Genomic DNA, 70,931 nt, shown 5'->3' with positions numbered 1-70,931 from the left:
CACATGACATGTTCCCATCATTCTTATGGTGCAGGAGGAAAACATAAGGTAACCAGCATCCTTTAATGTAATTCCTTCAGACCATTCTTATGTTTCCAATTTGGAAGTTTTTGTGATTTTGAACCAAGAACTTTGGTGGCAAGAATATTATTTTCGGGGTATTTCATAAATTCAGTGTCTTAGGAGGTTGGAGCACTAGCAGGAGTAGTTACCCTTTCCCTTTGTTTTACAGATGAGAAAACTGAGGTACAGGGATGGGGACACGATTTGCCTGAGCCACATTTGTAGTAAAGTGGCCAAAGCATCTGGATTCAGCCCCTCAGGTTTCTAGCTCCAAAGACATCCCTCTAGCCAGACCTTTGTGCCCCACCCCGTCCCTCCCCCACTGGTCCTTCTGTCCCTAACTGCCATGGAATTCTGTAACCCCAACAGTCTGCATAACTGCAAAAGGGACAGTTGGTTTGGAGGGTTGCTTGTTGACTCTGGAGATCAAGAAATGGCCCCAAACTGGGGAGTAGGAGACCAAGGTGTGACCAGGTCTCGCTGGTGTGGCTGCAGACCCCTAGGTAAGCAGGAGTGGGGGAGAGGGGGAGCATCAGTCTGGCTTGAGGTTCATTTCGTGGGGGGAGGCAAGGCTGGGGCTGTGGATTCTTGGCTCCATTTTTCTTCTTCTGTTCAAAAGCTTCCCATAGAAGGCACTTGGACAACCTCTTTGTCCCAGGGGCCTCTCAGTTTGATAAGAGATCCCAAAGTCTGAGACGACTCTCTGTCCCCCACATCTTCCTGACTGGCCCGGCTCCATGCACTGTCATGTGGGTTACACTGCTGTGTGTGTCTGTCTCAGAGTTCCCCTGGTGGACCATAAGCTAAGGTCTAGTCAAGACAATGGTTAGGTTGTCTCTTTCATCTTTGTGCCTTGAGGGCCTTGAACACCTGACATTGGCTCAGCTTCAGATACACTGGGGCAGCCAGCACTGCAAAGGCCTGACCTCTTTCCTCGTCACCTGTCACAGTGTTTGTGGCCCTCCATAGGGGGAGACTGCGGGTCCAATATTGGTGCTTCTCCTCTGGGGAGCCTGGTACCATAGTCCCTCAGCTGGTGGCTCAATGGCTGGAACTCTGGACCTGGTCACTTACTGGCTGTGTCACCTTGGGCTAGTCACTGAACTTCTGTCCACCTCAGTTTCCGCTACTGTCAAATGGGAAGAGTCATAGCACCTGTTTCCCAGGGTGGTGAGGATCAAGGGAGATAGTATAGGTAAGGCACTTGGCAGAATTGAAAGCACTTTTAAAAAACGATTATTCCCATCAATTATAATGGACTTAAGATCTCAAAACTCCTTTCCCAGCCAGGGATTTTGTTCCCAGTGGAGCTTGGAGTGGGTGTACGGGCCTGGCTCTCCCTGTCTGTACTTCCCAATTTCTACCTGGCTGCCCTGTTCCCTTCTGGAATTCAGGGCTCACTTAGCTGAGGAGACCTGAAGACCTGCAGTTGGGGCTTGGATTGATATGAGTCATCAGGGACAGGTCTTGGTTGCCTTTTCTGCCTTCATCCTACTTTGGCCCTTTTTTCTGGATTCATCCTTGGGCTATAGGTTCTTCCTGTGGGGAATGGATCTGCTGGGGATTTGCATCCCCTCTAGTTCCCAGGGTGTTGAATTGAAGGGAACTAATCAACGTGAAGAGGGGTCATGTTGACACTGGTGAGCAGTGGGGTGCTGGGCCCTAGGTTGCTTTGCAGAATAGTAAGCCATCAGAGGGAGGATTTTGGGTTCCTGGGGATTCTCTTTCCTCAGGGCAGCAGTATGAAATGAGCATGTGAGCTCCTTCTGATGCCCCATGGCCTCCGTGGGCAGGGTTGCCTGAGTCCCCAACCAACTGCTTACTGCATTTGGGGTGTAAAGCATCTGAGAGAGAAGAATGCCAGCTTGTTGCTGGGCCGGCACTCCACCTTAATTACAGGGTTGCCCCTGCCTCTGGGTCCTGGCTTATTTTAAGGGGCAGCAGCCAGTGATGTCTGACCCATGTCACTTCTCTCGAAGGGAGAGGAATGCTTCCTTTGTGCCTGGCCCTGGGCTTAGCATGGCAGATACAAGTAATCCAAGCTGGTGTCAGCCTTCATGAGTCACTAATGTTCTTATGTGGTAGATAACACAGGGAAGTGGTAACCAGTCTGGGGCACTGATTGAAACATACCACCCAGAACGAGTACACTTGACTTTTAACTGTTCATTTGATTCCTTGGAACCATTTAGCCGTTCTGAGATCTCTGGTCTGTTGGAAGAGTTGAAGGAAACCATATGACCTAGGCCAACGTGCAGAATTGTGACTTGAAATGGAAAAAGTGAAATGCATCCACATGCGCAGATATGAAGGTAACCAGAGTGCTGCTGTAGTGAAGACATTCTTCGCATCTGAGGACGCTACTACTGGGTAGTGGGCTCAGGGTGGAGGGATGGGACTGACCTTAAAGACTGGGCCTGGTCCCTTTCACCTGAGCAACGCTGGAGCCTGCTTCAGATGGTTTTCCTCAGCAGGTGACCTGGGAATTCTCATTTCGACCTTCCCTTCTGCTCTGAAATTGCAGATGGCACCATGGGGACCAGCAAAGGCTCTGTGAGCATCGGGGAGGCAGACAACACCACAGTGAGGGAGTTCAGGCAAAATGTGGAGAAGGAGGACATGGTGTGGCTGCAGAAGATTAAGAAGGAGGCTGTGACAACGTTTTCCAGGTAAGCCTGGGGCCAAGGGACACACGTAGGTGCAGCAGCCCAGGGCATGGGGTATTGGGCAAAAACTGAGTGACCTGAGGGATTGGTGACAGAAACCATTATGGAAAATGGGGGAAATGTGTGGGAAATCTGGCCCCTGTTGCAAGGCAGAGCCAAAGGAACTGAGAAAGCACAAACAAGGACGAGCGCGTGTCCCATTACCCTCCTGCTCAAAGCTCTGCCATTTTGGGCTGTTTTCATTCCTTCCTTCCCCTCCTCTTTCTTTTCTTCTTTTGCTTTCTTTCTCCTTCCATCCTTCTCTCCCTTCTTGCCTCCCTCTATGCCAGGCATTGTATGGAGCCCAGAGAATGAGACACTCTCTTCTCTGTGGACTGGATCTTGTGTTCTAAAGGGATCTGACCAGTCTTCTGGACCTGCCCTTCCTATGCTCCATCAGTATCTGGCTTCCCCAGGGCTAGGTGGGCAAGGCAGGACAATGGAGAAAGGCCTGGGTTGGGAGTCAGCATTCATCTCCAGCCCCCTTAGTCGGTGCTACCTCCCTAGGCCTCTGTAAATAGTGGGAGCTGGGCCAGAAGGCTTCCAAGGTCCCATCCATTCAAATGGTGGTCCAGTGATGATGGTAGAACTCTCAACACTGTGCTTGGTGCTGTGGGAAACATGGAGGGAAGAAGGAGATGTTGAGGGGAGAGGAGACCCAGGCAAGCAGCAAGAGCAGGGCAGGGGAGAGTTTGGTGCTGACGTGCAGGCCCTCCAGAGCATCCACGACCCACATTTGGAGCCAGAAGGGACCTTGGAGGTCCTGGAGTTCAAGACTCTCATTTTTCCAGATGAAGGAACTGAGGTAAAAGGCAAAATGCCTTGCACATGGTCACCTAGCTAGTCAGTGTTTGGGGCTGGATTTGAATTCGGGCCTTCCTGACTCCAAGCCAGTACTCTATCCACTGTGAGTTCCTTAAGGGCAGGGAACATATTTTGGACTTTGTTCGATTGCCAGGCACATGGTTGTAGACTGAGAGACAGAGCCTCTTAGATAGGTGATGCCTAGGGCCGTGGTCTCAAGACCCTACTTTCTGTTTCCTGCAGGGGTTCTGGCCATGGTAGCCCCAAGAGCAGTCAGTACAGCTGCCAGCTACTTCAGAACAAAGACAACTTGGAGAAGCTGGTCCCGGTGGTGGCTGAGAACCGCTCCGTCCCTTGTGGGACCCAAAGCCAAGCAGCAGTGGTTCCCTCGGTGCCTGCATCACCCACGTTGTTCCCCAAAATGTCCGGGAATCTGCCATCCTCAGGTAAGCTCGTACCCATCATGGAGAGCTTCGTTCAGAGAGCAGCAGAGTGCTGAGAAGTGCCTGGTGGCGAGCAAGGCTAGGACAGCCAGCCAGAAGCTCTCCTTTGTCCACGCTTTGGAGTATGAGGAGACATCTGTGCCAAAGGAGCAGGTGGAAAGCCTAGCCGATCCAGCATCTGGGACCTCCTCAATGGGACTCCCTGAGGCACCCAAGGTGGAAGATATGAGACCTGCTCAGTCTGTGGCCAAACTCTGGATGGCCCAGCCAGCTTCTCCAGAAGATGTAGCGCCTGTGCTGACCGAGTCAGGTGATGCCTCCTCTTCTCTAAGAACACTGCCTCAGCCAGAGACTGAGCTCCTCTTGGACTTGCCAGAAAGTCCCTGGACTCGAAGGGGCTCCCGCTGTGACCTGTGCTCTGTGTGTAGGATCCACGTGCACAAGTCCTCACAGGCCCAACCAGAGTCTAGAAGCCAAGCAGATAGTGACAGTGGTAAGGCCTTGTCGGGGTGATCTGCTGTAGGAAGGAAGGGGAAGCTCTGTGGCTGGTGGTTGTCTGCCTGCTGCCTCCTTGTCCAACCTGCTCTGACTTTGTGTTTACTGGAGGAGCACCTCCCTCTATTCCTCCATTTCCTCATTTCTAGAGTAAGGGCTGTCAGAACAGATGATCTCCTGGGGGCCATCCCTTTAGAGGCTGTCCCAAGCAGGGGCAGACCTATTAGGTCAGCAGACAATCACCAGTAACGTCTCAGACTCCACAGAAAAAGCTTGACTTTTCTCTAAGGCAATTGGGATGTCAGGAGGTGGGGAAACTGTGCTTCAGAGAAGAAATTGTGGAAGAGTGGGATGGCAATGCCAGCCTGAACCTGGATAGGGCAGTCCTACTCCACAAGGGTTGGCAGACTGGTCCAGACTGGCTGCCAGATCCTGGCTGACAGTTCAGTCCTAGCGTTGCATGCCAAGTGTGGGTGTGGGCTCTAGCGTCTTGCTGTAGCATTGGGGGCAGATGAAGGAAAGGTTCATGGGACAGGACTGAGGAGGAGGAGGTCACGTGGGGGGGTTGCTGGTGGTTGTTGGGGTATTTTTGTTTTAGGGAATTCAGCCCAGTGGTCAACCCAGGCTGGCCACTTAATTGAATCTGTGGTTTGGCTTGTACTTCAGATGGTGACTTGGCTCCTCAGTGGACTACCCCCACCTGCTCACCTAGGCAGGGTGGAGAATTGAGGGGGAACCACTTGGCAGCCTGGTGCCCTGGGAGTCAGTGCAACCTTGGGCAGGTCCCCTTTTTGGGTCAGTTCTACTACTGTGACTTGGTTCCCTCTGTGCCCTAAGTCTCTGACGAGGATCTCACAAGATAGTGGGGGTGAAAAGCTCTGAGTAAGGGTGGGTCTCCATTGTCTTCTTCACTCTGTAGAGAGCAAGGAGGCCAGGAAGCTTCCTTCCTCAGATCATCAGATAGGATGACCTGAGAGTATCCCTGAGCACAAGCGGCAGGGAGAGACCACTCATGATGGCCCCCAGAGCTGGCCAAGGGACACAAGGATTCAGTGATGCTAAAGCGCCACTGTGTGCCTCAGTCAGGAAAACATCCTGGCACTGGGCTGAAGGTCTGCCCTCCAGGTGGTTAGACTCAGCCCTTCTCAAAACCCCCGACTACATATACCAAGGCAAGCTAGGCTGTTGGGGAAAACCACTTTCCAGATGAGCTTGGGGTCCCAGAGGCACTCCAGAGAGCCTTGATCTGGTCTCTGCCTAACCCATCCTGACACACAGCTGTCATGTCCAAAATAACTTCATTCTCAGAATCACCGTTTAAGAAGAGTCTGGTTAGTGGGGCAGGTGAAAGGAAAGGAAGAAGTCATTCTCTAAGTTCTCTGGATGATAAGACCTCAGACTTATTGGTGTGACTTTGGGCAGATGACTTTTCTGTGCCTCAGTTTCCTTCTCTGTCAAATGGGTGAATTGGAAGGCCTCTCAAGCTTTCTTGATGTTCTGTTGCTGGCAAAGTGCTGGTGGACCTTGAGTAATCCCTCCCTGTGGCCTTGGTGTGTGGCTCCAGGAGGAGTTGTGGCCTCCAATGGAGACGGAAGTGTCCTCTCTCCCTCCCTCCCCTAATAAACTCATGCACCATGTATAGGTGACCTACATACATACACACACACACACACACACACCTAACTGTAGACATTCCTAACAGGATGTGAGACTTTGAAGGCAGAACTTGTTCCCTCTTTACTGCTGGAGCCTCAGAACCTAGAACAAGGCTTTTTAATACAGGAGGTGCTTAGAAAAGTTCTATTTGATTTAATCAAACACTTATGATTACACAGTAGTGGGTGTGTTATTCTCACCCTGGCTGTTGTCATCTGTTCTTCCTGTTAGATTGTGAGTTGCCTGAGGGCAGGTGGGGGGACTTGACCTTTGTCCCTCCCCAGGTCTACCTAGAGCCCTCTAGGAGTGAGCCACTACGTCTGTGATTTTTGAAGTGTGCCAGGGTCAGGACATGGAGGGAGGGGGAAGGCTGAGACCCCACCTGTCAGGGCCTGGCTGCCTGGGCTGTGGCAGGGGGCTGCTGTCATCCCTGTCAGGGCCCCCATGGGCGCTGCTTCTGACCCCACGGAAAGAAGAGGAACTACAAGCAGGCTGTCAGTGAGCTGGGTGAGAACTGTGACCACATGGATGATGAGGCTCTCACTCCTCCTTGCATCCATCAACGTCTGCCCTGGCAGCAAGTTAAGGCAGGTGCGCATAGCTCTCATCCTGGCTGCTGCTATGCTGGCACCATGCCCACGCCTTCATGCTTGTCTCCCTGGGCAGGCGGTGCAGCTCCTATGAACATTCCTACACACACTGCAGAAGACCCAGACGCTCATGACGCTGACCTCAGCCAGCCGCCCCAGTGTCATTAAATCATTCTTCAAGTGCAACACTTCCCACTGTCTCGATGCCAAGAGCAGCACCAGGGCCCAGGATAGGCACGAGACAGCCTTCTCTGCTTGTCCTGTTCCTGGGCCTTTCACGGGACCGCTGGGAGTGCAGTTTTGGGTTGGTGACCTTCTCAGAGAACTGGGATCCAAATAGTCCAAGCAGTGCCTGTAGGTGAGTCAAAGGTTTGGTCTGAGTGTACCCAAGAGGCACCATTGACCCTGGCACTCTAGGTCCTGACTAAGAGCTGAGGCTCAATTTAATGTTCCATATGGGTTGTGTACAGTATAGCTGTAGGAGTTTAGCTTGCTTAAATATTGTGTTGGCCCAAATATTGTGCAAGACCATCAGGGGAAACTCAGCCTACTATGGTTAGCTTGTCCAAGACTTTAGAGGAAATGGCTGGGTCAGAGGTTGGGAGGGCAGGCAGCCCCCTGCCCTGGAGCAGCCTGGAGGACTGGCCTTCAAGGGTAGGTTGGTCAAGTCCTCTGGCTGTGTGCCTGGCTGGGGTGTCTGAGGCAGCCAGAGGAGTTAATGCCATGTTTTTCTCCTTTCCTCTTTTCACAGGGCAGTTTTCTCCTGAGTAATCCACCCACCTATCACCTTAGTAGCATAGCCACCCATCCCCACCCTCCCTACTGCAACACTACTTCCTGAAGTACTAGAATCACTTGTTTTGAACACCAAATTTGTGAGTGTGTCAGCAGAGTAACTCCCTGGGGAAGGGAATCCCAGGAGGTCGAGTTGCTGGTTCAGGGTCACCCAGCGAGTCCCTGCAGGGCTTGTCCCGGGTTGCTGGCCCGGCACAGATGACCCAACATGGGCATGCCTTTTGCTGTGTTAGCAGCCACGACCCAGTGCCTGACCCTCCTTGATCCTGAGGCCTCAAACCTGAGGTCTTGCCCACAAAGAAACAAGTGGCCGCTTGGCCTGTCTTGCCCCCGATTTTCCCCGTACCCTGGCTCCATGGTACTGCTCCCCACATTAGAATGGTAGGGTTGACCTTTTCAGCTACTGTTAGTGAGAAGAACTACGTTTTCAAAGTCTCATTCCTAATTTCCAAAGTCTCTGAGATCCTTGCTTAAGGAGGTTGGAACTTTCCTTTGAGTTTGATGTAAGGAGCACACTACTGTTGAGGCTGGTTCCTGCCCTGAGGAATATTCCACAAAACCTTCTAGCCAATTGATTTTAAAGTTGTGGAAGTGATTTGCCTTTTGGAATTGAAGAGGGTAAAGAGCCATGAGACAGACCTGGAGTGATGAAAGTGAAGTGAACCTGAGTCTTGGGCAGAGACAGGTCTATCACCATCACCAGCCTCTGGGAATCAGAAAAGGACCCTGGGGGAGCAGGACAGCTGTCTCCATAACTTTTGGCTGCTGTCGGCACAGTCTCGCCTACTTTCCTGTGCCCAGCCAGGGGTACTGCCTCCGGGATCCCCACATGCTAAGGCAGGGGGTTGTTGTCTGTAGGGTGTCTGTGCGAGGTTTGGGGGAGGTCTCTCACTTACCTAAATCTGGGTTCCTGGGGTGAGATTCCTGCTGACCTTCTTGGATACTTCGTAAGAAACTTCAGGGCCATGCCCAAGGTCCAGGCCAAGCAGCTGATTCTATCTTGAAATATTCGCATGCTTCCTCCAGGGGGAGCAGCCTTTTCCTTTTATGTTCTAGAGACCAGAAAGAGCCCAGCAGATGATTAGGAGTCAATGAAACTATTTTTTTCTCCCTCTGGGAATGGGGAGTTCCTTGCGTTGGAGCATTGGGGCACGAGGTAGCATTTCTGGCCAGGGTTGTGGTGTCTTGGCTCTCCTCTGAGGAGAGCTTTGTCCCATGATGACCCACTGAACTTGAGAGTCAGAAGGCCTTGGTGTCCCAGGGAAGGCTGTTCACCCCAAAGTCTCTGTTTAGGGAGAGATCCGAGCGCTTTGACCTTCAAGAGATTGTGGACTAAAGGGCAGGTCACAGGAACTTCAGTGCTCCGGGCCCTTTCTTTAGCTTGTCCAGAGATGTAGATACGGAGTGGTGGAGGGAATTTACAAACTGAAAATTCTCCTGAGACGTGGCTCCCCCCCCCAAAGCCCCCTAGTTTGTCAGTTAAATGTGTTGCAAGAAGGTGCTGCTTAAAGCATTTCTGGTTCAATTTCTTTCAGAAAGGACTTTTGTTTCATCAGTTGGAAGGGTTTTGGTATATTCGATTTGATGAACATTAGTTGACACCTGAATTATTGAACAGGCAAACCAAGTTGTACCAGTCATCCCTAAAATGTTGTCTCCCACTGTCTTCCCCATTGTTATGCTTCCCACTCTCCCACTTCTTAGTCCAAACTGAAGCACTTGCCTGAATCGGGAGATTTTACCTCTGGATGATGGCAGAAAGGGCAGTGCGAGGAGGGAGCTGGAGCTGAGTGGGGATAGATCCCTTGGGTGGCTTCTGTGTGGTGAGCTTGGGAGGTTATGTCAACTCTAGCTCTGTGAGAGGGAGGTGTACCCTCCACAGCATCCTGACGGGGTCATCTGTCTAGCCTTTACTGGAACACCTCAGAGCAGCAGGGAGCTCACTTCTTCACAAGGCAGTTATGGTGTGTATGGCTGTCAGCATGATGCTTGCCTGCAGTGGACCTCAAAGTCCTGTGCATTGGGTCGAGTTAGAAGGCTCCATTCTGTTCTTCCGTTGGTTTCTTCCAGATTTTGACTCCTTCTGGGTGTGCAGTCTGAGGCTGGGCAGAGTAGAGCTAGTGTCTGTCCTCCTCTGTTCTCCTTTTTCTTCAGCCTCCATGTGATAGCTTTCTCAAGCCTTACTCAGTCTTTCCCCTGGAGGGGTACCCAGAGCTGACAGGCCAAGAAGGCCCTAGGGGGTCTCTCCCAGCACACTAGGTCCACGACTTCTTTCCAGACAGGTGGCCAAGGGGTGTGTGAGGCTTTCTTGTGGGGGCTGCACTCTCTTCGAGCTAGTGGGCTCAGTTATCCTGGGGTCCAATGGCATTGATCATTTGGCTGCACCTCACAGCTTTTGATGGGTGTGAAGCCCAGCTCGCCGTGTCTTGTATGTGCAGCCTTGGATGAGCCCCTTGCCCATCTGGATCAGTGGCCCCCTGACATTGACTATCAAGAGGAGTCAGGACAGCCTCCGAGCCTTGGTTTCTATACTGCCTCCATGGAAGGGAAGGGCAATGAGCCAATTTAACAGATGATGGATGACTTTTGGATCTAAGAGAGGGGAAGCAATGGTGTACAGCCACCTGGACAGTTAGTGGCCGAGCAAGCCATGGAAAGCTGCAGTGGCAGGACACCAGCCACCCCCCATGCCCTCAGCTTCCCTTCCTTTGACCCATTGATGTCAAGGATGGTTGTTAGAGCATGTGGAGAGAAGAGACAGGTGCCTTCAGAACCTGGTTCAGGTCCTGCCAGTGACATACTCTCTGCAGGTGGAATGGGGGGAAGGTGGGCCTCCCAGGGAAAGGGGGTGGGAAGAGGGGAGTCTGAGGCTTCTGACCTCTCCAGGTGCCTGGTGGTCTCCACATCTGCCTCACATCTGTGGTTCCCTTCCTGTCCTCAGGAGAAGGATCTGCAGTGGCTTGAAAACCTGAAAAAGAAGGAGGAGGCTGAGCTCCTAAGAAAGCAGAAGGTGGAGGAGGACCAGCGCCAGCACCTGGAGGAGATGAAGATGTGAGTGATCACATTCCGGAGGCTTGGATGGGTGGGGTGCTGGGGAGGACTGAGGGGGCTTGCCAAGCCCAAGAATGGGTCCATTCCTCCTTGTGCCCCACTGAAATGGGAACAGTGCCTGTGGAAGGCCCTGCAGGCCCACAAGCAGGCAGAACAGCTGCAGGTAGAGAAGAAGAAATGCACTGAACAGAAGTTGGAGGTCAGAGACAGCCCCAAACCCTGGGCCCCTGGCGAGATGCTGTGTGGGACAGGGCAGGGTCTTGACCCCTGACCTCCTTGGTCAGGGTCTCACAGGAGAAGCAGAAGCTGCTGGCTGAGAAGGCCAAGAAGAAAGCTGCCAAGAAGCTGGAGGAGGCTGAGATGAGGCTGAAGCAGGAGGAAGAAGCCTGGAGGCAGAAGAGACTCCAGCAGGTGAGTGCAGATGGGCCACCATGGAGGGAGGAGTGGAGCTGGCCAGCCTCTGGTCCTTCGGCCCCACTTACTTGTGGGCAGCCAACTGTGTGCCCCTGTGTGCTGAGCCTCGAGGCAAGAGGACCTTAGTTCAGATCCAGCTGTGCCACCTTGGTTAGCTCCTTTAACTGCTGCCTGCCTCAGTTTCCTCTTCTGCAAAGTTATATTTGCCTCCTAGAGGTGTTGGTGAGGACCAGATGAGACAACCCAAGCCAAGCACTTTTGAAATGTGTTGATCTTCATCATTCTTCCTGGTGTCAGAGAGGAACCTAAGAGAGACAGACTGGGGACAGTTCTTCACCGTCCATTCTGGGATACCTGATGCCCCTCACTGCCTGGTGTGTTATTGGGGCGAGGAGGAGGACTGTGCCAGGTGCAGAATATTCATTCTGCAGTCAGCCAGAAGCATCGGCCCATTCTGGAGACACTATGGATGATTCTTGTACAACCACTGATTTTAGAGCTGAGGAGATCTTAGACTGTTTAGAGCAGGGGGGATACTGAGGGCGAGCTAGAGCAGCCTGGTCCGTGCCTATACCAGTCCTCCTCCTGCTCAGTGAGTTGTCTGAGCTCAAGGGCCCATCTGACTTTTCCCTCCCCACCTCCCTGATGGGATCCCTCTCCTTTCCACCTGCAGCAGGAGGAGGAGTGGGAGCAGAAGTGGCAGAGGAAGGTGGCAGAAGCCCTAAGGAACACGGTGCAGCAGGGGCAGTGGGAGAGGCAGCTGGCGCTGGAGAGGAAGGTGCAGAGGAAGAGGGAGGAGGAGAGGCTCCAAGCTGAGTGGTGAGGGCCTGTCTGCCTCCTGAACAGCTGTTCCTTCCCTGCCTCTGTGTTCATGTCTGTGTGTGTGTGTGTGTTTGTGTGCATGAGTGTGTGCGTGTGACAGGGCATGTGACAGTGTGTGTGCATGTGTGGGTGCATGCAGGTGTGTGTGTTTGCCTGTGTGTGACTGTGCGTTTGTGTGACAGTGTGTTACTGTGTATGTGCATGAGTGTGTGTCTGTGCGTGTATAGATGCATGCATGTGTGCCAGTGTGCATGTTTGTGACTGTGAGCCTGTGTGTGACTGTGTGCCTTTGTGTGTGTTCATGTGTGAGACTGTTTCTGTGTCTAAGATTGTCTGTGTGTGACTATGTGTCTGAGACGCTGTTTGAGACTGAGTGTGTGAGATTGAAATGTGTGTGAGATTGTGTGTGTCTGTGAGAGATTGTGTGACTGTGTGTGTGAGTGGTAGTGAGACTGTCTGAGTGTGTGTGTGTGACATGCGTGTCTGTGAGAGATTGTGTGTGTGTGACTGTGTGAGGCTGAGTGTGAGAATGAGTGTGTGAGAGATTGTATATGTGTGTGTGAGAGAGAGGCTGTGAGTGAGTGAGCTCCCTGCAGATACCCCACATCTGTGAGAAGGCCTCTTGGGCAGGGAGGTGCGTGGGGTTACCCCAGGCCACATGCTGACTCCATTATTTGCTTTCCACGTGGCATTGAGAATGTCCCTTGCCCTCTCCAAAACTCAGTTTCTTTTCCCAAAACGTGTGGGTGGTAAATGGGCTCTGTCGTTAGGCTCACAGGGTCATGCTGGGCCCTCCTTGTAGTTTCCCGCCTCCTTAGGAGGAGTCTGAGATCGTGGTGTCATCTCTGGCAGACAGGGCTATGGAGAGGATGAGTTTTCAGATTGGGGAGCTTGGGGTCATGGAGCATGATTCCCCATGCACATCCTGCTTTTCTCTCTTTGTCTTTTGCCGTTCTGGGACTCGCTGTTCTCCTTCCCTTGGATGGGCCATTTCTCATTAGTTCTTAGAACATGAGCAAGCACTTTGATCCCTCGCACTCAGCCCAGAGCAGAAGGCAAGGTCTTTTTCCTCCCTTGGGTTGACTGTCCAGCTGTGCGGGACAAACTCCCTCGCTTCTGCCAAATCTGACAACAATTCTGAGAGTTGTGTATTTGCAGGGATCATCCCCATTTTGCAGAAGAGAAACCTGAGGCTTAGACAACTTGAGACACAAGTTGAGTTTTTTGGAAGCAGATTTGAGCGTGAGCAACGGTTTATTTTTATTTCTGTATTTTAAAAATAGGATTTATTAATGTCTTTGACAGACATTGTTTGCTCTCCCATAGTATTCCTTCTTGTGTAAAGGAGAGCTGGGCTGCCCTGACCATATGTGGGCAGCATTGCGCCCTCCACCTCCCTACAGCAAATGGGCTGAGGTTCAGAAAGAAGAGGGGCTGGGGCGGCTGTTCAGTTCATCTCCCCTTCCGTACGATTCTTGGCTCACACTCTTCTGTCCTTGTGCCTGCTCTTCTCCTTGGTCTTTTCTCAGTACCAGAGCTTCATTTCTTGCTGCATAATAATATTCTTGTTATACCCATAAATCAGTTTGATCGGCCCCTCCCCAGTTGGTGTGTTCCTTCTTTGGTAGAGATACTTCCTCCACGCTGGTGGGGTTCCAGCTCTGCCCAGGGAGCTGCGGCCTCTCAGTGTTGCTGAGAGCCCTTCTATATCCTCAGGTAGCATAGCAGGGACTGGGAACTTAAAGAATGAAGAGCAACCCAGCTCCCCAGAGAAATCGGCAGACCTTTTCCATGTTTTCATCTCTTTGACATCCTACTTGCATCCTTTGATGCTTTCAGGACAGTGGGCTTACTTCGACACTCCAGCCACATCCGATATCAGCTTGTTTTCCCGCAGTTGTCTGAGGCAGGCCTGCTCCTAATTAATCTCTGTCCTGGTCCTTTGTGGCACTTTACGGATCACTCTGTATTTTGAGCTGGTGCCTTTCCATTTCCTGAGCACATCAAGTGTTGACTGGGCTCTTGGGTTCCCTTTACAGTGAAACTTCCGTAGGGTAATTATGGTGTGGTACTGATTCTTCTGCGTACTTTTCACTTTTTCTGAGTTACTAGCGTACTTCAGTGAGAATTGCCCCAATTGTCTGCCATCTCCACTCCTTTCAAGTTTTCTGCCTGGGCGCTAGTCTTGGCCTTCCCTGTAATAGTGGCTCTCATGGTAGAGGCATCCCCAGGCCTGTCAAACACATCAGTAGACAACCACTTGTTCCTTACCTTTCTTGGTTTCCCTTGACTCCCGTGTTTGAATTTCAAAGTTTCTCCTCAACTCTGAGCTTTTCATCAGGGCATTTGAAAGTGCTCTATTCTGTTAAAAACGCATTTGTTCCTGCTGCAGGATTACTGTATTCATTCTTGGAGCCAATCTCTTGACTGATCCTTTGGCTCACTGCATTCTGGGATATGATGGCAGCTGCTAATCCTTTTTACATTTTGGACCATAACAGGTCGAGAATTCAAGGTGGAGAGTTGTAAGGGAAAGAGGGTGGATGCGGCAAAGACAGGTTATGTAGATGGGCTTTACCTACACTCATTTAACACACTTCATTTGTGACGTATGGCTCTGTCTCCAGGATGGGGCAGTTTCTGCATCAGGTTCCCTGCTTTGGTGAAATTACTGGTCCAGATTTGAAATCACATCCTGATACTTACATGTATAGTTACACATCTCTCACATTCATCATTCCATTTCTTTCAAAGCACTTGACTCAGAGTGCTATGGTGGGGGTGTTCTGGTGGGAGGCAGTACTGATTGCCGGCTCCTGCATCAGTGTTTGGGAATGTCCTTGAATAAAGTGGAACAGAAAATAGAATTCAATTCATTGAGCATTTATTAAGTAGATACTATATGTACAAGACAGTGTATCTCAGGTCTGGGGGTACAAAGACAGAAACAAACCAGGCCCTGGCATCTGGGACCTTACGCTTCCCTGACTTTCATCCTGATTCAGTTTCTCCTGTCTCATTGTCATCAGTAGGTGAAGAGTAGTTAAGCCCAGGGCAACGTGACAGGAGGTGGCGCCCCGCCGTGCTGGTGACTGATAAGGACTAACACTTGCTTTGCAAGGAGCGAGCCCTGCAGCTACACAAGGAGAGATTTCAGAGGGAAGTGGAGGAGAAGCAGTAGAGGGTGAGGCACTGGGTGGGACCTGGGATGGTCCTTGGTCTTGGCTACAGCCCTACCCCTTACCCTCTCCTCCATTGGTTCCTTCAAATGCTACTGCCCCTGGTCTCTTTGGGTTTTCCTGGGACAGGGCAGGGGTGAGGGGCAGCACCTTGATGATTCCGGGCTGGCACTCAGCAGAGAGGAGAGGGCTACATGCATGCATAGCTCTGGGAGTGATCCACTTCACCAGAGGAGACAGTATAGAGAGAAAGGAGAAGGGGGCCCAGGAGGGAGCCTAGATACAGACGGCTGAGGAGCAGTCAGTTAGGAAAGAGGAGAAACAGGCAAGGGGCAGGTGGCCTGGAGTCCATCGGCTGCAGAGACAAGACTGTTCCATTTGGTACTGAGGAGATTGCTGGGGACAGTTGCACTTGAAGGGAGTGATGAGCATCTGACTTTTGAAAGGAGTTCAGTGGAGGGAGGGAGGGCAAGTGAAGAGACGTGCTACAGGACGGGCTCTCAGGAGGCTCCTTCAGGGACAAGAGAGGAAAGGATTGGATTGAGGTGCTGGGAGAGGACTTTGGCTTACTTAGAGCCTGGGGCCTGAGGTCAGGGGAGGAAGGTTCTCAGCTGTGAGGACTGGCGTTACATGGGATGATGAGAAGGGAAGTATTGGAGCAGCCTTGATGGGGCGAGCCATTAGGACTTGGATGGCATCTCCTTGTGAGTGCCCTGCTCTGCTGTGACCCCTGACGCTCCTGCCCCAGGGTTCCAGCTCAGGCAGGCCGTCATTCATCAGTACTACCTTCCTCCTGACATTGACCACCTCTTTGGCACCATCCTCAACCTGGACCTCGAGGACATATTCCAAAGGAGTAAACCGTGTTGCCACACTCGCACCAGCTCTGCCTTCTGGCATTCTCCACCCCTGCCAGTGTCCATGCACTTGAGGGGTCTGTCAAATGGCCTGAAGACACCTTGACAAGGGAGAAGGGAAGTGCCTCTTGTCCATCCTATGCAGTCAAAGCCAGGCCTTGGGGCAGCAGAGACGGAGATCCCCAGAAGCTGTGGGCGAGCTCCAGGGCAAATGGCGCACACACGGCCCACATGGCTAAGCCAGCAGTCCCTCACCTGTACATAAATGCTAGTTTGCTACATAGCTAGTTTGAGGCTGATGTCAAGCTCCAGCGTTATAAGGTTAGATAAAGAAACAGTTAGTTTATGAGGTTAGGTTAACAAAGAAAAATTTTTGAGGAAGCTTTGAGGAAACTTGCTGGGCTCCTCATCTTGGTCCATCTTGCTCTCTATGGAGAGAAGAACACTCAGATCCTTTCACCTCTGCTATCTTGTTAGATCCTCGTCAGAGATTTAGGGCACAGAGGGAATCAAGTCACAGTAGTGGAAATGGACAAAAGAGGAGACCTGAACAAGGTCACACTGACTCCCAGGGCACCAGGCTGCCAAGTGACCCCCCAATTCTCCCCCCTGCCCAGGTGAACAGGAGGGGGAAGCCCACTGAGGAGCCAATCACCATCTGAAGTTCAAGCCAAACCTCAGATTCAATTAAGTGGCCAACCTGGACTGACCACAGGGCTGCTGAATTCTCTGAAACAACAATGGCCCAACACCCCCCAGGAACCTTCCATGTGACCTCTTCCTTCTCAGTCCTATCACATGAACCTTTCCTTCATCTGCCCCCAATGCTACAGCAAGAAGCTAGAGCCCATACGCAAATCTTGCATGCTTTGCTAGGGCTGCTTCCATCCACCAGAGCCTGGCAGCCAGTCTGGACCAGGATGCCAACCCCTGTGGAGTTTGCCTGACTTATCCAGGTTTAATCTGGCATCGCCAGCCTCCTCCTCCACAACTTTCTCTCTGAAGCACAATTCCGTGCCCTCCTGACATCCCAATTGCCTTAGAGAAAAGTCAAGCTTTTTCTGTGGAGTCTGAGACGTTACTGGTGATTGTCTGCTGACCTAATAGGTCTGCCCCTGCCTGGGAGAGCCTCTAAAGGAATGGCCCCAGGAGATCATCTGTTCTCATAGCCCTTACTCAAGAAATGAGGAAATGGAGGAATAGAGGGAGGTGCTCCTCCAGTAAACACAAAGTCAGAGCAGGTTGGACAAGGAGGCAGCAGGCAGACAACCACCAGCCCCAGAGCTTCCCCTTCCTTCCTACACCCCATCACCCCACAAGGCCTTACCACTGTCGCTATCTGCTTGGCTTCTAGACTCTGGTTGGGCCTGTGAGGACTTGTGCACCAGGCTCCTACAGACAGAACAGAGGTCACAGCGGGAGCCCCTTCAGGTCCGGGAGCTTTCTGGCAAGTCCAAGAGGATCTCAGTCTCTGGCTGAGGCTGTGTTCCTAAAGAAGAGGAGGCATACTCTGACTTGGTCAGCACAGGTGCTACATCTTCTGGAGAAGCTGGCTGGGCTATCCAGAGTTTGGCCACAGACTGAGCAGGCCTCGTATCTTTCACCTTGGGTGCCTCAGGAAGTCCCATTGAGGAGGTCCCAGATGCTGGATCGGCTAGGCTTTCCACCTGCTCCTTTGGCACAGATGTCTCTTCACACTCCAAAGCGTGGACAAAGGAGAGCTTCTGGCTGGCTGTCCTAGCCTTGCTCGCCACCAGGCACTTCTCAGCACTCTGCTGCTCGCTAAGACCTCCATGATAGGTACGAGCTTACCTGAGGATGGCAGGTTCCCGGACATTTTGGGGAACAACGTGGTTGATGCAGGCAGCGAGGGAACCACTGCTGCTTGGCTTTGGGTCCCAGAAGGGACGGAGCGGTTCTCAGCCACCACCGGGACCAGCTTCTCCAAGTTGTCTTTGTTCTGAAGTAGCTGGCAGCTGTACTGACTGTTCTTGGGGCTACCATGGCCAGAACCCCTGCAGGAAACAGAAAGTAGGGTCTTGAGACCACGGCCCTAGGCATCACCTATCTAAGAGGCTCTGTCTCTCAGTCTAAAGCATATGCCTGGAAGTCAAAGCAAGTCCAAAATATGTTTCCTGCCCTTAAGGAACTCACAGTGGATAGAGTACTGGCTTGGAGTCAGGAAAGCCCGAATTCAAATCCAGCCCCAGACACTGACTAGCTAGGTGACCATGTGCAAGGCATTTTACCTTTTACCTCAGTTTCCTCATCTGTAAAAATGAGAGTCTTGAACTCCAGGACCTCCAAGGTCCCTTCTGGCTCCAAATCTGGGTCCTGGATACTCTGGAGGGCCTGCACGCCCTGGAGGGCCTGCACGCCAGCACCAAACTCTCCCCTGCCCTGCTCTTGCTGCTTGCCTGGGTCTCCTCTCCCCTCAACATCTCCTACTTCCCTCCATGTTTCCCACAGCACCAAGCACAGTGTTGAGAGTTCTGCCATCATCACTGGACCACCATTTGAATGGATGGGACCTTGGTAGCCTTCTGGCGCAGCTCCCACTATTTACAGAGGCCTAGGGAGGTAGCACACACTATGAGGGCTGGAGATAGATGCTGACACCAAACTCAGGCCTGTCTCCATTGTCCTGCCTTGCCCACTTAGCCTTGGGGAAGCCAGATACTGATGGAGCATAGGAAGGGCAGGTCCAGAAGACTGGTCAGATCCCTTTAGAACACAAGATCCAGTCCACAGATAAGAGAGCGTCTCATTCTCCGGGCTCCATACAATGCCTGGCATAGAGGGAGGCAAGAAGGGAGAGAAGGATGGAAGGAGAAATAAAGGAAAAGAAGAAAAGAAAGAGGAGGGGAGGGAAGGAAGGAAAACATCCCAAAATGGCAGAGCTTTGAGCAGGAGTGTAATGGGACACATGCTTGTCCTTGTTTGTTTGTGCTTTCTCAGTTCCTTTGACTGCCTTACAACAGGGGCCAGATTTCCCACACATTCCCCCCATTTTAAATAATGGTTTCTGTCACCAATCCCTCAGGTCACTCAGTTTTTGCCCAATACCCCATGCCCTGGGCTGCTGCACCCATGTGGGTCTCTTGGCCCCAGGCTAACCTGGAAAAGGTGCTCACACACTCCTCCTCCTGAATCTGCTGCAGCCACACCATCTCATTGCTGCGGTTCTCCAAGACTCTCCCAGAGCCTATGGTGGTCCCCATGGTGCCATCTGCAATTTCAGAGCAGAAGGGAAGGTCAAAATGAGAATTCCCAGGTCACCTGCTGAGAAAAATCACCTGAAGCAGGCTTGAGGGTTGCTCAGGGGAAAGGGAGCAGGCCCAGGCTTTAAGATCACTCCCATCCCTCCACCCTGAATGCACTAGCCATTGGGAGCATCTTTAGATGCCAAGAATGTCTTCACTGCAGCAGCAATCTGGATACCTTCGTATTTTCTGATGCTGATGCATCACACTGGCTCCCTTTCCAGTCTCCACACTCCATCTTTCTCGAGGTCGTAGGTGTTTCGACGACGTTGGAAAGGCAGCAGTGATCTCAGAAAGGCTAAATGGTTCCAAGGAATCAAACGAACAGTTCAAAGTCAAGTGTACTCATTCTGGGTACTATGTTTCAGTCAATGCCCCACACTGGTTACCACTTCCCTGTGTTATCTACCACGTAAGAACCTAAGTGCCCCATGAAGTCTGGCACCAGCTTGGCTTACTTGTATCTGCCACGCTAAGCCCAGGGCCAGGCACAGAGAAATCATTCCCTTCCTATTTGTCCTCTGAATATGTCAAGCTGTTAGAATCTCCAACAATTGCCATTAGATTTTTGTGTCTTGACAGCAAACTGGGAGGTAACAGGATACTGGGCAGGAAGAAGGTGATTAACAGGAGCCTTGGCAATTGGCTGGCAGACCACAGGGACCACTGAGTCTATATCTGGGATCCCAGGGTGAGGCAAGGAAGAGAGACGTGACATGGGTCAGACATCACTGGCTGCTGCGCCTTAAAATGAGCAGGATCCAGAGGCAGGGGCAACCCTGTAACTAAGGTGGAGTGCTGGCCCAGCAACAACCTGGCATTATTCTTCCGCAGATGATTTACATCCCAAATGCAGTAAGGAACTGGTTGGGGACTCAGGCAACCCTGCCCAGGGAGGCCATGGGGCATCAGAAGGAGCTCCCATGCTCATTTCATACTGCTGCCCTGAGGAAATAGAATCCCCTGGAAACCAAAATCCTCCCTCTGATGGCTTACTATTCTGCAAAGCAACCTCGTGCCCAGCACACCACTGCTCACCAATGTCAACACACCCCCGTTTCCTATTGATGAGTTCCATTTAATTCAGCACCTTGGGAGCTAGAGGGGATGCAAATCCCCAGCAGATCATTCCTCACAGACAGAACCCATAGCCCAAGGAGAAAACCAGAGGAAAGGGACAAAGTAGGATGAAGGCAGGCAAGGCAGCCAAGACTCGTCCCTCATGACTCACGTCAACACAAGCCCCTACTGCAGGTCTTCAGGTCTCCTCAGAAAAGCGAGCTCTTAATTCCAGAAGGGAACAGGGCAGCCAGGCAGCAATTGGGAAGTATAGACAAGAAGAGCCAGGCCCGTACACCCACCCCAAGTTCTATTGGGAATAAAAGCCCTGACTGTTAAAGGGGTTTGGGGATCTAAGATCCGTTATTATTCATGGGAATAATCATTTTTAGAAGTGCTTTCAATTCTCAAAGTGCCTTACCTATACTATGTCACTTGTTCCTCATCACCCTGGGAATCAGGTACTATGACTGTTCCCATTTGACAGTTGAGGAAACTGAGGCACACAAAAGTTCAGTGACTACCCCAGGGTCACAGAGCCAGTAAGTGACCAGGTCCAGAGTTCTATCCCCTGAGACACCAGCTAAGGGAATATGGTACCAGGCTCCCCAGGGGAGAAAGTACCAATATCAGACCTGGAGTCTCCCTGTGGAGGGCCAGAAACACTGTGACAGGTGCCAAGGAAAGAGGTCAGGCTTATGCAGTTCTGGCTGCCCAAGGGCATTGAAGCTGAGCCAATGTCAGATATTCAAAGCCCTCAAGGGACAAAAATGAAAGAGCCAACCTAACCATTGCCTTGACCAGACCTTAGCTCATGGTCCACCAGGTGAGTTCTGAAACAGACACACGCAGCAGTGTAACCCGCACGACAGTGCAAGAAGCCAGGTCAGTCAGGGAGATTTGGGGGACAGAGAGTCCTCTTAGCCTATGGGATCTCTTATCAAACTTAGAGGTCCCTGGGACAAAGGGGTTGTCCAAGTGCCTTCTATGGGAGGCTTTTGAACAGAAGAAAAAAGCAGCTAAGAATCCATAGCCTCAGCTTTGCTTCCCCCAAGAGATGAATGCCAACCCAGACTGATACTTCCCCTCCCCCCTACTCCTGCTTACCTAGGCGTCTGCAGCCGCACCAGCGAGACCTGGTCACTGCTTGGACTCCTACGCCCCAGTTCTGGGCCATTTCTTGACCACTAGAGCCAACAAGCAACCTTCCAAACCAATTGTCCCTTTTGGAGTTACTCAGGCTATTGGGGTTACAGAATTCCATGGTAGTTAGGGACAGAAGGACCAGTGGGGGAAGGAACAGGTGGGGCTCTAAGGTCTGGCTAGAGGGATGCGTTTGGAGCTAGACAACCGAGGCGTCGAATCCGGCTCCTTGGGCCACTTTACTACAAATGTGGCTCAGCCAAATCGTTTCCCCATCACCATGCCTGAGTTTCCTCATCTGTAAAAGAAAAGGAAAAGATAACTATTCCTGCAGGTGCTAGAGCCACAACGTCCTCAGACATTCAATTTATGAAATACCCAGAAAATAACATTCTTGCCACCAAAGTTCTTGCTTCTATATCCCACATGATTCCAAATTGGAAACATAAGAATTGTCAGTAGAAAATATATTAAAGGATGCTCGTTACCTTATGTTTTCCTTCTCCATCCTAAGAATGCTGGAAATGTTTCATCCGACTGACAGTTGAAACCTATACATTGCTCTCTCCATTTAGAATAGGAGTTCATTGAGAGCAGGGACTACTTGGCACAGTAGTTTGCACCTCGTAAGAGCTGAATAAATGTTGTTATTCATTCCGCATAGAAGGACACTCTCTTTCCTTTGTACCCCAGGACTTACAGTGCCTGGTATACAGTCAGCACTTAATAAATGTTGCCTTACTGTGTTTGCCTTGTTATGATCTTAGAAGAAAATGTATCTTGAGTTGTTTCTAAGACTATTCTTCTGATTTGTTCCCATTCTCCCCTGTGTCCACGATCCAATAGTCATGTCTTTTTTCCTTATGATTCTTCAGTCTTTTCCTTTCTATTGACTTCTTAAGTCTTTTGCCCTTTTTATATCCTCACAGCTTAGCACAGTGCCTGATAAGCAGAAGGTGCTTGATAAATGTTTATTGATTGATTATCCCATGCTTACACATAGCCTCACATGCCACAGATCCTTCATGACCCCCTGTACTTAATTTGACATTTTGAAAAAGATGGTCTACACTTCTATTAGGCTTAGCACCACTAACACACCTGCCGTGTGTGCACTTGTGTGATAGTCACCTAAGCTATTGTCTTATGCATTTAATTGTCATTTATATGAATGCTGGAGCCAGTTCTTTTCTAGATTTTCTATCTCAACGCCCAGGAACGTGCCATGTTCATACCTGTAGTTCGACCAATGCTCAATGGAAAAAGGGATCTTCTATGGATTTCAGTCTTATCCTTAAACCCAGGAGTTTGGCTGTTCGTTGAATTGGACCTTGTGAGGAAGAAGCCCAGGAAACATAGATATGACTGCCAGAATATTCCCCTGGTTTGACAATGAGAAACCTGAGCTACGGACAGCTTAAGTGACTTCTACCCACCACATAGCCCATCAGGAAAGCTCATTGTTTGGAGCCTCCAGGCCTTAGAGAACATGCTGTAAATGTCATTTAAACAATTATACCCTTTCACCCACTTGGTCCTTTTTGATTCCATTATTCCCACCACCTAATCTCAGACATAGCTAAATAAGTATGAGGACAGATTCAGGAATGAAATGATTTGCTTTATTGAGGGGAGGCTTTGCAGTGGATGCTCAGGATGACAGGCAATGTTGAGGTTTACATTCTACAGTGAGTGGGCCCTTCGTTGACAAGATGTCCATTTGGTTCCACAAAAGCTTCTAGGAGGCAACACCTTTTTTAATAGTCTGCCCTTTTTCCCGAAAAAAGACAGAAATATGTGACTGTGGCTCAGCCCATTCTTTGGGAATTTAGTTAGCACGAATTCTTATGTCCCTGTTACTGCAGTCATTCCACAGAAAACAGGGATCCCAGCAGCCAGACATTGGGGATTCAACGTTGATTCGGTATTCACTTTTGGTATGAGCATGTTCAGAAAGAGGAGGAAGGAAGGAGAATTTGGCAAAATCCAAGAACAAATGACACGTTTTTTTCTTCTTTTTTTCTATTTGTGGTGTTGTGCAATCACTACCATAAACTTAGATCATTTTCACCTACCTCCCCCTTACCTCTCTCCTTGAGACAGCATAAAATTGTATACAGGATGTATACATACATTCCTATTAAATACATTTTTACTTTAGTCATGTTGTGTAGAAGAGTTATAATGAATGGGAGAAACCAAATAACAAACCAAAATGTAACACACACACAAAATAATGATTGCAGTATTCTGCAATTGAATTTCATAGTTCTTTCTCTAGATGTGGAAGGCATTTTTGCCTTAGAAGATAATTGGTCATTTTTTTAAAGTCCTTGTATTGTTACAAAATTCCAAATCTACCGGAAAAACTGTAGCAAACTGTGGTCATTGCTTTGCACAAAATTCTCATGGTTCTGCTCCTTTCACTCAGCATCAGATCACATAAGTCTTTGCAGGTCTCTCTGAAGTCTTCCTGTTCATCATTTCTTATTGCACATTAGTATTCCATTATCTTCATATATCATAATTTATTCAGCCATTCCCCAATTGATGGGCACCTCTTGGACTTCCAGTTTCTGGCCATCACAAAGAGTGCTGCTGTAAATATTTTTGTACATGTGGGACCCTTTCCCATTTTTATGATCTTTTGGGGATATAGTCCTAGAAGTGTTATTGCTGGGTCAAAAGGTATGCATATTTTGTAGCCATTTGGACATATTTCCAAAATGCTCTCCAGAATGGTTGGATCAACTCACAGCTCCACCACCAATGTATTGGTGTTCCAACTCTCCCACATCCTCTCCCAACATTTATCATCTTCCTGTTCTGTCATGTTTCCCAATCATATAGGTGTGGTGCGGCACCTCCGAGTTGTTTTCATTTGCATCTCTCTCTATTCGAAAGGGATTTACAGCATTTTTTCATATGATTATAGATATCCTTAATTTCTTCCTCTGAAAATTGCTTGTTCATATCCTTTGACCATTTGTCAATTAGGGAATGACTTGTATTTTTGTAAATTTGACTCAGTTTTCCATATATTCTTGAAATGAGGCATTTATCCCCGACATCAGCTGCAAAAATTCTTTGCCAATGTTCTACCTCTCCGAATTTTGGTTGCTTTGGGTTTGATTGTGCAAAAATTTTTCAGTTTAAGGTAATCAAAATTACCCATCTTGCACTTCATAAACTTTCTATCCCTTCTTTAGTTAAAAATTCATCCCTTCTCCTTAAATATGATAAATACCCGATTTCTTGCTCACCCCATCTGTCCACAGAATCAGCCTTAATATCTAGATTCTGTACCCATTTGGATTTTATTCTTCTGTATGATGTCAGGCATGGGTCTATGCCTGGTTTGTGCCATACTGTTACCCAGTTTTCCTAGCAATTTTTGTCAAACAGTGACTTCTTCTCCCAGGAGCTGGGTCCTTGGGTTCATCAAACAGCAAATTGCTATTTTCATTGTCTACTCTGTTTTGAGTACCTAGCTCATTCCACTTCTCTACCCTTCTCTTTCTTACTAAGTACCAAGTGGTTTTTCATAATTGCTGCTTTCAAATACAACTGGAGATCTGTTAGCGCTGGGCCACATTCCCTAGCATTTCTTGTCATGGATATCCTGGACCGTTTTTGCTTCCAGATCAATTTTGATAGCATTTTTCCAGCTCTGGAAAATAATTATCCCACACTTCAATTGATGTGGCACTAAATAAGTAAACCAATCGAGGGAAAATTGTCATTTTTATTATATTGGTTTGTCCTACCCACGATAAAGTGATCCTTTGCTCTTACTTAGATCTGACTTTATTTGTGAGAAAAGTGTCTTGCAGTTGTGTTCATGTACTTAACCCCGTCTCAGAGAAGGAAATTGAACTAGCCATCAATGATCTCACTAGGAAAAAATCTCCAGGGCTGGATTGATTAACCAGTGAATTCTATCAAACATTTAAAGAACAGTTAATTCCAACACTATATGGATTATTTGGGAAAATGGAGGAGGAAGGAGTCCTCCCAAATTCTTTTTTCGATACAAATATATTTCTGATACCAAAACCAGGAAGAGACAAAACGGAGAAAAAAAATTACAGACCAATTTCTCTAATGAATATAGATGCGAAAATTTTAAATAAGATTTTAGCAAAAAGAATACAGCAACTTATCACGACAATGGCACATTGTGATCAAGCAGGATTCACACCACGAATGCAGGGCTGTTTCAATATTAGGAAAACTATTAGCCTTATCAATCATATCAACAAGAAAACTAATAGAAACCACAGGATTATCTCAATAGATGCAGAAAAAGCTTCTGACAAAATACAACACCCATTCCTACTAAACACATGGGAGAGCATGGGAAAAAAGGGAATGTTCCACAAAACTATAAGCAGTTTCCATTTAAAGCCTTCAACAGGCGTTGTGTGCAATGGAGATAAGCTAGAAGCGTTTCCAATAAGATCAAGGGTGAAACAAGGTTGTCAATTATCACCATTATTATTCAATAAGGTACTAGAAATATTAGCTATAGCAATAAGAGAAGAAAAAGCATTTGAAAGAATTGGAATAGGCAAAGAAGAAACTAAGTTATCATTTTTTGCAGAGGATATCAAAATATACTTAGAACATCCCAGAGATTCAAGTAAAAAACTACTTGAAACAATAAGCAACTTTGGCAAACTAGCAGGTTACAAAATAAACCCACACAAATCTTCTGCATTTCTATAAAGTAGTAACAAAACCCAACAGGAAGACACAGAAAGAGAAATCCCATTTCAAGCTAGGGTAGACACTATAAACTACCTGGCAGTTTACCTGCCAAAACATACTCAGGGACTAAAGGACACAAATCTTTAAAACCCAGGAAAATTTTTTCCAAGTCTGGAATCATATTAGGCTGATTATCAGAGTGGGAGAGAAGGGGATCCAGGCTCACTCCTGATCCAGGGAAGGAAATACAGCTCAAGATCTCATCTAAAGAAAGGAACCATGCTCAGGGATCTTACCTCAGGAAAGAGAACTACTCTCAACTTTGGCTGAGACAAAGTGGCCAGGCTTAGCTTTCTAACCCACAGAAGAAATCTGGCTCAGATTGTGAATCCAAGAAAGTGACCTTGGTTTGGTTCTCTAGTCTAGCTAAGGAATGAAAGGACTGGTCTAAGAATCTAGGACATCTACTCTGTTATTCCTTACATCTGGTGCTGGGCTCAAAAATAGCACTTAAATAGGACCAAGTTATAACAGGATCAGCAGAAGATATTACTACAAACTCATTGACGAATTTAATTGTTTCTCACTTAGTTGTTTGACACATTCATTTTTATCTGTTACAGTCAGCATGAGATCTCTCAGAAAACTAACGCGGTCCAAGGTGACCTTTCTCACCATATCCATGGAAATGGCTGAAATACACAAAGGGAAAATATGACAGTTAGAGATGCTGCTTTGGCTTGTTATATAATCTTTCTTTGTTGCCTTTTGATCCATTCCCCATCCTTGATATAATTCCTGACTGAAGCCACTCCAGCACAGAGAGCAAAAGCTGAAGAAACTGGAGAGAATATGGAAGCTCATTTTTTTGTTTAGTCAGCCGGGAGAGGCAGGGGAATGGACTATATGACCTCTCATGGATTCTCTATACCTTATACTTGGAGTTCCTTGAAATAGAGTGATCTAGGGCATGAATACTCTGAGACCTAAAATGAATGACCTGATAGGTTCCCTGCTGTCAGGGCCAGATGAGTGGGGAATGCAACCCTCCCCAGGAGGGATCAGGAAGGGCAAGGTGACTAGCCTTCACAATAGTAAATCACCAAGTTAGCTACCAGCAAAACAAGAAAGAAACATCTCATCATAAGAAAATGAGCTTCTGAGGTACTGGGCTTCAGGAGGCTGGGAGTGCTTTGGAACTTCCAGAGACCACAGGGATATTTGTGCCGTGCAAGGCTTCCCAGGCCTCCCCTAGGAGTGAGTCATGTGATGTTGCAATAAAGCCTTGCACACACACACCCCTTTCATCTGTCTCCAAGTCAACTCCTGACATCTGTCAGTGAAGTAATCCTTGAGACTCTCAGTTTCCTCAAAGCTTTCAGGCTAGATTGGAACCTCTCCATTTTTATTTGATGGAATTTGCTCATTTGAGTGTGTCTCCTCCACACATGAAACCCAGGCTGAAGTCATCCAAGTGACTTCTTATGGTATCAGTTCTGCAAACGTCTCTGCCTTGGACGTTTGAGGCCAGATAGGTCCTGGCAATGGGGGTTTGAGGCATTTGCCCGTATGCTACTTCAAGGTAGAAGAGGCTGCACAACACCAAAAGAAGTCCCAGTTTCTCCTCTACTAACTGGAGAGTTCTGCCATTTAACGATGTACAATTACAAAATGTCCTTAGAGTCATCTGAATCACCATCCAACGCGTATTGAAACTTAATCCCACTTACAGAAAAATGTTCTTCACTTTTTTGTATCAGAAAACCACTAATTTGTCCCCAACTGCATACATCACTGACTTCCTGGATGTTTCTTTTCTCTAATGGGATTCCAGGAAGGATTTCAAAAGATCCTGACTCAGGTAGCATTCTTTGTTGAGTACATAGGAATAACAAAGTATTCGAGGTTCCACAATTCTCTTAGGATAGTAGATTGAAGAATTGGAAGATACCTTAGAAAGTATCTAATCCAATCTTCAACATCTGACATAAGCAATTGGAAGCACAGGGAGCCTCAATGACTGGTAAGGTCAAATAGATATGTAAGCCAGGGCTAAGATTTGAACCCATGCTCTTGACTTGAGCATGCATTTCTGCCTTCCTGCTTTCCTTTCTTCCTTCCTTTTTCTTTCATTTAAAACTTGCCTCCAGAACACAGAACACAACATTGTGTCAAGTCAAGGAGGAAAGTGGGCAGTGTCACCTCCTATGAGAATTCTATCCTGCCTACTCTGGTCCAAGAGCACTGTCCCTGGTACTTACTCTATATTTCATTTCTACATCATTTTTAAATTTCATTGGTTTCACACCAAGAGAACAACAGTTTCTCAAGGGTGGGGACTGCTGTATCTTGTTTTTGTATCCCCAATGACTAGCACAAGGAATACAGTCTATGGGGACTTACAAAACTGACTTGAAGAGGTGGGCAAACTCTTTGCTCCAGTAGAGAAGTATCAATAATCAGTACCATGGACAGATCAAGGGGGCTAACTGTAAGGTATCTGAGGACAAGGACTGTTTGCATTCTGGCTCTCTGGTCCCAGTGCTTAGCACATCAGAGGTATTTTATAAATGTTTGTTGAATCAGTGAGTAAATACATCCAGAGAGCAGGTTTTAACCTTTACACGGTCATTATTAACTCTGTGACCAATGAGTAAATAATTTCCCTACTCAGACTCTTTATTCCACCTCTGAACCTTGAGTCAATACTCTCATTCCTGACCACAGTCTCCCAAAATACCTCACTGAGATCTCCAAGCAATCCCATGAATATAAATTTCATTTTGAAATAGAATATTCCCATCGAATACCGAAAGGTTGATTCTATGTATAGGAGAAGGATAGACTGCTTTGAGCATTGTATTTTTGCATCTGGAGTTGAACACAAAAGACTTCCTTAAAAATAATGGGGAAAAGCCTTTAAAAGTCATGCAGAAATACCACACACTTTTTCATACACGCTATTTTTAGTCCTCGAATGCACAGTTTACTTCTGCAGAACATGAATGGATTTGGATGATAAGCCCAATGAGGCATTATCTGAAATACAGAAAAAGAAATACCATATAGGGAGCATTTGTTTTTGGATAGGTCCCAAATGGTTCTCTACTTAGCAATGATGCTGTCCTTATCTTTCGCATAATTCTCACATAAAAACATCTAAGTTGAGAAGGGAGAGGCTAGTGGAGCAATGATGCACGCTTCTGTGTGTGTGTGTGTGTGTGTGTGTGTGTGTGTGAGTGTGTGTGTGTGAGAGTACATGCACTTACTAACCTCCTACTATGTGCCAGATTCTGTGCTAAGCACTTCACAAATATCATCTCATCTTGTTTGATACTCACAATTACCCTGAGAATTTGGCATTTTACAGTTGAGGAACTGAGGCAACTAGAGGTGAAGTGACTGGTCCAAGGTCACATTGCTAGTCAGAATCTGAGACTAGACATGAATTCAGACCTTCTTGACTCTAGCCTCAGACACTTACTATCTGGGTGACCCTCCCTCAGTTTCCTTAAATATAGAGTACAGATAATAGAATCTACCTCCTAGGTTTGTTAAGAGGATTAAATGAGAAATTTATAACGTGCTTAGCTCATTGTACTGCACATAGTAGGGGTATACGAATGTTAGTTCTTCTCTTTCAGGTCTAATTGTGGCACCTTTGACCCTGTCCATAAGGATATATTTACTATTTAGGATTTTTGTGCCTGAGAGAGTGAATGCAAATGAATTGACATTGCTGCTGGGCAATTTATATTGACACACATTAGTAAAGGCCTGCTGGTCTGTCTTACAGCTACAAGACCTCTGAATATCTGAAATACTGGACAAAAAGTCCTGAATGAATAATATCATTTCATAGCAAGCTTTCGAATCTGGACACTGGCTCAGAAAAGTCGAGAACTGCCCCACCCACCCCCAATTGATTACAATGTTTAAACATCTCACTTGACAGATCTGGGAATGCTGAGATAAGATAACACCCCACTGCCCCACAAATTACTGCCCTGGAGCCTCCCCAAAGTGAGGAAGACTGGTAGACAAGTCAAATAATGAAAGGGGAAAATGCAGAATAATATTTGAAGCCCCACTCCTCATAAATCAGCCCAGTGAAGACAGATAATTGCCTCGTTCTCTGACTCCACCCAACCTGAACAATCAGGTGAATGTCAATAATGTTTTTTAATAAATCCCACCTAGATGTGTAAGTTGGTTTGGGCTGAGGTTTTCATCCGTTCCTTTCCTAATATGAATGGGGATGTCCCAAAGCATTATTCCTTTAGAGAATAATTGTCTGCCACATGTAGGAATTTTAATGGGCAAGAGAAGATGACCAATCCGTTTTTTTTAATGAAAATGACATATGAACTCAGTCGTCCTGGTGGCTCTCTATATGACTTATGCACCCATGCCCTAAGCTTTGAGCTGTTTGTTGGATGATAAACTGATAGCCTCATGTTTCCTATTTTAGTTCATCTATATCTTGGGAGAAGTAGATGGAAATCATGACCCTATTTCTAAGGAGAGCTAAGCTGGTGCAAGATTACTCACTTTCACAGCAGGAGATGGCTGGGGTGATCCTCAGCAGAGCATCAAGGGAAGGTCTCCTGGTGGAGATGTTGGCCCGTGAGTTTAAAGAGGCTCAGAGTGCTTGGGGATTAGCAGAGTTCACAGGGATCTTTGTGTCCTTCAAGGCTGCCCACTCCCTCCCTAAAAGTCAATCAAGTGATATCATGGCAAATCCTGGCACACCTTCCATTTCTACCCGTGTTCCATACCCTCTCCTGGCGTCTCTCAATGAAACCCCTCCCCAGGGCCTCCAACCTGGAATGAAACCTCTCCCATGTTCCGTAGCATCTCTTCACTGGCAAGGAAGGGCATATCCTCAGGGCATGGAGCCCTGGCAGCTAGAGCCCCAGCTCTGTGAGATCCAGTCCTTCCTCTTTCTTGCCAGTTGGTGGTTGTGGTGGGAAACTGGGTGCCTTGGACGCCTTTTCAGAGTTTGGGTGCTTGGAGACAGAACTAAACCTGATGGGAAGTCCTAGGGTTAGAAGAGCTGACTGCAGCTTCTAAGCACTTTACAAGGGACATTCACAAAGCCACTCTGGGAGACATCAACACCTGCTCCAGTTCCTCTGACTCTGACAGCATGTGATAGTTCTCTGACTATTTTGGGTATATTTCTCACTGATCCTTCCATCCACAGGGATCATGGAAATATCCTAACCTGGGTGGCTTTCTTTAAGGGGCACAGGAAGGTGGAGACCAAAATCCATATTGCCAGTAACTAGGAGATTCCATTGAGAGACCAGGTGGCATGATGGATAGAAGGCAAGCCTTGGATTCAGGGGAGATCTGGGTTTGGATGTCAACTCTAACAGCAGCTATGTGTCCTGGGAGTGTCATTTGACCTCACTGAGCCTAACGTTCCAGATAATGATACTTTTCACGGTCACTTCATGGGATTTGTGTGTCATTCCAAGGAGATAAGGGCTTTCTAAATCTTAAGGTAATGTATGAACACTAGCTAGTATTGTTATTGTTATTATTAACTTCCTGTGCCATGGGTAACATCTTCACCCCCATTTTGTGAAAAGGGAGCCTGCAGGAACACAGCTAAGGGACTCAATCCCATTGTACAACCTTTCAGGTAAAGAGGCCCCAACTCCTAAATTTACAGAGTGAACTCGCATGCTTCCCAGTGCTTTGAGGATCGTCAACAAGAAAGATCAACATTTGTGGGAGAAAACAATTAACAAGCCCTTATTAATTATGTATTATGTACCAGGCACTGTGCTGGCTGTACAAAGACACAAAGGCATCACTATCCATCTTCAAGGAACTTCCATTGTCAGACAACACAAACACATTCATACATAGGCATATTCAAAATCGATCCATGAAGCTAGCAGCTCCCTGGCGGTGGTGTGGAGGTGGGGAGGTGGGGGCAGGTGGGAAAGCTGAGTCCTAGGGAAACAAGGAAGTCTGAGAATACAGTCTCTAGTTTCTGATCTATATTCTGCCTTTGGTGACTGGGAGGGAAAGGGAGAAAGGAGTTCTTGGAGACTGGCACAGATGAAGCATTAGATTCAGGGTCTGAGAAGCTGATCTCACAGCCTTGTGACCCAAGCCAATGAACTCAACAAGCATTAACTTATTGTCTGTTACTTGCCAGATCCTACACAAGGTGCTGGGAATATGAAGACAAAAACAAATCAGCCCCTGCCCTCAAGGAACTTACATTCTACTTGGCAGTAACAACAGATACAAAGAAATTGTTCAGTCATATCGCACTCTTCATGACCCTGTTTGGGGTTTTCCTGGCAAGGAGAGTAGCGTGGTTTGCCGTTTTCTTTTCCAGCTCATTTTACAGAGGAGGAAACTGAGGCATTCAGGATGTAAATGCTAAATATAGTCTTCATTTTAATGCAAAAGTTTTACTTCAATGAAAAGAGAGAGAAAGAGAAAGACAGAGAAACATAGAGCGAGGGGAGAGACACAGAGAGAGACAGGGAGACAGAGCACACTACCAGTGTGGGAGTAACATCCTCTCTGGAGTGGTATCTAAGGTCTGCTTTGACGGAATATGAGGATTCTCTGAGCCACAGGTCAAGAAAGCATTCCCAGCACACAACATTACTTGTCTACAAAGGCCTGGAGGCAGGATATGGAATGTCTTGTAGATGGACCAGCTGGAAGGGAGCTTCTGTGAGGGGCAGCAAAGTGAGATCAGTCAGGAAAGGTCAGAAAGGTTGGAAAGATCCTGATGGTGAAGGACGCTGTATGGCAGAAAGAGAAATGTGTGCGGTGTCCTCGATGAAATAAAGTCACAAGGTTTTGGAGCTGGACACTGACATGGTCAGATGTGTGATTTACCAAAATCAATCAGACAGCAACCCTCCTTACACCATGAGCTTCTTGAGAGCAGAGATTGCTTCTTGGTTTAGTTTTGTTTCCCCTTCCAACCTCTGTGCTCATCTCAACAACTGGTAAGTAACAAGTACTTCCTAATGCTTGTTGAATGACACCTTTAGAAAAACCTAGTTGGAACCTGGATAAAGAAAAGGAAAGACTGGATGCGAGGAGATGCATTAGGAGGCAGCTGGATAATAATACATTTACTGAAACTCTCTGAGCCTCGGTTCCATAAAACAGGCATAATTCGGAATGGCACATTCCGAGACTTCCACTGATACAACTCACGTGGTAGAGGAGGCTGGGGAGAGTCATAATGATGTGTCATCAATGTGGCTTGGAGAGACTTGGGATCATGTGTAGTCATTCTATTCCTGGTTTCTTCCTGCAAACTACATGGTAGATGATGGCATCCTGAGCAACTTGGGGTTCCTTCAGAAGGTGCTACCAAACCAGAGCCTTGACCGTTCTTCTTGGCAGTTCTTCCTTGGTCCATCTCTGTCTCTTTCTCCCCCTGTCCCTGTCTCAATATTTCTCTTTTCTCTCCTTTGTTAGTAGCGAGTAAGAGATAATGTCATCAGGGGGAGGCCTTGGACCTTCTCTCCCTTTAAGGTTGACATGTGAGTCTATGAATACGGCCTTCATTCTCTGTTTGTCTTGGTGTTTGTTTGTTTTGTCTTTGAGTAGCAAGAGATTACTTTGAGGTACCAATCTTGTGGGTTTTGGAAGGCCAAAGAAATGGGCCTCTGGAAATCTTTGAGGAGACAAGTCTAGCTTCAAAGTCCTAAAGAGGAGTGAATGAGACCCATCTCAGAAGTACCTGAGACACTCACTCATGTGGCATCCACCTCATTCACCCACCTTCAATCATTTGACAAGTGAGGCAGCCTAAAAAGGTTCTGTCCCTTGCCCACGTCCAGATATTAGCAAGGCCAATATTTGAACTCAGCTCTACTCACTCCCAAGCAAGTATTTTTTTCCACTATGATATCCGGCCTCTCTGCCCCTACCTGTACCTCTGCAGTTTAGGTCTGTGTTCTGCCTTCCATCCTTCCCTTAATGCTCACAATTCTTTACCCAGAATCTCAGTAATCTCCAGGTGGTGAGGACAAGGTTCTAAGTATCCAGACCTCAGGCCATTGCTCTCTCTTCCACGAAAGTAACAGGACACTGGATAAATCCTCAGGACCCAGCCCTCTCGCCTTGATTCTCTAGTTGGAGCCCAAAAGCAGGGAATCTCCATACTTTGTCCTTTTGGGGTCTTTCCCTAGAATGAGATCCCAGGTGATAGTGTAGTTCTGACATTGCCTCCATTCCACTACCTGAACCTTGAATGGAGCCAGAACTTTTGACATTTTAGAAGCTCAGCCGTGACCCTCTCCTCCTCGGGGCCTTAGGCTGAATTGCAAGTTCTCTATGTCCATGGGCCCTACTCAATGGGGCGTATGTCCTCAGGGCATGAATACCTGGTTCAAGTCAGCTGGGACCTCAGATCTCCCTCTCATAGAATGGTGCTGTGAGTCTGGGATTTTTTTTTATAACCAAATTCCATTCTCACCCAGGGACAAGGTGGGACTCACAGAGGAGGGAGGAGAGTCATCCTGATCATCTGTGAACTATTTATCCTCAATGAGAGGTACAGAGCAGAGTAGACAGAGGGTCAGCCATATCCAAAAAGACCTGGATTCAAGTTCCCCTGCTTCCCCAAACTGATTGCATCACCCTAGAGAAGCAATTTAACGTCTTAGAGCAAAAAGTAGCTCAATAAGTTGAGACAAGGTCATAACTTGCAGTGGTAGAGGGACTTCCTCACCTGGGGGTTGGCAGTACTAATACAATCCCAGATTCCTATTCCTATTCGTGGGCCATGGTGAATCTTTGATGTGTTTTCTGCATTTTCTGTAGGTTGTATCATTACTCTGAACATTGTTTCAAGAGCCATGGGGACCCCTTTATTGCCATTTATGAAGACCTAGATCCTGCCTCTATTTGATCTCTGTTGTGAAATTTTACAAGGGAAACTCCTGAGTGAGGGAAATGAGTCAAAGAGATGCTGTTTTAGAGAACTAGTCCTCAAGATTGTTGCAGATCCATGGAAGCCCAGAGAAGAAATTGAGATAAAGATTTCCAGAAAAAATGGAGGAGAAAGAGAGTTGGTGGTAGGGAGAGCTAGCATCACTCCACACAGATTGTCAGGCTAAGGTTGAATGTGACCAGGTTGCAGGCAATAGTCTAGTTTGGTAGAAATGTAGAGCATGTAAAGGGGAATGATGTGAAATATGGCTAGAAAAGTAGACCAGCGTGGATTAATGGAGGGTCTTACATTCCCTGGAGACAAAAAGCAGCCAATGAAGATTTTTTGGCCTGAAGAGTGTTTTGGTCAGACTTGTGCCTTGGCAAGATTTTTTATTTATTCAAAGAGACAGAGAGGTTTGTTTGCCTCTGAGCCAAGCCTTCATATTTACGAGATTCCCAGGCTTCTTTGCTGAGGGGCGATCAGCTTCTTGGCACATGGCTTGCACCAGAGGTTAGTAGGTCGTGTGTGGGTGTCTCCCACTGATGCAGTCGAGGTGCTGGGGGTGTAGGAAAGCGGAAGAAAATAGCAACTGATGGGACTGACTTGGCAGCTTTAGAGGTAAATCTGGAGGAAGCTGTTTGCAGGGAAGGACTCACCAGCAACGAATTAAACAGGCTGTGACCTTGTGATTTCTCTCCATGAACTTGGATATGGCCCAGATTTGTGCAGTTCAACTTCAGGAGTGTTGTCCCTAGGTAAGCAAGGCTCGCTGAGCACACACAGAGACTTAACAGTTCTCATGTTGTGCACTTCAAGAAATTCTTTCTGTGCAAATCTGGAAGTGTCCTAATTAAAAATGATTCTAATCCATTTGCTGCAAATTTCCAAGCCTCCAAAACAAACAAGATGACTCCATTTTCTTTCCTCAGGAGTGTTGGGGCATTTCCTTTGGCCTAATGCCTAGAAGAGACGAGAGCTTAATCAGTTTTCTGACTGTCTATTCATCTATCCATCCATCCATCTCTATCAACCCCCTTGCATCTATATATCTCTATCATCTATGCATCCATTGAACTATTCCTCCATCTCTATCATCTCTTGCCTATCTAGCCAACTATCTTATCTATCCATCCATCCATCCATCTGTGTCTATCTATCATCATCTCACACAAGTCAGGATTCTCCTCCTCCATGTTTTTCTTTTTTTATATGAGAATTTTTTCCATATTGCATTTTAAACATTTATTGATATAGATTGTTTTGACATCCCTGACATTTCCCAAGGTATCCCTTTCCCTTTCTTTTCCTTTTTCAGAGAGCTATCCCTTATGAAAAAGAAGAATAAAAACAAGAGTTTATACAACAAGACTGACGTAGGCAATAATCACCCCCAACGTCTCCCTCCTTTGTAAAGGACTGGAGCAGGTGCCTTCTCCTATCACTTCATTGGTGCCAAAGTTGGTCAGAATGGGGATCTGAAGGCAGGGACCTGGCACAACATGGAGTCAGTGGGAATGCACTGCTCATTGAGGTTAACTCTGAGAAAAAGTAGACTGATGGAGCAGGTCCAGCAAAACTACTCAGACACAAGGAGAGCTGGTGGGCTGGAGTTCTGAGGCATGGCTCTTCCCTCTTCCTCCAATTGCTTGCTGACCCAATCTCAGGGATGTACAAATCTGCAGTTCCTTCCTTTATTTATTTCTACAATTCAAACTTACACATTTTAAGAATAATGTTGATCAAGTGAGCAGATGACCCAGGGATGGGGTGGAGACTGGAGAGCAGAGTACGTGCCAGAGAGATATTGAAGCCAACAGCAGCTGCCAAGCATCAGGAGTTCAGGAAACTCCAGGAAGTGACAGGGAGGAATGGTGTAAGTATGTGTGCTCAGTTCCCTCCAGTGGGTACTCATGATACTGAAAGCTGGAAGGAGCATTATTCCATCATGTCAGAGCAGTTAGGCACCCCAGGACAGAGAATCCTGCAACTAGAAGGGTCATATGGACTCTTTTACAGATGAGGAAACTGAGTCATAGGGAAATAGAGCCAGGAAATGATATAGTCTACACTTCAACCCTGGCTGTCCTTGCTCTAAATCTAGTGACACTGTGTTCTAGGTCCAGATACATGACTTCTATCCTTAGAGGGACTAGGATCCAGGAAGGATTAGTGCCATTCTTGAGTATGACTGACTTAGTACCAACAGACCCCGAGAGTCACAAACTCAGCAATGTATCCATTTATTGACCATGAGGAATGGGAGAGATGTCCTCTATGAATGGAGGAAAGTCAATGTCGAAAAATTTTTTAAATCAAGGGAAGCAAATGTATATTTTGAAACTCTAGGTCAGTGAAGGTGACTTTGGTTTCCTGGGACAATTCTTGAATAGATAATCCTAAAGGTACTTTGGGGACATTGAATCAAGAATGTTCAAGAACCAGCATGGTGCTCTCTGGAACCTCATGAACAGGATACATCTGATTAAATTTTTGTGGATCAAAAGTCACTTTTCTCATCTTCAAAACAGGAATAATAATAACCCACAACTTGTGAATGGCTATGAGGAAAGTATGAGATAGTATTTGTAAAGTGTTTTGCACAAATATTAAAGTAGAATGTAAAGGTTAGCTTTTCATTAAACAGCAGGTTTTCTGAAAAGGATCCGAGATCCTTGGTGGTTTTCCATTGATTGTGAAATGATGATGGATTAATTATCATTATAATTACAGCCACGATTGACATGACACTGAACGGTTTGCATGACATCTTCCCTCGGTGATCCTCCTGAGATGCAGGCTTTGGGGTAGGAGCTTTCATTAACCCTGTTTTACAGAAGAGGAAGGTGAGGTTCTGACCTATCAATGATTGCTTGAGACAGCATTTGAAGTCAGGTCTTCATGACTTCTGGTGCTGCGCTCTCAAGGATTGGCCAAAAGCAGTCACCAGGTCACACAAGAGGAACACTCTAATCCCAGAATTTTATAGGCAAGAAAACTGAGACCCCAGGCAAATGAGTGACTTGCTGAAGGTCATGCAGCTGGTGAAATCCAGGTCATCTTACCCTAAACCTATTTCTCCTTTCACTCTATCCTGTATCTTTCTTTACCACCCTATTGACATCAGGGTTCATCACAATACTTGGTATGTAGTATGTGCTTATTAAAAGTTGGTCAACTGACTGACTGACACCCCTGGCATTCATGATATGTCTAGACAGGCAAACATGTTAGAAGGAAAAAAAAGATAAAAAACACTGTTGGGGGATGGAGGCAAGGTGGCAGAGTAGAAAAACACACATACTCTAGCTCTTCCTCTACAGCCCATAAAATACCTGTCAAGAATGACTCAACAAATTCTAGAGCAGCAGAAACCACAGAACGATGGAGTCGAGGAGACTTCCAGCCCAGGGTGACCTGCAAGGCCTATGGGAAAGTTCTGTCTCACCAGAATCAGAGCAGAGCACAGCCCAGTCTTGGCCACTGGACCAGGGCTGGAGCAGGCCTTGAAGGCACAATCCCCAGGGACAGCCCAAATCCCTCAACCCCCAGGTGCCAAAGGTCAGTGAGAGGGCTTTTTCAGCTGGCTGAGAATGGAGCAGGGTCCCTTCACAGCTCTGACTCCAGGCTGTGGCAGCAGGGCCCACAGCCTGCGGCGCTCACGGCAGGCAGCAGCTGGCATCCGTTGCAGGAGAACTCGTTGTAGCAGACCACCCACATACCTACACGGCTTGGTGATGTGGTGAAGAAAAGAGACACAGGAGGTGGGAAAAGATAGACAAATTCCGTTCATTGATCTGAGGGTTAAGGTATTTATAGACAGAAACGGCAAGCCTACGTGACATTCTGCTCATCTCCAGTGCCAGGGATTAGGCCAGTCTAACAGTCTTTAAAGATTGTTAGCCTAGAGGACATCTATTTTACATATCCCTTGTTTTCTGTGATTCCCATGTTTGTCTCAAGGAGACAGCTACTTCTGGGGGGCATGGAAAGCCATTCCAGATGATAATGAGCACTGTCTCAAAGAACAGTTTCCCCAAAGGTCTTTCCTGATCTTGTCAACAACACTCCACCCTGGCCCTCAACGCATTGGAAAGCCTCTGGGGGTACTGAGCAGTTGATCTGAACCTCAGGCCTGAGTGGGATCCTGCCCCCACCTCAAGCTCCTGGGGGAATTGAGGATCTGATCTGAAACTCAGCCCCCACTGCTGGCATAGTGGAACTGCAGGTGAGGTGATTGTGGAGAGGAAATTCTACCACTCACACATTCTGGACACAAAAGTTTTCTGCTTGATCCCAGACCAGTGCACAGGCTTGCTTGTGCCACCTTGGAGGAACTGAGATCTTACAGGGACCCAGAGTATAGCCTACTCTTGAGAAAGAACCCAAAAGTCAAGTAGCTGTTTGGGAAAATGGCTCAAAAAGGGAAGAAAAATGGGTTTTTATAAGGTGACATCCCTGGAGAACAGATATCTTCTCCTATCTGTTTGCATGAGGAATAACAATGCCTACCAGCAGGGAAAGACATAAAAGTCAAGGCTTCTGCATCCCAAACATCCAGAATAAATATTCAATGGTCTCAGGCCATAGAAGAGCTCAGAAAGGATTTTGAAAATCAAGTAAGAGAGGTGGAGAAAAAAATGGGAAGAGAAATGATAGAGATGCAAGAAAATCATGAGAAGTGAGTCAACAGCTTGCTAAAAGAGACACAAAATACTGAAAAAAAATAGCATCTTTTAAAACGGGGTAACTCAATTGGCAAAGGAGTTTCAGAAACACAATGAGGAGAAGAATGCTTCAACAACACAGAATTAGAAAGACTGAAAAGAACGTTCAAAAGCTCACTGAAACAATAATTCTTGAAAATTAGAGTGGAAGAGTTGGAAGCTCTTGACTTTATGAGAGGCCAAGAAATCGCAAAACAAAACCAAAACAATGAAAATATAGAAGACCTTGTGAAATATTTCATTGGAAAAACAAGTGACCTGGAACATAAATAGGGGAGAGGCAATTTAAAAATTATTGGACTACCTGAAAGCCATGGTCAAAGAAAGAGTCTAGACATCCTTTTTCATGACATTATCCAGGAAAACCGACCTGATACTCTAGAAGCAGAGGGCAAAATACATATGGAAAGAATCTAAGGATCACGTCATGAAAGAGATCGATAAAGAGAAGCTCCTAGGAACACTGTAGCCTAAATTCAGAGTTTGCAGGTCAAGGAGAAAATATTGCAGGCAAGTAGAAAGAAACAATTCAAGTACTGTGGAAATATCATCAGCATAACACGAGCTACCATTTTCTATGTTAAGGGAGTGAAGGGCGTGGAAAGGATATTCCAGAAGTCAAAGGAACTAGGATTAAACCCAAGAATCATCTACCCAGCAAAGCTGAGTATAATACCTTAGGGGGAACATGGTCTTTCAGTGAAGTAGAGGACTTTCAATTTCTCTTGCTGAAAAGAAAATTTGACTTTCAAATACAAGAATCAGGGGAAGCATGAAAAGATAAACAGGAAAGAGAAATCATAGGGGCCTTACTAAAGTTGAACGTTTCACATTCCTACATGGAAAGACAATATTTGTAAATCTTGAAACTTTTCTCAGCATCTGGGTACTTGGATGGATTACAAAGACACACACACACACACACACACAGAACTCAGGGTGAGTTCAAGAGGAAGAGGTCATATCTAAAAAAGTAAAATTAAGGAGTGGGAGAGAAATATACAGGAAGGAGAAAGGGAGAAATGGAATGGGGCAAATTATCTCTCATAAAAGAGGCAAGAAAAGCCTTTTCAATGGAGGGGAAAAGTGAGGAAGTGAGAGGGGAAAAGTGAAGCTTGCTCTCATCACATTTGGCTCAAGGAAGGAATAAATGCATGCTCAATTTGGTATAAAATCCTATTTTACCACATAGAAAATTAGGGGAGAAGGGGATAAGCAGGATGGGAGGATGATGGAAGGGAAGGGAAATGGGTGGAGGGAGTAATGAGAAGTAAACACTTGGGGAGGAACAAGGTCAAAAGAGAGAATAGAAGACATGGGAGGCAGGATAGGATGGAGGGAAATCGAGTTAGTGTTCCATAACATGACTATTATGGAAGAGGGGCAGCTAGAGAATAGAGCACCAGTGAAGGAGTCAGGAGGAAGTGAGTTCAAATTTCACCTCAGACGCATCACACTCACTAGCTGTGTGACCTTGGGTAAGTCACGTAACCCCAATTGCCTCGTGCTGGGTCATCTCCACGTATCCTGATGAATATCTGGTCCCTGCATTCAGATAGCTCTGGAGGAGAAGTGAGGCTGGTGACCTGCACAGCCCTCCCTCACTCAAAACAAAGTCAAGTGCAAGTCATGTCATCATTTCTCTGATGGCATGCGGTTCTTTGGCAATGAAGGATGAATACACACACACACGCACAGACACACACACACACAATCACATTATGGAGGTCGTTTCCCAAACTACACATGTATAGCGTATATTCAATTCCTTGCCTTCTGAGTGGTGATGGGTAGGGAGGGAGGAAGGAAGAGAAGTTGGAACCGAAAGTTTAAGGAGAAAATGTTGAATATTGTTCTTGGACACAACTGGGAAATAAGAAATACCAGTAATGGGGTATAGAAATTTATCTTGCTCTACAGGACAAAAGAGAAGATACATTTAAGGGAAGTGGAGAGATGTTAGAAGGGAGGGTAGATTGGTGGTAGGGGTAATCAGAATGCTTGGAGTTGTGGGGGGGTGGGGAGAGAGGGGGAGAAAATATGGTAGTCAAGATTTTGTTGAGATGAATATTGAAAATTTAATAGAAACACTATCAAATCAGGGTCCCCTCAAGACCAAAGAAACATAGATTGTCAAAGGAAAAGAGAAATAATGAGTGACTCTGAAAACGAATGTTGGCATCTAGATGAGCACTAGGCTGGGAATAAGTTCCAAAACACAGTTTTTCACTAATAGGGAGATGCTTAAATCAAGGTATACTCTCATGTGTGTGCATGCACATGTGAGCATGTATGTGCATGTGTGCATGTGTGTGTGTGTGTGTGTGTGTGTGTGTGTGTGTCAGAACCCTATGAATCTTAGCCTATTGAGTTGCTTTCCTCACTTTGGCTTAGCTGGATTTGTATTTGAATTCTCTTGAATTCCCTTCCATTTCTAATCAAAGAGAACATGAGTCTTGGTTTCTGGTTCTTGGAGGAAGGACGTCTCTGCTTCTCAGGCCAAGTGGAAAAAACTCTGGCCTCAGAATTAGCGAGGCCAGAAATCAAGGTCTTAGCTGGGGAATTTTGGCCCAAATCTCTGTAGGTCTCAGTTTCTTCACAGTCCTTCTCAGCTCTGACATTCGATGTTCTGAACCACTTTGGTGTGTCGTACCCTGCCCAAGGTCACCCAGGTTACAGTAAGTGGTGAGCCCAACAAGGTGTGTGGATATTACTGATTACCTTGGCATGGTTGTGGAGGGTTGACATTGGTCATGGTCCCCACCAGACGGGGAGATCCTTCAGGGCAGGGAATGTCTTTTGCCTGTCCTCCTATCCCCAGCACAGTGTCTGGCACTAAGTAGCTGCTTAATCAAGCTTGTTGACTAGTCCACTAACTTGACATTCTTTAAACCATTTCCGCTAAGGTCCTGCTCTGACATCCTATCTTCCCTATTACAAGGTTACTCCATCCCAGGTTTGACCTTTTGGTTTCTACAATTCTTCTCAATAGCTGGACCAGTATTCAAGACGTACCCCAAGGTCAGGAGATTAAAGGAAGAGGATAAAGATTGCTATATCCCAAGATACTTAAAGCATCTCTTTTCATGGTAGCTTGAAGATGGAATCTAAGGGGCTACACTTCTACTGGGGAGCGGCTGGACAAATTGTGCTGTATTAGTGTGATGGAATATTGTGTCCTGAGAAATGACTAAATGGCCAGTTTCAGAGGATCCTGGAAAGACCTCAATAAACACACAGAGAGCAAAGTGAGCAGAACCAGAACAGTTTGTATAGGGAACACATTGTAGGGAAAACCAACGTCCAGATGTCGAAGCAAGCAGGGGAAAACTGTGAGTCCAGAAAACTCAAAAGGACACCGCCATCTCACTTTGACGAGAGGCTGATGAACTCCCAGTGCCAAGAAGGATGTATAATTTTTACAGCTAAGCTCGGGGATAAAGGCCTCATTTCTAGAATATATAGAGAACTGACCCAAATGTATAATCATACAAGTCATTCCCCAATTGATAAATGGTCAAAGGATATGAACAGGCAATTTTCAGAGGAAGAAATCAAAGCTATCTATAATCATATGAAAAAATGCTCTAAATCACTATTGGTTAGAGAGATGCAAATCAAAACAACTCTGAGGTACCACATCACACCTATAAGATTGGCAAACATGACAGAACAAGAAAATGATAAATGCTGGAGAGGATGTGGGAGAGTTGGAACACTAATTCATTGTTGGTGGAGCTGTGAGCGCATCCAACCATTCTGGAGAGCAATTTGGAACTATGCCCAAAGGGCTACAAAAATGTGCATACCCTTTGACTCAGCAATATCGCTACTAGGACTATATCCCCAAGAGATCATAAAAATGGGAAAGGGTCCCACATGTACAAAAATATTTATAGCAGCACTCTATGTAGTTGCCAAAAACTGGAAGTCAGGGGGATGTCCATCAATTGGGGAATGGCTGAATAAATTATGGTATATGAATGTAATGGAGTACTATTGTGCCATAAGAAATGATGAACAAGAAGACTTCAGAGAGGCCTGGAAGGACATATATGACCTGATGCTGAGTGAAAGGAGCAGAACCAGGAGAACTTTATGCACAGCAACAACCACAGTGTGTGAGAGTTTTTTCTGGTAGACTTAGATTTTTGTAATAACACAAGAACTTCTGAAAAAAAAAAAAATCCCAATGGTGGACCTCAAGGCAAAATGCCTTCCACACTCAGAGAGAGAAATATGGAAGTCACTCACATAATGTAGCAGATCATGTTTGTGTATGTGTATCTGTTTGTGTATCATGTTCTGATTTGTTATACGGATTCTTTCATTTATCTTAGTCTGACTACATAGCATGACTATAGTGAAAATATACTCAATAGGAAAGTTTATGTAGAATCTATACAGAATTGTATGCAGTCGTGGGGAGGGAGGGAGGTAGTGGGGGGTGGGTGGGGAGGGATAAAATCGCAATTGTATGGCAGTGATTGTTAAACATTAAAAAAATAAAAAAATATAAAAATAAAAAAAAAAAAGACTGAGGATTTGTTTTGCTTCACCGTGCATGTTTATGGGGAGAGAATTTTTCATTTCCTTTTTTTGGGACTGGGGGGATGAATGGAAGGGAAGATTATAAATATAGAAGAAAAACCATTTTTCAGAATTATTTTTTAAAAAAGATCCCTCCCAGCCCTTATATTCCACATTCCACATTTTATCACCACTCTGGCTTTCACATTTCATAATCTGTATAGCTTGACAAAACAAATATTTGCATCATGTACTTCTGGACTACACTTTCACCCCTGTAAGACCCAACTGTTAGATGTAGACTGAGCCCAGGCTCCATTTCTGCACATGTCTAGTCCTCACTTAGTTGACCACTTCAGGGGTCCAGCGTCTCGAACAATGAAGCAGTTCTTCTCACCAGCCAACACCCAGTGTCAGGCATTTGGGTGAGCAATGGCTCTCGATTTCCCTTCTCCAGTACCTGCCTAGGAAAGCCCAAATGGATTCCCAGAGAGTTGGGCCTGACTGAACAAGAGGAGTGGGGAACCGTGTGCAAGGATGGGATGGGAACAGCGGAGGTCTCCATAATCCAAAAAAGTGTTCCACTTTTTTAGCTGGGGAGTCAGGGAAGCGTTACCAGATATAGTGAGGCATGACTTGGGCCTTGAAGAAAGAATTCAGTGGTCCAAAGAGTCCAGCTTCTGGGATAAGAACTCATGATTTCCTAAAACCTGCTGGGAAAAAGGGCGAAAAATATGGCAGAAACTAGGCATACACCAATGTCTTACACTGCATACAAAGAGAAGGTCAAAATGGGTACATGATTTAGACATAAAGGTTGATGCCATAAGCAAATGAAGAGAGCATGGAATAGTTCACATGTCAGATCTACAAAGAAGGGAAGACTTTGTGACCAAACAAGAGACAGAGAGAATGATAAAATGCAAAATGAATCATTGTGGTTACATGAAATTAAAAGGTTTTTGCACAGACAAAACCAATGCAACCAAGGGGAGAAGAAGGAAAGCAGAAAGACTGGACACAATTTTGACAGCCAGTGTTTCTGTTAAAGGCCTCATTTCTCAAATATGCAGAGAAGTGAGTCCAATTTCTAAGAATACAAGTTATTCCCCAATTAATAAATGGTCAAAGCAATTCAACAGGTAATTTTCAGATTGAATCATTAACAGCTAACCATAGTCATATGTCAAAGTGCTCTAAATCACTATTGATTAGACAAATACAAATGCAAACAAGTCTGAAGTACCATCTCACACCCATCAGATTGTCATGGGTAACATGACAGAAAAGGAAAATGATAAATGTTAGAGTGTGGGAAAATTAGAACAGTAATGCGTTATTGGTGGAATTTTGAACTAATCTCACCATGGTGGAGAACAATTTAGAACTGTGTTCAAAGGCTATGAAACTGTGTATACCTCTTGATCCAGCAATACCACTACTAGGTCTGTATCATAGAAATCATAAAAAATAGTAAAGGACCCACATGGACAAGAATATGTAGAGCAGCACTTTTTGTGGTGGCCAAGAACTGGAGACTGAGGGGATGCCCATCTCTTGGGCAATGGCTGAATAAGTTGTGCTATAAAAATATATCTTCTAAGAAATGATGAGCAGGCAGATTTCAGAAAAAGCTGAACTTACAGAAACTGAGGCTGAGTGAAGTCCGCAGAACCAGAACTCTGTACACAGAGCAGCCGCAGTGTACAATGAACAGCTATGGTAGACATGGCTCTTCTCAGCAAGGCAAGGATCTAAGACAGTTGCAAGAGACGCAAAATGGAAAATGCTGCCCACGTGCAGAGCAAGAGGTAGCGGGTCAGAATGGAGATCAAAGCATGCTATTTTTTGGGAGTATGACTTTACCCTTTTCTTATGTTTCTTCTTTCACAACATGACTAATGCAGACATATTTTCATCGTGGAGTCTGCATAACTTATAGGAAAGTGCTTGGCCTCTTGTGGAGGGGGGAGGGGAGAACAAAGTGACTGATAAACAAATGTGGAATTCAAAACCTTATTATCAACAAAGGAATATTTACATGCAGTTGAAAAAGGTAAACTACTATTTCCAGAAAAAGAAAATTGTAAGTCATTAATAACTACTTTTAAAAGAATTTAATGGGATCACAGTTGCAGAGCTAGAAGAGGCTTCAAAGGTCATCTGATGGAGCCCCCTCCTTTTACATATGGGGAAACAGAGGCCAAGAAGTGAAATGAATTGTTCAAGGACCAAGCAGCAATATGTCTGACACTTTACCACCATGAGCTCATTGGATTCTCACAACCACTTTATGACACATTCTGATGCCCATTTTAGAGATGGAAGCGTTGAGGCTCAGCTTAAGTGACTTGACAGGGTCACACAGACAGTTTCATTCCCATGGAGACATTGAATTTCAGCTTCGGGTTCCCCATCAGCTCTGGTCCAGGTTACCTCTCAAACACTGATGTGGAGGGAGCAGGTATGCTCTGGGGAGGGATGGAGAGTGATTAACTGGGGAAACACCCAAGACCTTTTAAACACTACTTGGAAATAGTTTCGTTCAGATTGATTCTGATTTTGAAAGAAAAAAATAACCCCCTCAGGAGAAATCAAAGGAGAGACAAAAGTTGCAGAGGTATGTCTGGCCTCTTCCCTTTCCTGCCACATCCACGGTAGTTTTGGGCCCACATGAGAGGCGATGTAAGCATGGTATTGTGCCGAAAACCCAGCAGTGAGGTCAGAGGTTGGGTCCAAGCACCAGCACCGAGTCTGCTCCTTGAAGCAGGGAGGGGAGTCTGGGCCTCATTTTTCTCATTCTTAAGTAGTTGTGGTTCTTGTCAAGGATGCAGGTGAAGCCTGCTGTAAGCCACAAAGCACTTCATCATCAGCCTAAAGTACGTTCAGTCTTGTCCAATTCTGTAATCCCATTGGCGGTTCTCCTTGCATGTATATGGGAGCAGATTTGCCACAGCCTCCTCCAGCTTATTTTCCAGGCGAGGAAACAGAGGCAAGCTGGGCAAAGCGACTTGCGCAGGGTCACTCTACTAGTGAATGTCTGCAGCAAGATGAAGAGAGCCTGGGCTCGAAGTCAGGAAGACCCCAGTTTCCAATCCTGCCTTAGACATGTACCAGGTGCATGGAGTGCAGGGCGAGTCAATGAGCTGCTGCCTGCCTTGATTTCCCCAGCTGAAAAATGAGGATCACAGCACCGAGTTACCAGGGTTGTGAGGGATACAATGAAATGACCTTTGCAAGGTGCTCTGTCAGCCTTAGACAGACATGTCATTGTTATAACTATTAGTGGTATGGGCCTTAATCATCCTCCCTGAGCAGGCGTGCATTTCAGAGTTAAGATGCTGCAACCCACAGATGGGCTCCCATTTGGGCCACACTCTTAAAGAGAAAAGAATTTCTGAACATTTCCCACTGCACCCTGACTGCACACCTGCCCCGATTCTAGGTCTCTTCAACACATCCAGCCCAAACCGGCAGGGTGGCACCAGAGAACACAGCACAGGAATGTCAGGGCTGGGGATACCAGACAGCATGGGACATGAAATGTCCAGGCTGAGGAGCAGGGCAGCAGAGGAGGTAAAATATCAGCACTGGAGGAACCAGAGAACCCAGGATGTAGAAGGTTCCAGCCAGGAAGGAGACAATGACTGGGACAGGAGGGCCAGGAAAAGGCAGAGCTGGACAGATCCTTGGAAGCCAGGCTGTCAGGGCACAAAGGCATCTCAGAACCTTCTCTTGCTCCTTGACTGCTGCTGAGGGTCAGCTGTTTCACCCCAGTGCCAAGCCCAGGTCCCTGCTGAACTCGGCCACCTGAAACCGACCATTGCCACTCCTCCCAGCCCAGGTCACGCTACAGAGTTTCTTGATCAAGTACCAAGACCTTCCTAAAAGGAACAACTCCACATCATATGCCAGAAAATTTTTATTTATTAACCTAAACTTATCATCTAACCTTTTCTTAACCTAACCTTGTAACACTGGAGTCTGACATCAGCTTCGAACTAGCTACCTAGCAAGCTAGCACTTATGTACAGGTGAGAGACTGCTGGCTTGACCATGTGGGCGCTGTGAGCACCATTGTCCCTCGAGCTCACCCATAGCTTTTGGGAGTCTCAGTGAGGTCCGGCTGTGACTGCACAGGATGGCCAAGAGGGGCCTCCCTGCTCCCATCTCAAGGCGTCTGCAGGTCATACGACAGTTCCCTCAAACTCCGGGACTCTGGCAAGTGGTGAGGAATCCCAGAGGGCAGAGCTGGTGCGAGTGTGATAACGTGGTTTACTCTTTTGGAATATGTCCTCGAGGTCCGGACTGAGGATGGTGCCAAAGATCTGGTCAATGTCAGGAGGGACATAGTACTGATAGATGGTGGCCTGCCTGAGCTGGAACCCTGGGGCAGGAGAGTCAGGGGTCACATCAGAGCAGGGGTCTCACAAACAAATGCCACCCAAGTCCTAATGACTCTCCTCATCAAGGTTGTTCCAGATATTCCCTTCTCCTCACCCCTTGTAACGCCAGCCCTTGCAGCTGAGAACCTGCATCCCCTGACCTCAGGCCCCAGGCTCTGAGTAAATTCCCTTTCTCTCCAGACACCTCAATCCCATCCCTTCCTCTCTTCTTCCTGAAGGAACCTCCTAAGAGCCCACCCTGCAGCATGTCTCCTCCTGGCCTTCCCTCCCTCCACTGAACTCCTTTCACATGTCAGATGTTCAGCATCCCCTTCACATACAACTTTCCCCAATAACCTCTTCAGTGCCAAAGGGAGCAATCTTATCTCTGCAGCTGATGGATCCCGGGCCACCTGCCCCTCGCCTGCTTCTCCTCTTTCCTAATTGACTTCTCATCAGCCCTCTGGATCAAGGATCCTTCTTGGGCCCCATTCTGCTTTCTCTCTCTACTGTTTCCTCTGGTGAAGTGGATCACTCCCAGAGCTATGCATCCATATAGCCTTCTGCTCTCTCCTGAGTGTCAGCCCCAAATCATCCACTGCCAGCTGGCTCTTTCAAAAAGGATGTCTCACAGGCACCTCCAGTTCTCTATATCTGACATGCAGAATTCTCTCCCCTAACGGACACCTCCACCTTTTCGTGGAGAGCACTGCCCACCTGGCTCACAATCTCAGCATTACCCCAGACTTCTCACTCTTTTTCCTCGCACATGGCCCATCAAGGGCCAACCAAACCTTACACTATCTGAACTGAATCTGACCCAGTTATTGATGCTGCCTCGCTCACCACAGCAGTTCACACAGCCCCCCGTGACTTCACCTGCACACTGCCCTCCCTGTGGATCTTCCCCACCCATCCTCCACAAGGCTACACGGGAATTTTTCCAAAGCCCAGCAGGACGGACCACATCCCTCCCCTGCTTAGCCTCTAGATCAAATGGAAGTTTCCACTGACATTGAAAGGCCAAGCTTTACAACTTGCTATCAGCCTACATTTCTAGCCTTTTAAACATTGCTCCCCTAAGTACACCTCACTCCAATCTCATGAGGGGTGTCATTTGTCATTCAGGGAGACGGTCTTCACTTACCAGTGGCCCAAGCAGGAATGGGCCTGCCGGGCTGGAACTCATCATCTGTGGAGTCATCACTACACAGATCCATTCCATCACTGTCTGGGATGATCTTGATGCTCCCCTTGGGGGCCTGGGGGGTCATTTCAGAAGAGTTGCCAACTGGAGACTGAAGAAGAAAGGAGACCTCTTTATCTCTTCCTGGCCCCTTGGGCTGCCAGAGCTGAAAGAAGCTGAGAGATGATTCAGTGCAAACCCACCCCCACCCCATCTGACTGATGAAGAGACTGAGGTCCTGAGTGGCCACAGGCCAGGAAGAACACTCTCATTATGTCTCCACCTCTATGTGGATCCGTTTCTTGATGTGTCCAATGTGGATAAGTCACACTCAGCTTCCAGCTGGGAGTCTCAGAGGAAAGGATGTGAACACAGAAAAAATCCCTGTTTCTGTGGAGCAAATCTTGTGTCTGGCAGGGTCCAAAGATTTCTTTTCTGGGAATGTGTGCACTGACCCCACAGGGTTTGTGGGGCATCTTCAACTCCTTATAGACCAAGAACCTGATCACTGAGAGCAATGGGGAAGGCCGATGGAAATGGCCTCACCTCGATGTGTGTAGCTAAACCCTAGATAACAGTCCTGAGGGCCAGGACCTCTTGGACTTGACCCTCTGCTGGCCGAAAAAAGCCAAACATCAGGAAACTGCTGGCAGACAGAGCTGAGGCAAGCCTGCAGAGCTTGGTTAAGCTTCGGGCTGACAGGCGGCCAAGGGGTCCCCACACTGGGCTCCCCTTGGAGAGTTCTCCCAAGGCTTTCTTTCCCTTCTCCTCTGTAGAGGTCACAGAATGTGGAGGAGGTTCAGAGTTTGAACTAAGTGGGACCTTGTGGGGTCATTGAGGTCATCCCACTGCCCCACGTTGCAAAAGAGAACTCTGGGTACTAGAAAGTGAAGAGTTCACACAGGAAATGGTGCATGCTGCAGGCTGAACCCCAACGTGGTGTCCTGTTTGGTCCTTAGCCCCAACTGCTCTCAGATACAGCCTTGGGCTACGCTGCACAATGCTGGCGGTGCCAGCCCACTGAGCCCTAGTTCAGCGTTGAGAAGAGGGAATTAAATAGGCATTCGTGTCAATGTCAAAATGTGGTTTCAGACAATCCAAATTTGCAAGGGTGAAGTGGGGAGAGTCATAAGGTCATGTGAAAAGGCCCCAGGACGTTCAGGGGACAGGAAGTTCAGGGTAGGTCAGCAGTGACACAGCATCCCAGAAAGACAGGGAGAGGCAGGTGGGCAGGGCTTCCGAAAACAAGGAGGTGGCCCTGGTGCCTCTAGCCTCTGCTCCCTCTGAGGCCCAGGCTACACCCCATCGTACAATATTGAAAACCAGACAGTCTGCAGAAAAGGGCAATCCAATGCCAAAGGACGTGGGACTGCTGAGCCAGGACAAGAGGAGACTTAATTTGTCTCCTCACGTCCACGTGTGGTGGGCACCTGGCTGAGACAACAGAGGATAGAACCAGGGCCAAAGTGGGGAGGTCCCCTGGGCACATCCTGACATTCAGAACTCTTCCAAAATGCAATGGGCTGGCTGATCAATTGATGGGCTCCCTGGTCTTGAGAGATCTTGAAGCAGAGGCCAAGGGACCTCTTATCCTGAGCACTGGAAGAAGACCGAGCGTGGACCTGGCTAGTGGCCTAACAGCCCCCTAGGAGCCTGCCTTTCCAAGTTTCTGGGCAGTGAGATGCAGAAGGGGCCTCACCTGCACGTGCGTGGTCTCATCCAACCATCTATCACGGGCTCCAGTAGTAGCTGCCACCACCTTGGCCTCCTTGGCCTTCTTCTCCTGCTCCTTCTGCAGCTTCTTTGGCTCCTGCTCTTGGCGCTGATCTTGCTCCTGGGGCCACAACAGCATTGCGTCAGCCCAGACAACTGCCCAAGGCGCTGCCCCTCATCCCTGCCCTGTCCCAGGAAAACCCAAAGAGCCCAGGGGCAGCAACCTCTGCAGGGACCATTGGAGGAGGAGGTAAGGGCTGGGGCTGTAGCTAAGACCAAGGCCCACCCCAGGTCCTGCCCAGTGCCTCACCCTCTTCTGCTCCTCTTCCAGTTCCTTCAGTAATCTCTCCTTGTGGAGCTGCAGAGCTCGCTCCCTGAAAAACAAGAGTCCTTCCTCAGCAGTCACCAGTAGGAAGGGGGCCAGAGGGTTGGTCCTGACTCAAATCCCTCCCTGCGGCCCCTCCTGCCACTTTGCCCAGGTCTTAACTACTCTTCACCTACTCATGACAATGGGACAGGGGAAAGAGCATCAGGATGAAAGTCAGGAAAGCCTAAGCTCCCAGATGGCAGGGCCTGCTTTGTTTCTGTCTTTGTACCCCCAGAGAACTGAGACACAGTGTCTTGTACTTAGTAGGCACTCAAGAAATGCTCAAGGAATTGAACTCTATTTTCTGTTCCACTTTAATCCAAGAACATTCCCAAACACTGATGCAGGAGCTGGGAATCAGTACTGCCTCCCACTAAAACAGACACCCACCATAGGCCTCTGAGTCAAGTGCTTGGAAAACAAATGGAATGATGAATATAGGAGACGCAAAACCATACATGTAAGTATCAGGACGTGATTTCATATCTGGACCAGTAATGTCATCAGAGCGGGGAACCTGATGCAGAAACTGCCCCATCCGTGGAGACAGAGCCATACGTTTCAAATGAAATGTCCACCTGTCATGGTCCAAAACGTTAAAAGGATTTGTAGCTGCCATCAGATCCCAGAATGCTACAGGGCCTCCTTAGTGAGTCAAAGGATCGGTCAAGAGATTCGCTCAAAAACTGAGTATAATTATGCTGCAGAGGAACAAAAGGGGTCTTGAACAGAATAGAGCACTTTCCAATACCCTGATGAAAAGCTCAGAGCTGAGGAAAAACTTTGAAATTCCAACACGGGAGTCAAGAGAAAGCGGGAAAGGCAAGAAACAAGTGGTTGTCTACTGAGGTGTGTGACGGGCCTGGGGATGCCTCTGCCAGCAGCGCCACTGTTACAGGGAAGGCCAAGACTGGCGCCCAGTCACAAAAGTTGGAACAAGAAGAGATGGCACACAGTTGGGGCAATTCTCACTTAAGTAGTCTAGTAACTCAGAAAAAGTGCAAAGGACACAGAAGATTCAGTGCCAGACCATCATTGTCCTACAGAAGTCTCATTGTAAAGGTCAACACTTGATGCCCGCAGGAAGTGGAAAGGGAGCAGATAAAAATACAGAGTGATCCGTAAAATTCCACAAAGGACTAGGACAGAGGTGAAATACGAGCAGGGCTGCCTCAGACCACCCCGGAAAACAAGCAGATATTGCATGGGGCTGGAGTGTCCAAGTAAGTGCACTGTCCTGAAAGAGTCAAAGGCTGCAACTAGGACAGCAAAGAGATGAAAACATAGAAAAAGTCTGCCAATTTCTCTGGTAAGCTGGGTTGCTTGTCATTCTTTAAATTCCAAGGCCCTGGTATGCAACCTGAGGATATAGAAGGGCTCTCAGCCACACTGAGAAGCCACAGCTACCTGGGCAGAGATGGAACCCCACCAGCGTGGAGGAAGCATCTCCACCAAAGAAGGAACACACCAACTGGGGAGGGGCTGATCAAACTGGTCTATGGGTGTAACAGAATATTAGTATGCAGCACGAAATGAAGCTCTGGTACCGAGAAAAGTCCAAGGAGATGAGCAGGCATGAGGACAGAAGAGTGTGAGCCAAGAATCATATGGAAGGGGAGATGGACTGAACAGCCGCCCCAGCCCCTCTTGTTCCTGCACCTCAGCCCATTTGCGGTAGGGAGGTGGAGGGCACAGTGCTGCCCACCTGCGGTCAGGGCAGCCCAGCTCCCTTGTCACAGGACTGAATACTGGGGGAGAGCAGACAACGCCTGTCAAAGACATTAATAATAGCTATTTTTAAAATACAGAATTAAAAAGAAACTGTTGCTCGTGCTCAAATCTGCTTCCAACAAATTCAACTTGGGTCTCAAATCGTCAAAGTCTCAGTTTCTTCATCTGCAAAATGGGGATGATCCCTGCAAATACACACCTCTCAAAATTGTTGTGATATTGGACAGAAGTGAAGGAGATTGTCCCACACAGTGGGACAGTCACCCCAAGGAAGGAAAAAGACCTTGACTTAGCATCTGCTCTGGGTTGAGTGCGAGGGATAAAGCGCTTGCTCATGTTCTAAGAAGTAAGGAGACATGGCCCATCGAAAGGAAGGAGAACAGCTAGTCCCAGAAGGGCAAAGGACAAAGAAGAAAAGCAGGATGTGTCTGGGGAATCATGCTCCATGATCCCAAGCTCCCCAATGTGAAAATCCATCCTCTCCATGGTCAACATGATCTCAGGCTCCCAAGGTGGTCAGGAACTACGAGGAGAGTTCAGCACGACCCTGTGAGTCTCCCGACAGGGCCCATCTAGCACCCACACGTTTTTGGAAAAGAAACTGAGTCTTGGAGAGAGCAAGGGACATTCTCAATGCCCCGTTGAAAGCAAATAATGGAGCCAGCATGTGGCCTGGAGTAACCCCACGCACCTCCCTGCCCAAGAGGCCTTCTCACAGATGTCGGGTATCTGCAGGGAGCTCACTCACATTCACATCCTCTCTCTCTCTCTCTCTCTCTCTCTCTCTCTCTCTCTCTCTCTCTCTCTCTCTCTCTCTCTCTCTCACACACACACACACACACACACACACGCACACGAATACAATCTCTCACACTCAGCCGCACATAGTCGCACACACACAATCTCTCACAGACTCACACAATTTCACACACATTCCAATCACACACAGTCTCCTCATTCACACGCACACACAATCTCAGACCCAGAAACAGCCACACACACAAGAACACACAGTTACACAAATATGAAGACACAACCAAACACATGCACACAGGCACACAGTGACATGCACACACACAACATCTCAGACGACCAGTCATAAACACGCAAACATTCATGCACAGACAGGCACAGATTCATGCACACATACAGTCACACATAGAGTCGCACAGAAGCACACACAGTCAAACACATGTACACACACATGCACCCACATAATCACACACAGGAACCCACACTCATGCACACAGTCACACACACGCACACACGGCCACACTTCTGCACCCACACGCACACACAGAAACATCCACAGACGCGCACACACACACAGACATGAGCAGAGAGGCAGGGGAGGCACAGCTGCTCAGGGGGCAGACAGGCCCTCACCACTCAGCCTGCAGCCTCTCCTCCTCCCTCTTCCTCTGCATCTCCCTCTCCAGCGCCAGCTGCCTCTCCCGCTGCCTCCGCTGCACCGCGTTTCTTAGGGCTTCTGCCACCTTCCTCTGCCGCTTCTGCTCCCGCTCCTCCTCCTGCTGCAGGTGGAAAGGAGAGGGATCCCGTCAGGGAGGTGGGGAGGGACGGGCCACATGGGCCTCCGAGCACAGACAACTCACTGAGCAGGAGGAGGACTGGTGTGGGCACGGATCAGGCTGCTCTAGCTCGCCCTCAGTATCCCCGCTGCTCTCAACAGTCTTTAAGACCCCCTCAGCTCTAAAATCAATGGTTGTACAAGAACCATCCATGCTGCCTCCAGATTGGGCCCATGCTTCTGACTGACTGCAGAATGAATATTCTGCACCTGGCACAGTCTTCCTCCTCGCCCCAATAACACACCAGGCAGTGAGGGGCATCAGGTATCCCAGAATGAACGGTGAACAACTGTCCCCAGTCTTTCTCTCTTAGGTTCCTCTCTGTTGTGGGGCTGGGCCCTGACAACAAGAATGATGAAGATCACATTTCAGTTGTGTTTGGCTTGGCTTATCTCCTCAGGTCCTTAACAACACTTCTACTAGGCAAATATTACTTTGCAGTAGAGGAAACTGAGGCGGGCAACAGTTAAAGGAGCTAACCAAGGTGGCACAGCTGGATCTGAACTAAGGTCCTCTTGCCTCGAGGCTCAGAACACAGGGGCACACAGTTGGCTGCCCACAAGTAAGTGGGGCCTAAGGACCAGAGGCTGGCCAGCTCCACTCCTCCCTCCATGGTGGCCCATCTGCACTCACCTGCTGGAGTCTCTTCTGCCTCCAGGCTTCTTCCTCCTGCTTCAGCATCATCTCAGCCTCCTCCACCTTCCTGGCAGTTTTCTTCCTGGCCTTCTTAGCCAGAGGCTTCTGCTTTGCCTGAGAGACCCCGAGCCAGGAGGTCAGGGGTCAAGACCCTGCCCTGTCCCACCCAGCATCTTGCCAGGGGCCCAGGCTCTGGGGCTGCCTCTGACCTCCAACTTCTGCTCAGTGCGTTTCTTCTTCTCTACCTCCAGCTGTTCTGCCTGCTTGCGGGCCTTCAGGGCCTTCCACAGGTGCTCTTCCCGTTTCCTGGGGGAACAAGGAGCAATGGACCCATTCTTGGGCTTGGCGAGCCCCCTCAGTCCTCCCCACCATACCGCCCGCCCATGCCTCCAGAAGGTGCTCACTCACATCTTCATCTCCTCCAGGCGCTGGTGCTGGTCCTCCTCCACCTTCTGCTTTCTTAGGAGCTCAGCCTCCTCCTTCTTTTTCAGGTTTTCCAGCTGCTGCAGTTCCTTCTCCTGAGGACAAGAAGGGCATCGCAGCTGTGAGGCAGATGGGGAGACCGCCAGGGGCCAGAAGAGGTCAGAATGCCCAGACTCTCTTCTCCCCACCCCCTTTCCCTGGAAGGCCCACCTTCCCCCCATTCGATATGCAGAGAGCATGAGAAGGGCTGTGTCACAGACAGGACCTGAACCAGGCTCTGAAGGCAGCTGGCTCTTCTCTGCCCATGCTCTAACAACCGTTCTTGACATCAGTGAGTCAAAGGAAGGGAAGCTGAGGGCATGGGGGGTGGCTGGTGTCCTGCCAGGGTAGACTCCCAGGGCTTGGTCAGCCACTAACTGGCCAGGTGGCTGTACACCACTGCTTCCCCTCTCTGAGATCCAAAATTCATCATCTGTCAAATGGGCTCATTGTCCTTGCCTTCCATGGAGGCAGTATAGAAAGCAAGGCTCGGAGGCTGTCCTGGCTCCTCTTGATAGTCAACATCAGGGCCTCACTGATCCAAAGAGGCAAGGGGCTGATCCAAGGCCTCACGTACAAGACACGGTGAGCTGGGCTTCACACCCATCAAAAGCTGTGAGGTGCAGCCAAATGATCGATACCATCGGACCCCAGGATACCTGAGCCCACCAGCTCGAGGAGAGTGCAGCCCCCACAAGAACACCTCGCACACCCCTTGGCCACCTGTCCGGAAAGAAGCCTTGGACCCAGTGTGCTGGGAGAGAACCTCGAGGGTCTTCTTGGCCTGCCAGATCTAGATACCCGTCCAGGGGAAAGACTGAGTCAGGCTTCAGAAATCCATCACATGGGGACTGAAGAAAAAGGAGAACGGAGGAGGACAGTGACTAGCTCTACTCTGCCCAGCCTCAGAATGCACACCCAGAAGGGGTCAAAATCTGCAGGAAACCAACGGGACAGCAGAATGGAGCCTTCTAACTCGACCCAATGTACAGGGATTTGAGGTCCACTGCACTCAAGCATCATGCTGGCAACCATAGACACAGGCCATGCCTTGTGAACTAGTGAGCTCCCTGCTGCTCTGAGGTGTTCCAGTAAAGGCTAGACAGATGACCCCATCAGGATGCTGTGGACGGTACACCTCCCTCTCACAGAACGAGGGTTGACATAACTTCCGAAGCTCACCACACAGACGCTACCCAAGGGATCAATCCCCACTGAGTTCCAGCTCCCTCCTCGCACTGCCCTTTCTGCTGTCAACCAGAGGCAAAATCTCCCGATTCGTGCAGCTGGCTCAGCGTGGACTAAGAAGTGGGAGAGTGGGAAGCATGACAATGGAGAGAATAGTGGGAGACAGCATTTTCAGGATGACTGATACAACTGCGTTTGCTTGGTTCAAAAATTCAGGTGTCAGCCAATGTTCATCAAATCGAATAGACAAAAGTCCTTCAAATGGATGAAACCAAAGTCCTTTCTGAAAAGATTCGGCCCAGAAATGCTTTAAGCAGCAGCTCCTGAAGAACGTTTAACTGACAAACTTGGGGGCTTTGGGGAGCAGCCAAGTCTCTTGAGAATTCCCAGCTTGGTACCTCCCTCCACCACTCTCTATCGACATTTCTTCACCAGCTAAAGCAAGGGCCCAGAGCACTGCAGATCCCGTGACCTGCCTGGGAGTCCACAATCTCTTGAAGGTAACAACACTCTGATCCCTCCCTAAACAGAGACTTTGGGATGAACTGCCTTCCCTGGAATGCCATGACTCCCAAGTTCAGTAGGTCATTGTGGGACAAAGCTCTCCTCAGAGGAGAGCCAGGACACCACAACTCTGGCCAGAAATGCTACCCCGTTCCCCAAGGCTTCAAGGTAAGGAACTCCTCATTCCCAGAAGGAGGAAAATATAGTCTCCTTGAGTACTAATCACCTGCTGGGCTCTTTCTGGTCTCTAGAACATAAATGGAAAAGGCTGCTCCCCTTGGAGGAAGCATGCGAATATTCCAAGACAGAATCAGCTGCTTGGCCTGGACCTTGGGCATGGCCCTGAACTCTTAAGAAGTAGCCAAGAAGGCCAGGAAGAATCTCACCCCAGGAACCCAGATTTAGGTAAGTGGGAGAACTCTCCCAAATAACCCTCAGACCCCTTACAGAAAACTGCTGGCCTTAGGATGTGCGGATCCTAGGGGCAGTACCCCTAGCTGGGCACAGTGAAGTAGGCGAGACTGTGCAGTCCTCAGCACAAAGTTACAGATGCAGCTGCCCTGCTCCCCCAGGCTCCTTTGATGATTCCCACAGGCTGATGATGGTGATGGGCCTTTCTCTGCCAAAGACTCAGGTTCCCTTCTCCTTCATCACTCAAGGTCTGTCTCATGGCTCTACCCCCACTTCAATTCCAAAAGGCAAGTCATTTCCACAACTTTAAAATCAACTGACCAGAAAGTTTGTGGAATGCCCCTGGGAGCAGGAACCAGCCCCAACAGTGGTGTGCTCCTTAGACCAAACTCAAAGGACAGGTACAAGCTCCTTAAGAAGGATCTCTCAGAGACTCTGGGAATTAGGAATGAGACTTTGAAAACATAGTTTTTCTCACTAACAGGAGCTGAAAAGGTCAAGACTAGCATTCTGAAGTGGGGAGCACCATCGCCTACCATCGAGCCAGGGTACGCGGGAAAATCAGGGGCAAGGTAGACCAGGGGGCCATTTGTTTCTTTGCTGGCAAGAGCCCAGGACTAAGGCCTCAGGATCCAGGAGGGTCAGGCGCTGGGTCGTGGCTGCCGACAGTGCAAAGGGAATGCCCGTGTTGGGCCATCTGTGCTGGGACAGCAACCTGGGACAATCCCTGCAAGGACTTGCTGGGTGACCCTGAACCAGCGACTCGACCTCCTGGGGCTCCCTTCCCCAGGGAGTTACTCTGCTGACACACTCACAAAGTTCACGTTGAAAACAAGGGATTCTAGCACTTCAGGAAGTAGTGGTCCAGTAGGGAGGGTGGGGATGGGTGGCTATACTACTAAGATGATAGGTGCGTGGATTACTCAGGACAAAAGTGCCCTGTGAAAGGAGAGAAGGAGGAAAACCTGGCATTAAGTCTTCTCGCTGCCTCACATACCCCTGCCAGGCACACAGCCAGAGGCCTTGGGCAGCCCTGCCCTTGAAGCCAGTCCTCCAGGCTGCTCCAGGGCAGGGGGGCTGCCTGCCTGCCCAACCTCTGACCCAGCCATTTCCTCTAAAACCTCGGGCAAGCTAAGCAGAGTAATCTGAGTTTCCCTTGATGCTCATGCACACTATGGGGCTGACACACCACTGAAGAAAACTCATCTCCTAAGACGATTCTGTATACAACCCACATGGAACGTTCAATTGAGCCTCAGCTCTTAGTCAGGACCTAGAGTGCCAGGGTTAAACCTGCATCCTCTCTACACTCAAACCAAACCTCTGGCTCACGTACAGGCACTGCTTGGACTATTTGGACCCAAGTTCTCTGAGAAGGTCACCAAACCAAAACTGCACTCCCAGCTGTCCCGTGGAAGTCCCAGGCACAGGCCAAGCAGAGAAGTTCCTCTGGTGGCTACCCCTGGCCCCGGTGCTGACCTCGGCATCCAGATGGTGGACAGTGTTGCGCTTGATGAACGACTTCATGACACTGGGGCGGCTGGCGGAGGTCAGCGTCACGAGCATCTGCTTCTTTCGCACTGTCTGTAGGAACATTTGTACGGGCTGCACCACCTGCCCAGGGAGATAAGGAGGAAGGCGTGGGCATGGCGCCAGCCTAGCAGCAGCCAGGATGGGGAGTGTGCCTCACCTGCCTTACCTTGCGGCCGGGGCAGACAGGTAAGGCTGTCTTGGTGCAAGGAGGAGTGAGAGCCTCATCGTCCATGTGGTGCCATTTCTCAGACGCCTTACTGACAGCTTGCTTGTAGCTCCACCTCCGCCTGTGGGGGCAGAATCAGCACCCATGGGTGCCCTGGGACAGATGACAGCAGCCCCCTGCCACAGCCCAAGCAGCCAGACTCTGACAGGTGGAGTCTCAGCCTTCCTCCTCCCTCCACATCCTAGACCTGGCACACTTTAACAATCACAGGCCTAGGCACTCACTCCTGGAGGGCTCTATCTTGGCCTGGGGAGGGACAAAGGTCAAGTCTCCACCTGCCCTGAGAGAACTCACAGTGTTACAGGAACACCAGATGCCAACAGCCAGGATGAGAATCACACACACACACACTGCTACGGAATCATATGTGTCTGATTAAATCAAATACAACTTTCCTAAGCACCTCCTCCATCAAAAAGCCTTGTTCTAGGTTCTGAGGCTCCAGCAGTAAAGATTGAACAAGTTCTGCTCTCAGAGGCTCACATCCTACTGGGAATGTCCACAGGGAGGGGTGTTTGTGTGTGTGTGTGTGTGTGTGTGTGTGTGTGTATTTCACCTATACATGGTACACGAGATTATATGGGGAGGGAGGGAGAGAGGACACCTCCCTCTCCACTGGAGGCCAAAATTCTTCCTGGAGCCACCCACCAAGGCCACAAGGAGCGTTTACTCAGGATCCACCACCACTTTGTCACCAACTGAGCATCAAGAAAGCTTGAGAGGCCTTCCAATTCACCCATTTGACAGAGAAGGAAACTGAGGCCCAGAAACGTCATCTGCCCAAAGTCACACCAATATGTTTGAGGTCTTATCATCCAGAGAACTTAGGGAATGGCCTCCTCCTTTCCTTTCACCTGCCCCACTAAGCAGACTCTTCTTAAAGGCTGATTCTGAGAAGGAAGTTATTTTGGACGCCTTAGCTGGGTGTCAGCATGAGTTGTGCAAGGACCATATTAAGGATCTCTGGAATGCCTTGGGGACCCCAAGCTCATCTGGATGGCGGCTTTTCCCCAAAAGCCTAGCTTGCCTTGGAGGTTCTGAAAGAGGCTGAGTCAAAGCGTCCAGAGGGCAGACCTCCCAGCAGTGCCGGGATGTTTTGCTCACTGAGGCACACAGTGGCACTTTAGCAGCACTGAATTCGTGGATCCCTTGGCCAGCTCTGGGACCATCCTGTGTGGTCTCTCCCTGCCACTTGTGCTCACAGATACCTGCGGCTCCTCCTACCTGATGCTCTGAGGAAGCTTCCTGGGCGCCTCACCTTGGTCCATCGTGCTCTCTACGGAGAGAAGAAGACAATGGAGACCCACCCTTCCTCCGAACCTTTCACCCCCGATATCTTGTTAGATCCTTGTTGCAGATTTAGGGCACAGAGGGAACCAAGCCACAGCAGTAGAACTGGCCCAAAGAGAGGACCTGTGCTAGCCTTGCTCACCACCAGGCACTTCTCGGCACTCTGCTGATCGCTGACGCCAATCTCCACGACGGGTACGAGCTTACCTGAGCATGGCAGGTTCCCTGACATTCTGGGGAACTCCGTAGGGGAGGCAGGCAGCGAGGGGACCGCTGCTGCTTGGCTTTGGGTCCCACAAGAGACGGAGCCGTTCTCAGCCACCCCCGGGACCAGCTTCTCCAAGCTCTCTTTGACCGCAAGTAGCTGCTGGTGGTGCTGACTGCTCTTGGGCCTCCTGGGGCCAGACCCCCTGCAGGAAGCAGAAAATAGGGTCTTGACACCACGGCCCTAGGCATCGCCAATCTGGGAGGCTCTGTCTCTCAGTCTACAAACCTATGCCTGGCAAACAAAGAAAATCCCTGCCCTTAAGGAACTCACAGTGGATAGAGCACTGGCCTGGAATCAGGAAGGCCTGAGTTCAAATTCAGCCTCAGACACTGACTAGCTAGGGGACCATGGGCAAGTCATTTTGCCTGTGTACCTCAGTTTCTTCGTCTGTGAAAATGAGAGTCTTGGACTCCAGGACCTCCAAGGTCCCTTCTGGTTTCCAATCTGGGTCCTAGACTCTCTGCAGGGCCTGCACGTCGGCACCAAACTCTCCCCTGCCCTGCCCTTGCTGCTTGCCTGGGTCTCCTCTCCCCTCAACATCTCCTACTTCCCTCCATGTTTCCCACAGCACCAAACACAGTGTTGAGAGTACTACCATCATCACTGGACCATCATTTGAATGGATGGGACCTTGGAAGCCTTCTGGCCCAGCTCCCACTATTTACAGAGGCCTAGGGAGCTAGCACAGACTAGGAGGGCTGGAGATAGATGCTGACACCAAACTCAGGCCTGTCTCCATTGTTCTGCCTTGCCCACTTAGCCTGGGGGAAGGCAGATACTGATGGAGCATAGGAAGGGCAAGTCCAGAAGACTGGTCACATCCCTTTAGAACATAAGATCCAGTCCACAGAGAAGAGAGTTTCTCATTCTCTGGGCTCCATACAATGCCTGGCATAGAGGGAGGCAAGAAGGGAGAGAAGGATGGAAGGAGTAAGAAAGGAAAAGAAGAAAAGAAAGAGGAGGTGAGGGAAGGAAGGAAAACAGGCCAAAATGGCAGAGGTTGGAGCAAGAGTGTAATGGGACACATGCTTGTCCTTGTTTGTTTGTGCTTTCTCAGTTCGTGTGACTCTGCCTTGCAACAGGGTCCAGATTCCCCATACGGTTCCTAAATTATTTTAAATAATGGTTTCTGTCCCCAATCCCTCAGGTTACTCAATTTTGCCCAATGCCCCTTGCCCTGGGCTGCTGCACCCATGCGGGTCCCTTGGCCCCAGGCTAACCTGGAAAAAGTGCTCAAACCCTCCTCCTCCTGCATCTGCTGCAGCCACACCGTCTCATTTCTGTGGGCCTCCAGGACTCTCCCAGAGCCTATGGTGGTCCCCATGGTGCCATCTGCAATTTCAGAGCAGAAGGGAAGGTCAAAATGAGAATTCCCAGGTCACCTGCTGAGAAAAATCATCTGAAGCAGGCTCCAGGGTTGCTCAGGGGAAGGGGACCAGGTCCAGGCTTTAAGATCACTCCCATCCCTCCACCCTGAATGCACTAGCCATTGGCAGCATCTTCAGATGCCAAGAATGTCTTCACTGCGGCAGCAATCTGGATACCTTCGTATTTTCTGATGCTGATGCATCTCACTGGCTCCCTTTCCAGTCTCTGCACTCCATCTCTCTGGAGGTCGTAGGTGTTTCGACGACATTGGAAAGGCAGCAGTGATCTCAGAAAGGCTAAATGGTTGCAAGGAATCAAATCAACAGTTCAAAGTCAAGTGTACTCATTCTGGGTACTATGTTTCAGTCCATGCCCCACACTGGTTACCACTTCCTTGTGTTATCTACCATGTAAGAACCTAAATGCCCCATGAAGGCTGGCAGCAGCTTGGCTTGCTTGTATCTGCCACGCTAAGCCCAGGGCCAGGCACAGAGAAAGCATTCCCTTCCTTCCTAATTGTCATCTGAATATTCTCAAGCTGTTAGAAGATCCAACAAGTGCCATTTGATCTTTGTGTCTTGGCAGCAAGCTGGGAGGTCAGCACCTAGCAGCACGCTGGGCAGGAAGAAAGTGATTAATAGGAGCCTTGGCGCCTGGCTGGCGGGCCACAGGGACCAGTGAGTGTACATCTGTGGTCCCAGGGTGAGGCAAGGAAGAGAGAACTGACTTGAAGAGAGAGGCCCAGAAGTCAAACCTCTCTCAGACATGGGTCAGACATCACAGGCTGGTGCCCCTTAAACTGAGCCAGGATCGGGAGGCAGGGGCAAACAGGGAACGAAGGTGGAGTGCCGGCCCAGCAACTACCTGGCATTCTTCTCCCTCAGATGCTTTACACCCCAAATGCAGTAAGGAATTGGTTGGGTACTTAGGCAACCCAGCCCAGGGAGGCCATGGGGCATCAGAAGGAGCTCGCATGCTCATTTCATACTGCTGTCCTGAGGACGCAGAAGCCCCAGGAACCCAACATCCTCCCTCTGATGGCTAACCATTCTGCAAAGCAACCTCGGGCCAGCACCCCACTGCTCACCAATGTCAACATGACCCCTCTTCATGTTGATCAGTTCCCTTCAATTCAACACCCTGGGAGCTAGAGGGGATGCAAATCCCCAGCAGATCCATTCCCCACAGGAAGAATCCATATCCCAAGGAGGAAACCAGAGGAAAGGGATAAAGTAGGATGAAGGCAGGCAAGGCAACCAAAACCTGTCCCTCATGACTCACATCAACACAAGCCCCAACTGCAGGTCTTCAGGTCTCCTCAGCAAAGTGAGCCCTGAATTCCAGAAGGGAACAGGGCAGCCAGGCAGAAATTGGGGAGTACAGATAGGAAGAGCCAGGCCCATACACCCACTCCAAGCTCCACTGGGAACAAAATCCCTGCCTGGCAAAGAGGCTTTGGGATCTCAGGTCCATTACTATTGATGGGAATAATCATTTTCAAAAGTGCTTTCAATTCTGCAAAGTGCCTTACCTATACTATTTCCCTAAATCCTCACCACCTTGGGAATCAGGTGCTATGACTGTTCTCATTTGACAGTTGCGGAAAATGAGGCACACAGAAGTTCAGTGATTAGCCCGGGCTCACACAGCCAGTAAGTGCCCAGATCCAGAGTTCCAGCCACTAAGCCACCAGCTGAGGAAATATGCTACCAGGCTCCCCAGAGGAGAAAGCACCAACATGGGACCTAGAGTCTTCCCCTACGGAAGGCCACAAACACCGTGACGGGTGATGAGGAAAGAGGTCAAGCCTTTGCGGTGCTGGCTGCCCCAGTGCGTTCGAAGCTGAGGCAGCGTCAGGTATTCAAAGCCCTCAAGGTACAAAGATGAAAGAGCCAACCTGACCATTGCCTTCACCAGAACATAGCTCATGGTCCACCAGGGGAGCTCTGAGACAGACACACACAGCAGTGTAACCCGCACGACAGTGCAAGGAGCCAGGCCAGTCAGGGAGATTTGGGGGACAGAGAGTCGTCTTAGACTTTGGGATCTCTTATCCAACTGAGAGGTCCCTGGGACAAAGGGGTTGTCCAAGTGCCTTCTATGGGAGGCTTTTGATCAGAAGAAAAGAAAAGCAGCCAAGAATCCACAGTCCCAGCCTTGCCTCCCCTACGAGATGAACCCCAAGTCAGACTGATGTTTCCCCTCACCCCCACTCCTGCTTACCTAGGGGTCTGCCGCCACACCAGCAAGTCACCCTTTGGACACCTGCGCCCCAGGTTTGGCCCATTTCTTCACGACCGGAGTCACCAAGCAAACTTCCACAGCAACTGTCCCTTGTGAAGTAACGCAGCCTGTTGGAGTTGCAGAATTCCATGGCAGTTAGGGAGAGAAGGACCAGTGGGGGAGGGGATGGGTGGGGCACTGAGGTCTAGAGGGATGTCTTTCGAGCTAGACAACTGAGGCATTCAATCCGGCTCCTTTGGCCATTTTACGAGAAATGTGCCTCAGGGAAATCGTTTCCCCATCCCTGTGCCTCATTTTCCTCATCTGTAAAGCAAAGGGAAAGGATAACTCCTCCTGCAGGTGCTAGAGCCCCAACCTCCTCAGGCATTCAATTTATAAAATACCCCGAAAACAACTTTCTTGCCACCAAAGTTCTTGCTTCAATACGCCAAATGCTTCCAAATTGGAAACATAAGAATTGCCCGAAGGAATTACATTAAGGGATGCTGGTTACCTTGTGTTTTCCTTCTGCACCCTAAGAATGCTGGCAATGTTTCATCTGACTGACAGTTGAAACCTATACATTACTCTCTCCATTCAGAATAGGAGTTCCTTGAGATCAGGGACTACTTGGCACAGAACTTTGTACCTAGTAAGAGCTTAATACATGTTATTCATTCATTCATTCATTCATTCATTCATTCATTCATTCTCCTTACAAGGACTCTTTTCTTTCCTTTGTACCTCAGTACTTAGAGTGCCTGATATACAGTCAGCACTTAATAAATACTTGTTGCCTTATTATCTTTGCCTTGCCATAATCTTGGAACAAAATATATCTTGAGTTGTTCGTAAAACTACTCTTGTGAGTTGTTTCCATTCTACCCCTGTATCCACCGTCTAATACTCGTGTCTTTTTTCCTTATGATTCTTCAGTCTTTTCCTTCCTCTTGCCTCCTTAAGTCTTTTGCACTTTTTGTGACCTCACAGCTTAGCACAGTGCCTGATAAACAGAAGGTGCTTAATAAATGATAATTTTTTGATTATCCCACGCTTACACATAGCTTCACATGCCACAAATCCTTCATGGCCCCCTGTACTCAATTTGGCATTTTTAATGCTTCTATTAGACTTATTAGCTGTAAAATACCTGTCGTGTGAGCATTTGTATGATAGTCACCTATTCTATTGTCTTAAGCATTTAATAAATTGATATTTCTATGAATGCTGGAGCCAGTTCTTTGCTAGATTTTCTATTTTCCTCAAAGCACAAGACCGTGCCCTGCACAGCCCTGTAGTTGGACCAATACTCATTGAAAAAAATGGATCTTTTATGGATTTCCGTCTCATCCCCAAGCCTAGGAATTTGTCTGGTCATTCAGTTGGACCCTTGGAGGAAGAAGCCCAGGAAATATAGATATGACTGCCAGAATATTCCCGTGGTTTGCCAATGAGAAACCTGAGGTACAGACAGCTAAAGTGACTTCTACCCACCACGTAGCCCATTATGAATGCTCATTGTTTGCAGCCTCCAGGCCTTAGAGAACAATCAAGTGGCATGCTATAAACGTCATTCCAACAATTGTACCCTTTCACTGACTTGGTCCTTTTTGATTCTATTAAGTTCCACCACCTAATCTCAGACAGAGCTAAGTAAGTATGAGGACACATTCAGGAAAAAATTGCATTTGCTTTATCGAGGGGAAGCTTTGCAGTGGATGCTCAGGATCACAGGCAACGTTGAGGCTTAGGTTCCACAGTGAGTGGGCCCTTGGTTGACAAGATGTGCATTTGGTTCCAACAAGATTCTAGGAGGCAACATTTTTTTTAGTGGTCTTCCATTTTTCCTAAAAAGAGACAGAAATATGTGACTGTGGTTCAGTCCTTTCTCTGAGAATTGAGTTAGCACAAATTCTTACATCCTTGTTACTCCAGTCATTCCACAAAAAACAGGGATCCCAGCAGCCAGAGATTAGGGATCCAATGTTGATTCAATATTCAGTGCTGGTATGAGCACGTTCAGGGAGAGGAGGAAGGAAGGAGAATTTGGCAAAATCCAAGAACAAATGACACATCTTTATTTTTCTTTTTATACTAATTTTATTTATTTTTTATTCACTACTATATAACTTAGATTTCTTTCTCCTACCTCCCCTCTACCTCCACCCTCCCTCCCTCAGACGGCAAACAATTTTATATAGGATGTATACATACAATCCTCTTAAACACATTTTCATTATAGTCGTGCTGTGTAGAAGAATTATAACGAATGGGAGAAACCATAGAACAAACCAAAACGTAATACACAGAAAAAAAATGATCTGCTATATTCTACTATTGAATTCCCCAGTTCTTTCTCTGATATGGAAGGCATTTTGCCTTAGAAGATCATCGGGGAATTTTTTTTAAGTCCTTGCATTGCTACGAAGTTGCAAGCGTACCAGAAAAATCTCTCTCCCACTGTGGTCATTGGTGTGCATAAAGTTCTCCTGGTTCTGCTCCTTTCACTCAGCATCAGATCACATAAGTCTTTCCAGGTCTCTCTGAAGTCTTCCTGTTCATCATTTCTTATCGCACAATAATATTTCATTACACTGGCGTTCCAACTCTCCCACATCCTCTCCAACATTTATCGTCTCCTTGTTCTGTCATGTTTGCCAATCTGAGAGATGTGATGTGGTACCTCAGAGTTATTTTCGTTTGCTTCTCTCTATTCGAAAGTGATTTAGAGCATTTTCTCCTTTTTTTAAACATTCAATTAATTAATTAATTTTTTCATGTTCTATAATCACTACAAAAAAATTAGATTTTTAAATCCCCACCTATTCCTCACCACCCCCCTCCCTCCCCAAGACGTCATACAATTCTGTATAGGATCTACATATACTTTCTTATTGAATCCGTTTTCACTATAATCATGCTGTGTAGATGAACTAAAATAAATGGAAGAAATCATATAACAAATCAAAATATGATACACACACAGACACATATACAAACATGATCTGCTACATTCTGTAAATGGATTCTGTAGTTCTTTCTCTGAGGGTGGAATGCCTTTTGTCTGAGAAAACCACGGGGATTTATTTTTTTTTTAAGGTCTTGCGTTATTATGAAGTTCCAAGTCTACCAGAAAAGCTCTCGCACACTGTGGATGTTGCTGTGCACAAAGTTCTCCTGGTTCTCCTCCTTTCTCCCATCATCAAATCATATAAGTCCTACAAGCCCTCTTTGAGGTTTTCTTGTTCATCATTTCTTATGGCACAATAGTACTTCATGACATCTATCTACCACAACTTATTCAGCCATTCCCAAATTGAGGAGCATCACCTTGATTTCCAGTTTTTGGCAACTTCAAGGAGTGTTGCTAGAAATATTTTGGTACATGTGGGACCCTTTCCCATTTTTATGATGTTTTGAGGATACAGTCCTAGTAGCAATATTGCTGGGTCAAAGGGTATGCACATTTTTGTAGCCCTTTGAGCATAGTTCCAAATTGCTGTCCAGAATGGTTGGATGAGCTCACAGCTACACCACCAAAGTATGGGTGTTCCAACTCTCCTACATCCTCTCCAACATTTATTGCCTCCTTGTTCTGTCATTTTTGCCAATCTGATAGGTGTGATGTTGTACCTCAGAGTTGTTCTGGTTTGCATCTTTCTAATGAAAAGTGATTTAGAGCATTTTTTCATATGACTATAGATATCTTTAATTGCTTCCTCTGAAAACTATCTGTTCATATCCTTTGACCATTTATCAACTGGGAAATGACTTGTATATTTGTAAATTTGACTCACATCTCTATATATTCTCTAAATGAGACTTTTATCCCGGACATTCTGTCAAAACTCTGTAAAAATTCTTTCCCAGTTTTCTACATCTCTCCGATTTTTGTTGCATTGGGTTTGGTTGTGCAAAACCTTGTCACTTGAAGGTAATCAAAATTACCCATCTTGCACTTCATACTACTGCCTATCTCTTCTTTAGTCCGAGAAATACACTATTCCTTGCTCCATCAATTTGTCCATGGGATCAATGTTTACACCGAGATTGTGTACTCATTTGGATTTTCCTCTTCTATGTGATGTCAGGCATGGGTCCATGTCTACTTTCTGCCATACTGTTATCCAGTTGTCCCAGCAATTTTGTCAAACAGTGGCTTCATAGCCCAGAAGCTGGGTCCTTGGGTTTATCAAACAGTACATTGCTATATTCATTGTCTACTCTGTCTTGAGTACCTAGCTCTATCAAACATCTAAAGAACAGGTAATTCCAATATGACATAGACTATTTGTGAAAATAGAGGAAAGAGTCCTCCAATATCCTTTTAATGATACAAATATGGTTTTGATATCTAAATCAGGAAGAGACAAATCAGAGAAAGAAAAATACAGACCAATTTCTCTCATGAATATAGATGCGAAAATTTTAAATAAGATTTTAGCAAAAAGAATACAGCAGGTTATCACAAGAATAATACATTATGATCAGGTAGGATTCATACCAGCAGTGCAGGGCTGGTTCAATATTAGAAAAACTATTAGCATAATCCATCATTTCCACAAGATAAATAACAGAAACCACAGGATTATCTCAATAGATGCAGAAAAAAGTTTTTGACAAAATACAACACCCATTCCTATTAAAAGTATTGGAGAGCATAGGAATAAAGGGAACTTTCCATAAGACAATAAGTAGTACATACCTAAAATCTTCAGTAAGCATTGGGTGCAATGGAGATAAGCTAGATGCATTTTCAATAAGATAAGGGGTGAATCAAGTTTGTCATTTATCACCACTATTTTTCAGTAAGACACTAGAAATATGATCTATCGCAATAACAGAAGAAAAAGAGAAGCAAAATAGGCAAAGGAGACACTATGTTATCACTCTTTGCAGGTGATATGATGATAAACGTAGAAAATCCCAGAGATTCGAGTAAAAAACTTCTTGACATAATAAACAAGTTTGGCAAAGTTGCAAGTTACAAAATAAACCCACACAAATTTTCTGCTTTTCTATAGAGTAGTAACAAACCCCAACAGCACGAGATAGAAAGAGAAATCCCCTTTCAAGATAGGGTAGACACTCCCAACTATCTGGCAGTTTACCTGCCAAGACAACCTCAAGGACTAAAGGACAGAAATCTTGAGAAGTCAGGATAATTTTTTCCAACTCTGGAATCATATTAGGCCGATTATCAGACTGGGAATGAAGGGGATCCAGGCTCAGTCCTGGTCCAGGGAAGGAAATACAGCTCACGATCTCATCTAAGGAAAGGAGCCATGCTCAGGCATCTTACCTCAGGAAAGGGAACTACTCTAAACATTGGCTGAGACAAAATGGCCAGGCTCAACTTTCTAACCCACAGAAAAAAATCTGGCTCAGATAATGAATCCAAGAAAATAACCTGCGTTTGGTTCTGTAGTCTAGCTAAGGAATAAAAGGACTGGTCTAAGAATCTAGGATGTCTACTCCCTTATTCCTTACATCTGGTACTGCGCTCAAAAATAGCAGCTAAATATAAACAAGTTATAACAGAATTAGCAAAAGAGAGTACAACAAAGTCATTGAAGAATTTCAATTGTTCCTCACTTAGTAGTTTTACACATTCAT

General features: G+C 47.5%; 2 protein-coding genes across 6 annotated transcripts; one reads left to right on the top strand and one right to left on the bottom strand.

Moving 5' to 3' along the window:
* Window positions 1-256: 256 nt before the first annotated feature.
* Window positions 257-4,562, top strand: LOC140522151 (uncharacterized). Its single transcript, XM_072637258.1, has 4 exons — window positions 257-566; window positions 2,256-2,375; window positions 2,588-2,732; window positions 3,816-4,562. Exon 4 carries the CDS (start codon window positions 3,827-3,829, stop codon window positions 4,526-4,528), a length of 702 nt encoding a protein of 233 aa, XP_072493359.1. The 5' UTR covers window positions 257-566; window positions 2,256-2,375; window positions 2,588-2,732; window positions 3,816-3,826; the 3' UTR covers window positions 4,529-4,562.
* A 40,278-nt stretch (window positions 4,563-44,840) lies between these two features.
* On the bottom strand, window positions 44,841-65,913 carry LOC140522109 (inner centromere protein-like). 5 transcript variants are annotated; one of them, XM_072637172.1, is made up of 16 exons: window positions 65,830-65,913; window positions 65,316-65,443; window positions 63,269-63,388; window positions 62,945-63,056; window positions 61,664-61,866; window positions 61,391-61,442; window positions 60,107-60,227; window positions 59,887-60,021; window positions 56,251-56,360; window positions 56,052-56,148; window positions 55,840-55,956; window positions 55,004-55,149; window positions 51,830-51,893; window positions 51,506-51,640; window positions 49,768-49,972; window positions 48,159-48,622 (listed from the first exon to the last, which is right to left on the bottom strand). In XM_072637172.1, exons 2-16 carry the CDS (start codon window positions 65,377-65,379, stop codon window positions 48,423-48,425), a joined length of 1,881 nt encoding a protein of 626 aa, XP_072493273.1. In that variant the 5' UTR covers window positions 65,380-65,443; window positions 65,830-65,913; the 3' UTR covers window positions 48,159-48,422. The 5 variants fall into 5 exon arrangements, with proteins under 5 accessions (XP_072493275.1, XP_072493271.1, XP_072493274.1 ...); XM_072637174.1 differs by lacking the exons at window positions 48,159-48,622; window positions 65,830-65,913 and adding an exon at window positions 44,841-44,945 and having other exon boundaries at window positions 65,316-65,502; XM_072637170.1 differs by lacking the exon at window positions 65,830-65,913 and having other exon boundaries at window positions 48,158-48,622; window positions 65,316-65,502.
* Between the last annotated feature and the right edge of the window lie 5,018 nt (window positions 65,914-70,931).

This window comes from Notamacropus eugenii, chromosome 2 (assembly GCF_028372415.1).
Source record: "Notamacropus eugenii isolate mMacEug1 chromosome 2, mMacEug1.pri_v2, whole genome shotgun sequence".
Lineage (NCBI taxonomy): Eukaryota > Metazoa > Chordata > Mammalia > Diprotodontia > Macropodidae > Notamacropus > Notamacropus eugenii.
This window is presented reverse-complemented; position numbering and strand designations above follow the sequence as displayed.

Coding starts and splice junctions, on each gene's coding strand:
- LOC140522109 (XM_072637170.1), bottom strand. CDS start 65,466: ATGGAATTCTGCAACTCCAACAGGCTGCGTTACTTCACAAGGGACAGT. Junction 61,443..61,663: donor AGGGAACCTGCCATGCTCAG/GTAAGCTCGTAC, acceptor TTCTCTCCGTAG/AGAGCACGATGGACCAAGGT. Junction 56,149..56,250: donor CGCCTGGAGGAGATGAAGAT/GTGAGTGAGCAC, acceptor TTGTTCCCCCAG/GAAACGGGAAGAGCACCTGT.
- LOC140522151 (XM_072637258.1), top strand. CDS start 3,827: ATGGTAGCCCCAAGAGCAGTCAGTACAGCTGCCAGCTACTTCAGAACA.